General features: G+C 38.0%; 1 protein-coding gene and 1 non-coding gene across 2 annotated transcripts; both read right to left on the bottom strand.

Moving 5' to 3' along the window:
• Positions 1-1,416: 1,416 nt before the first annotated feature.
• ARGLU1 (arginine and glutamate rich 1) lies at positions 1,417-27,071 on the bottom strand. The gene is made up of 4 exons (XM_066380576.1): positions 26,479-27,071; positions 19,420-19,645; positions 17,060-17,143; positions 1,417-2,242 (listed from the first exon to the last, which is right to left on the bottom strand). The coding sequence occupies exons 1-4, from the start codon at positions 26,823-26,825 to the stop codon at positions 2,078-2,080; spliced, it is 822 nt and encodes a 273-aa protein (XP_066236673.1). The 5' UTR covers positions 26,826-27,071; the 3' UTR covers positions 1,417-2,077.
• LOC136404519 (U1 spliceosomal RNA) lies at positions 22,616-22,772 on the bottom strand. Its single transcript, XR_010751285.1, has one exon. It is a non-coding gene; the product is annotated as a U1 spliceosomal RNA (small nuclear RNA).
• Positions 27,072-60,948: the final 33,877 nt, after the last annotated feature.

Below are 60,948 nucleotides of genomic sequence, written 5' to 3'. Positions count from 1 at the left end.
GTACACAAATGCAGTGAAAACAAATGAAGAAAACAAAGTACTACACATTGTTGCAGCACAGAAAGGATTGGGTGTATTTTATTAACAATTACATCCTCTTTCCTGTAGCCTGGCACAGGAACAATTTCAGTATCTGATGTGATTCTCCAACAACAAGCAGATACTGCAATATGTCACTAAGCAACTTACTGTGATTTCACACCATATGTGGCAGTAAGAAATTTTAAAAAATTAAAAGGCACGCGTAAGCTGATTCAAATATTTTAAGTCCAGGCTACTCTTAGATACAATGTTTAGAACACTTGTTATAGCAGAACAATTTCTAAGTAAACATTTCCCAAAACTTGAATACAGAACTTAGGAACAATGGATCTGCACCAAAGAAAGTTACATTAAAAAATGGGTAAGAATCATGAAATAGAGCTAACCTGTATTTAGAGGTTGAAAAATAACTCATGAGCAACTTACAGTATATTCTTTAGGTAAATAAAGTGAAAGCTTTATAGTAGTATCATGTTGATGAGAAGTTCTCACTACAGTTCATGCCTATTTAAAATTCTGGCTTTAATGATATGTAAACTGATTTTATTGTTCCTTACAATTAGTTATTGAAGAGCTCAAACTAAAACAATAGCATTTTTCTCAGCATGCACACACAAAGTAATCTACCATTTAGTCATTGCATTAACTTGTTTTCACTTTTAAAGACTGCTCAAACTGACTCAAAAATATTGGAGAACATTCTCTACTTTGATGACATGTTTATGCATCTCACGTAACATTTTTATATTCATATCTTTTTCCTTAATAAATGTTCTAATATCAGTACACTTAAAAGAAACATATGTAAAGATAAATGAGGCAGACTCTCCTCTGTAGGAGTCATCCATATCACATGCAAAAACAAAACAAAAGCTTGTATTAGGTTTAAATGTGTCAGTCCCCCAAATAAACATGCAAGTACCCTACACTGAAGATGATTTCACTACGTCAGCCTTTTGTGAAAGTACAAAAGCTAAGTTCTTTCTGATGGCCCACTTTGAAAATAAGATCCTATAAATTTTAGAAGCATTTTTCTATAGTCTTTATTAAGTATAATTTATGGTGATAATATTTATATCCTAAAACAAAGGTACAGAATTGAGAATTTAAATTTTTCTGGGTGCTTAGTCTTTCTTAAAGATAATACTGATGTAATAATGGCTGTTATCAGCATAAATGAGATATTTGTAAAAATAGTCATTAAATACTAATTAATTCACAAGTATATTTAATACACATATAAACCCTATGTTAAAAGTATAAATGAGAGGAAATATAACATAGTTCTAGGATTTCTAAACTGCTGACCATCAAAAAGTAAACCACCCTCTTTTAAGACTTAAACAGAACTTTAAAAAAAATTGCTTCAACATATGAATTTAAGACTTTACTTTATTCAGCAAAATCATTTATTTACACAATGGGGAATGCTGGTTTAATTTTGTCAATGAAATAAAAACAAATTCAACAGAGACAATACTGAACTGTGTATATTTTGTATTAGAGCTGACCAACTGTTTCCTTACCTGTATCGGGAACACCAAGAGCAACAGTATCATGAGGACACTGGTTTAACAATACACCACAAAGGTCCAGCAACACCCGGGAGCTTCCAATGCAACTACCAACTTTTTCTTTTTTTATAAATATATAAAAAAACAAAAAGTCAGCAAAATCAGCATTGTGATGTAGAAACAGAGTATAACTCCATAGTCTGTGGGTCAGTATAAACCTTATCAGACCACCCATAGTTTATAAAGTGATCTGCTCTCCTTCAGACCACTAACACAGAATCCAAATAGGTGAAAAATATATCACTTTTTAGAAGACAACAATGATCTGATAAGGATCTGACTTAATGGAAGTTAAGGGGGAAGAAAAGGAATTGCAGAGCATAGCTCCTATTAGAACAAGCTAACTTTCCAGATTTTCGAAATTAAAAAAACAAAAACAAAACAAAAAAAAACCACTTCAACATGAAGCTACAATACAAAGTTTTTCTGTTTTTCTTTGTAAAAAGTTCAGAGTTTGCAATTTAATCCTGGGTTTTTAATGAGAAGGACAGTTTGGGCCTGGACTTCCCCTTGCCCAGGATAATTTTTTGTTCTTCCTTTTGTTGACGCTGTCGCTCTTGTTCTAGTTTCATCCTTTCCTCATGAATCTTTCTTTGTTCTTCAACAATTCTCAACTGTTCTTCAGCCTAGAAATTATAAGTAAAAATTAGAAATTTCTACAAATTTTATGTCATTTATTAATAGCATTTGGGAAATCAGGTGAGAATTTATAATCAATAGGAGCATAAATATAGGTTATACAAAAAGTGATAAGAAAAAATATTGAGAAATTAAAAAAAAACATTAATTATTCCTACAGTTTGATTTTTAAAAAATGAAGAAATCGAAGACAACGACTTAAACATTTTGAAAACAGAAATTCCCACAAATTATGTCTTGAGGTCAGAATACATTTTGTTGTTATCTACTTTTTATAGATACCTTTAGTATCATCAGATAGATTATCAATCACAAACCAAGGCACTGATTTATTGAGTAATTTACCTACCAATTACAATAGCTAGGTTTATAATTAGCAAAGCACACAAAAACATTACAGGAAAATTCCCCACTGGGACTGTATTACATTGTTAATACACAATCAAAAATTACTAAAGACATCTTTCTTTGAAGAGAAAAAACTAGGAAACCTTTTTGACCTGGTTGACTATAAAATGCTATCAAATTTCAAATGGACACTTGTATAATTAACTCCTTCAGTGCATTCAACTCCTTCAGTCTCAAGCAACCAACTTCCTTCCAGCGCTCTCTATAGATTTCCCCTCTTCAAGAAAATACAGGCTATTCTCATGATCTTCCTCATCAACTCTTCTTGCCTCCCAAAGATATCATGTTCACTTTTTCTTAATCACAACCAGGGCAACTTTACACCTCTCTCACAAAGGACATTAGGCAATCATGTGGTCATGATTCTGGCTGTCAGAACTTGGGGAATGGCGCCTAGCATCTAGAGCAGGGGTTGACTATTTTTTATACCTACCGCCCACTTTTGTATCTCTGTTAGTAGTAAAATTTTCTAACCGCTCACTGGTTCCACAGTAATGGTGATTTATAAAGTAGGGAAGTAACTTTACTTTATAAAATTTATAAAGCAGTTACAGCAAGTTAAAGCATATAATAATAATTACTTACCAAGTACTTTGTGTCAGATTTTCGCTAAGTTTGGCAGAATAAATCTTTATAAAACAACTTACTATAGTTAAATCTATCTTTTTATTTATACTTTGGTTGCTCCGCTACCACCCACCATGAAAGCTGGAACGCCCACTAGTGGGTGGTAGGGACCAGATTGACCAGCACCGATCTAGAGGAAAGAATAGGCATGCTGCTAGAGATCCTACAATAATGCACAGGGCAGTCCCCCACAAAAGTTATCTAATCTCAAATGTTAATAGTGCCAAGGTTGAAAAAAACCTGTTCTAACCCCTGAATTTTTAATTTCAATTATCAATGGGTTAATCTTTTTTCCATATCTGATCTTGATCTTAAAACATTCACTGCAACTTGTGAATGCCTTCCTATTCCCAAACTCAAATATTAAAGTCATTACTTCCATCTCCATTAATTCCACTGATACTTTTTTCACATGGTCAAAAACTAACAACAAGTTTAATCACCTTTCTCTTTACTCATTCTTCTTGTTCTCTTGAACTTGATTGTCCTTTTTGTCTCCATTGATAGGAATGGACTCAGTACACAATATTAAAATGTTTAAATTTTATCTTGTGGGTAGGAAAAGGCTCAAGTTTTAAATACATAATTAACACAGAGGTTTGTTTTACTTCTTGCTTTTAGATAGGGTGGTGATAGCTATAGACTAAAAGGTAGAAGATAAGACAGTGGGGGGCAAGTCCACTATAATCAACAAGGTCAGAGATGAGGAAGATCAGAATTAAAAACAGTGGGAATCTGGTGGGTAGGCAAAATAGATTTACATATATTTCTAGGTCTTTGTAGTCTCATAAGGTGGAAATCCATATTGCTTAAGTATATCTTCTTTCTCAGATATTTTTCCTATGCCAGTGTTTTTCAACAGCCAGTCCACGGAAGAGTTAACCGCCCTGGCCGGTTGGCTCAGCGGTAGAGCATTGGCCTGGTGAAAGTCCCAGTTCAATTCCCAGTCAGGACACACAGGAGAAGTGACTACCTGCTTCTCTATCTCTCCCCCTCCTCTCTCTCTTTCTCTCTATTCCTCCCACAGCCATGGTTGGAATGGTTCGAGCAAATTGGCCCCAGGCACTGAGGATGGCTCCATGGCCTTGCCTCAGGCACTGAAATAGTTAGGTGAGTAACAGTCCCAGATGGGCAGAGCATTGCCCTATAGGGGGCTGGGGGGCTGGCTGGGTGGATCCCAGTTGGGTATATGTGGGAGCCTGTCTGTCTCCCACTTAATTAAAAAAAAAAAAAAAGTAGTTAACCACCCTGATGTTGTATGAAGATTACTGATCAGTTCTATGATCTTATAGATAGGGTCTGTAATCTTCACACAACATCAGGGTGATTAACTCTTCTGAGGACCAGCACAAAGTTTCTGGCAGACAGACACTGGTCTGTGAACCAGAGGTTGAAAAACACTGTCCTAAGCTACATTTTCAGCTGGCTAATAAATACCCACCTGGGAATTCTCTGGTATCTTTGAAATTCAATATGTGCAAGATTTAAATTTCTCTAGCCCAGGGGTCGGGAACCTTTTTGGCTGAGAGAGTCATGAACGCCACATATTTCAAAATGTAATTCTGTGAGAGCCATACAACAACCCATGTACGTTATGCATTATCCAATAAAAATCTGGTGTTGTCCCGTAGCACAGCTGTGATTAGCTCCAGCCACTCGCAATCATGAACATGAGTGGTAGGAAATGAATGGATTGTAACACATGAAATTGTTTTATATTTTTAACGTTATTTTTTTTTTATTAAAGATTTGTCTGTGAGCCAGATGCAGCCATCAAAAAAGCCACATCTGGCTCGCAAGCCATAGGTTCCTGACCCCTGCTCTAGCCTAACCCTGCAATACATCAGCCCTATCTGCCTTCCCTACTGACACCCATAGCTTTTTGCTCCTCTCTCTTTCCGACATCACCAAATAGTAATCAAGTTTGTTAATTCTCCCATTATGTTCTTTCACCTAGAGTTTCTTTTCCATTTCCATTGCTACCATACCAGTTCAGAGACATTTATTACAAATCAAAAACAATTTCCGTTTCCAGTCTCTGCCCTTTGATCCATCTTTCACAACGCTGCAAGTCCCACTCTTCTTAAGCATTGCTGCTCTCTCCTGCCCTCAAACTTCCAAAGATTTTCATTGTGCAGAGAATACGGCTTTATTTCCTAAATTAGTTTATTACCTACGACTTTATATTTTGGCTCCAACTTTGTTTATACTAGTCTCTCTTAAATTACCCTTTCTGGTCTGACCAGGCTGTGGTGCGGTGGATAAAGCGTCGAACTGCGACGCAGAGAACCCAGGTCTGAAATCCCAAGGTTACCACCGGCTTGAATACGGGCTCATCTGGCTTGAGCAAGGCTCACCAGTTTAAACTCAAGGTCACTGGCCTGAGAAAGGGGCCACTTAGTCTGTTATAGCCCTCTGGTCAAGGCACATATGGGAAAGCAATCAATGAACAACTAAGGTGCCACAACAAAGAATTGATGCTTCTCATCTCTCTCCCTTCCTGTCTGTCTGTCCCTATCTGTCCCTCTCTCTGTCTCTGTCACAAAATAAATAAATAGATAAATTATCCTTTCTGTCTTGCCACCCCTTCTCCTTTGTTCACGCCATTATTTCCTCCTACTAAAATTCTACCTGAATACCAAAATCCATTTCCATTCTCTTGTTTAGACTTTCATTGATAATTACAACAAAAAGAATTATCTGCTTCTGATCATCTTTAGTGAAATATGCCAATTACCCACAGTTTTAAAAAATCATCAAACATTTGGGTTTAGAGCTTAGCATGTGCAACTGAATCAAGGTATAATAGTCAAGACTCTTCATGTGTGCGCATGTGCTTGAGAAATCTTTACCAACACAGGCTCACTTTTTTACTAAGGTTCTAATCAGCCCCTAGGAAAGCAGATTAGAACCTTGGGGAGTGAATGGTTTGAACATAACCACTTTAATCTCTAACAGAAATCTAATTACAAATAGTGTTTTGTTTTTATTTACCCTAGCATAGTGACAGAAATTCAAAAGTATAATAAAATGCTACCTTATGAAGAGTATTTTGGCAGTACCTACTATAATTGCAACTTAATAATACTTTTACCCAGCAATTTAATTTTCTGAAATTTAGTCTATAAGTGAACTTGCACACATACAAAATTATACAATGTTATTTATTGCAAACATAGTTTGTAAATATGGGACTAACAATAAATTACTGATCTCTAAAACAATACTATGTGGCTGCTAAAAAAAAAAAAAAAGAAAAAAAAGAATCTCTTATATACAATAGAAAAATCTCCCAGTTATTCTTTTAAGTGACAAAAACAAAGTATGTTACTTTTGAACTGAAAGGGTAAAATAAAAATGTGTCGGTATCTGCCTAAATATGCATTGTAAACTCTGGAAAAACAAAACAAAACATAACTGAATATACTTTTTGGGAATGAGAATGGGAATAGGAAGTGGGTGAACAGGGGATAAAGGTAGAGGGGTTTCACTGTGTATTTTTCTTAAAAAACAAAACAAAACTGAATCATGCAATCACATTACCTAATCAAAAACTTAAAAACAAGACTTTTAAAATAACCTCCTTCATAGACAAAAAATATTCTAATTCTACTGAACTGCAATTACCTTTAGTTTAAACAAAAAAAAGAGAGAAGTTTCAGTTTCATTTAGGTTTACAAATATAGGAGCTAAAAGTATGCATGTGTATAGTAGGGGAGCTGTAACTTCTACAGGACTAGAGGTAACAGTGTTATCTGCAGTGTTAAGCATATAGTGTCTTCTTAGAAGAACTTGATAATGGAATAGCATATAAATGAATAGAACAGATGAATATCCTGTTATTACATATAAATATTTATATTTTGTTCTACTATAGCTTTAAATTAAGCATAGCCTAGGTGGTGGTGCAGTGGATAGAGCGTCGTCAGACTGGGAATGCGGAGGACCCAGGTTCGAGACCTCGAGGTCACCGGCTTGAGCAAGGCTCAACTGGTTTGTGCAAAGCTCACCAGCTTGGACCCAAGGTCGCTGGCTTGAGCAAGGGGTTATTCAGTCTGCTGTAGACCCACGATCAAGGCACATATGAGAAAGCAATCAATGAACAACTAAGGTGTAGCAACAAAAAACTGATGATTGATGCTTCTCATCTCTCTCCGTTCCTGTCTGTCCCTATCTATCCCTCTCTCTGACTCTGTCTCTGTAAAAAAAAAAAAAATTAAGCATAAATGTTATTCAATTACACATTGGTATAAAAAACAAAAACAGTAGACCAATGTAGTAAAAACAAAAGCTATCTCTCATTTTAACCTTTTGAGTAGTGAGTTGTTTTCATGCTCGCTGACCCCTGGGAGTTAAAAAAAAAAAAAAAAGAAATTAATTCCAGTTCCAGTTTTATTAAGTTAAAATTATGTTTGTTTGATAACCAATTTATGGAAACAAGAAGAATACACATTTTCCTTTTTTTAATGTTGCTTTACACATGTACAATTGTATCCCGGATGGTCAGGAGGCACGAGGACGTACATGAACGTCCATGCTACTCAAAGGTTTAATATAGTGTCTCTCAAGTGATGAAATATTGATTTCCTGCCCATCCATGTGGTATGACTCTACACCTTATTTGTCTGGTATTCTTCTCAGCCCTATCATCCTCCTGCAGTAACTGTCTGACTCACTGGTTGCTTCCTGATGACCCCACTTGCTGCAGAATATCTATATCTATATATATATAGATATATATATAAATAAATTTATATAAATAATTTATATATTTATGTTATATTTATAATTTAAATATATTATATAATATATAATTATATATTTATACATATTATATAATTATATTATATATATTATATAATATAAATATATTTATATTATATATATATATATATATATATATATATATATTTCCTCCCACCTTGTTTTAAGTTTATGCAAAAAAGGGCATTATTCCCAGTTGGCCATTGGAGGAATAAATGCACGTAAGTATGAACAATACTAAGCTCTGCTATAAGGATTAAGTGGTGGGTACCATGGAGACCAAAGAGAAAGCTAATACCCATCATACTAGAGTCATTACACCCAGGACCTAGAAAACATACGACTTTAGAAGAGCCTATTTATCCCTCCTAGTATTTTCTGTCCCAATCTCCTTTACCTGGAGGTCCTATTGATTTTTTTAAAATAATGTAAAGCACTCTTCTTACACTTATAATTTTAGATGAAGGTAGCCTTTTGCAGCAGTTTCATTAGCAAGAGGGAAACTGAAATCTACTACTCCCTGCTTTAAATATACATAAAATTATACAAGAAAAAAAATCCAGATAAAAATGTTATGTTATAGAAATAAAGGGAAAGAACAAAAAATATTAGAATGAGGCATCATGCTACTCAGAAATACGGATTTCTGCATATATCTTCTACACACCCAGTTCTACTTTTCCACCTGTAATTTTTTATTCATCTTCCCCTCCATAACAAGTATAATGAATAGCACACTTTAGGTAAATACTAAAAAGTTACGAAAATGAAACTTGATGCAATTACTTCTGACCCTTAAGTAAACTAAGATATTAGTACAACTTTCTAAAGTTATTCAAATATGTGGTTAAAAAATTAAGATGAAAAACAATCCCCATCAGCCCATAAAAATTATCATTAGCTATCATCTAAACAGAACTCATACCCCCACCCAACCAACCCACTCCATCCAGCCCCTTTTCTCCTCAGTTTAATTCCCTTTTTGTTACCTTTACAACTTCATATATGTATTTAAAGCTTCAACATTAGATTAACATTTCCAGAGATTCTGTATTACTTCAAGTGGAGACAACTGTTTCAAAAAGGAACCAAACTGACAGTTGAGCCTGGTATGGAATATTAGGCACAAAATCAATGCCCTCCAGAACTCAAGAGAGAAATCTGATACCTTAAGGATTTTATCATACACGTCCTAAAATTTCATCAGAAACTGTACTCAACCAGAAGTAGTTCTTTTACTCTTCTGTATAACTTCTCGGTTCTTTCAAGTCAATTCTTTTGTCTTGGTAATTCATTCCCCTTTGTGGAAGCTTCCCTTAAATGTCTGGTGACCGCTGGCTGTTAGCAGCATGATCAATTACATCAGGAGGTTTTCTCTGGTTGCTACAATACTTTCTTTCTCTCTTCTTCCTTTCTCTGTACAACCTTATCACCCAACAAGTTTATCTTTTCTCTCTTTACAGTTTCTACTGCCACCTTACCAATTCAAGTCCCTTTTTACTGGCCTCATTGACTTTGTTTCCACTCTTTCTCCTTCGAGCTACCCCACACAATGTCAATACATTAACATTCAGAACAATTTTTAAATAGTTGCCCAGAATACATTAACATACTCTTAAACCAGCTTTATATCTTATCAATTGGGAATAAGCCTCTCACTTATTGTAAATCCTTGCCTAACTTTCCTACCATTTCATCTCAAATTAAAATATTTAATTACATTTACATTTAGTACCATACCATTAAAATGTGTAAATATATCACTATTAGCTATTCTAAGTACTATGCTGTTTCAACCAATACATGCTGACTATATTATAAATGCCCCGTTCTCTTTCCAACTATGTTAGTTTCCTCTAACTACTCTAACAAATTATTACAACCTGGACAGCTTAAAATAGCAAGAAGTTATTCTGGAGGCAAGAAATCCTAAGTCAGTATTACTGGAAGAAAATCAAGATACTGACTAAGCCACATGCCTTCTGAAGGCTCTAGGAAGAAATGTTCCTTGACTCTTCCAGCTTCGGATGGATGCTAGCGTTTTTTGGCTTATAAAACACATCACTCAAATCTTCAAGGCTAGTACCTTCAAATCTCTGTTTTGTCTTCACATCACCTTTTCCTCCTGAGTGGAGTCTGTTAGGAGTCTTGACAGCCTTTCACTATTATGTTCTCTCTCTGTTCTTTTGAGTTCAACTTGGCAATGTCTCTGCTGATACACCAACCTCAAAAACAATGTGGGTCTCCTATGTATGTTGGGCCATTAGACAAAGAAGTTCCTCCAGACCTTTCCTGGATAATCTCACCTAATCCTGGTTTTTGCTAAATTGAAATCTATGAATCACATTCACCTCTTCAGCATCAGCAAAAGGTTGTATAGCCATACCCTTGGTTTTCTTTCCAGAACAACTTTTATTAACAGTGAATCTCTTAATTAATCATTTTTTAACATCTAGATAGGCTGAAATATCCCTAAACATTAAGTGCTCATTCCTTTTTACCTATCAGTTCTTTCCTCAATTTATCTCTTAGTGAATTTTACTACAAAAAGCAAGGACAAACCAGAATTCACCTTCAACACTTTAGAAATACCTTTAGCTAAATATGCAAGTCCATCACTTAAAAGTTCTGACTTCCACATAGCCGTCAGCTGTAGGACACAATTCAGCTTGGTTTTCTACCACTAGATAACAAGAACCTCCTCTCTCCGGTTTCCAGTAACATGTTCTTCACCTGCTTCTGAGTCCTAACCACAAGTGCCTTTGAAGTCCATATTTCTACCAATGGGCTTTTTAAAGCAGAGTATGCATTTTCTATCATATGACTCAAAATCCTTCCAGATTCTACCCACTGTCCAATTCCAAAAACACTTCCACATTTTTAAGTAACAAATGACCACAAACTAGGTAGCTCAAAACAACACAAAATTATTCAGGAGGAAAAAAGTCTGAAATCAGTATCACTGAACCAAAAATCAATGTGTCAGTGGAGCTTTGCTCTCTTGGCCTTGCCTCTTCCAGCTCCTGGTAGCTGCCAGGATTTCTTGACTTCTGATCACATCACTCCAACCTTAAGGTCAGAATCTTCAAATCTCTCTCAGCTGTTCTCAGCTTTTCCTGTGTGTTGCAGGGTAAAAATCTATTTCTGCCTCCCTCTTATAAAGATATGTGTAACGGCACTTAGGGCAGAGTAGATAACCCAGGATAAATCTCCCATCACAAGATCCTTAATCACATTTGCAGAGATCTTTTATTGGGGGAAGCATGTAAGGCAGGGGTTGTGAATCTTTCTGGCTGAGAGAACCATGAACACCACATATTTTAAAATGTAATTTTGTGAGAGCCATACAATGACCCGTGTACTTTACGCATTATCCAATAAAAATTTGGTGTTGTCCCGGAGGACAGCTGTGATTGGCTCCAGCCACCCGTAACCATGGATTGTATTACATGAGAATGTTTTATATTTTTAAACGTTATAATTTTTTTTATTAAAGATTTGTCTGTGAGCCAGATGTGCCCATCAAAAGAGCCACACCTGGCTCGCGAGCCATAGGTTCCCAACCCCTGATATAAGGTAACACTCACAGGTTCCAGGGATAAGGACATAGGTCTGAGGGATACTTTTCAGCTTACTGCACAACCTCATTAAAAAGCTTTGCTTACATTTTCAAGAACTCTCTTCTGAGGTTCTCTTACCTGCAAAGCATTAGCTAGTTTACTTTAACCTTAAGTATGTGAAACACATTCCATACATGGTACTATTTTTCCATCTCTCAAACTGGTGAAATACAAAGTGTTAAAGCACAATGAATATGGTTAATCTATTTGGTAAGGAGAAAACTATTGCATTATTAGAAGAAAGTCTGTAAATCTAGGACTTATAATTTACATATATCTTAAAACTTAAAGAATTTCCCCCCAGTTAAAACTGATTTTTCCTTCTTATCAGCATGTTTCTACTAGAAATTGTCGGCCTGACTTTATTATTAGTTTAGGTGTTTACATGAAGAATAACCAGGCTCCATTATTCTGGCATCTTCACCAGCAGATAGTTTGTCATTTTTGTTATTGACATAACCTCCTGGAAGAACATTTCATTCCATGTCAACATCTATCACCTTTCTTTGTCTGTTTCCTTTTCTCAGTAAATAAGGATCACATATATTTCAGAAATAATGTCTATAATATCTGGACTTTTGCCAGATTTGTCATAAAAAAAAAAAACCTGTGTGAAGAGAACTTAAAAAAACCTAAAGTACAATTTTTAACATTTTAAATAAAAATTCTCTAATGTATTAAAAACAACCTTCTAAATATTTGAAGATAGTTGTGCATTACCAGTACTAACCCAAGAACCAGGAACCAATCTGCCAAAGAGACAAGTCAAGCCAAGCCACATCTGAATTAATTCTTACTTTATTTTATATATCAAATACATCTGTTAATAGTTTTTTTCTTTATGAACAGGTATCAATTATCTTGGTAAACAATTTAGAATGGAAATGCACAAAAATCAGCCTTCGTCTAGAGCACTTAACATGATTTGCATGAGAGAGAGAGAGAGAGCCCATGTGGTTAAGCTAAAACACTCCTTAATACTCATTACTGGGACCAATCTTTTGAACTTTGCCCCAAGGGCCCACCTAAAAAGTCAGTCAAAGTGAGGCATAAATTTACTTTCTTTACTAATACCTTTACTTAGAGAAAATGTAGAAAATAGAGGAAAGTATAGATACATAAAAATCTATCAATTAGAGATAATTATTCTTAGCACTTTGGTATATTTTCCGAATATATTTTTGAAATTAGAATAATACTGTAGTTATTTCCCCCTGTATTATCAAATATTTTTTGACTACAGAAAATCCACTGGATGTAGATTATAATTTATCTAAAACTCTGGACAATTTTCAAAATTCTAAATAATATGGGGGAGAATATCTTTATACATTTATTTGTATCTGATTTAGTTTCACGAGAAAAATTCTTAGAAGCAGAATTAAAGTTCCTGAGATTTACTGTCATTTTCTAAAATTGTCATACCCAGATAACTCCCAGGATCACCATATCCTTTTAACACCTGGTACTAATAAAAAAGTCTTTTCTAATTTGGTATTTAGTATTAGAGAAAAAGAATGAGGGAGGCATTTCTTTGCTTTACTCTTGAGGTTAAGATACATTTTCAGGAAATCACAGCTAATTTCTATTCTAGTGTATACCTCCTTTTACATCTCTCAGTCATTTATTTATTTTTCCTATTAGTGAAATGGTCTTCTTTTTACAGAAATCTCCCCCATGGTGCTTTCTTTTACAACCTGTCTTTAATCTGCTTTCAAAAGCTCATCTCCCATTCTCCCATTACTTATCACATAAACTTACTACACATAACTTGGTTTACTACTTCCCACAAAAGCTCATCTCCCATTCTCCCATTACTTATTACATAAACTTACTACACATAACTTGGTTTACTACTTCCCACCGGCCTGAGACCCCACTCACTTTTCTCATTCTACTTCTCGAAAGGACTCTGACTTCTTAATTTCCTCACACTTTTGTCCCCACCCTCAATTCAATTTCTAACTATCCATCTACACCCAGACCAGATGTGTCTTTCCTAAGGGCAATTATGTCAATTATCTCATATGGTCCATATTACTTACCAAATATTTCCATACTAGTTAAATTTTCTTGGAGCTGTCTTGTCTCCACAATAAACAATAAACACATTAAATGCCTTAAGGGAACTTAATGTTATGTCTGTTTATCTCCAAATTGTTTTTTAAACTTTTGAGTTTCTTAATATATATTATGGGAATAGTTAAGCTTGGCCAATCTGTCATGGTTCCTTGCTTTTTAAAAGCCAGAAAAAGCATCCCATTTCTAGCACATGTATTATGCCATGAAACAAACAGAATGTGGGTTCAACAAGATAAATACCACTACTGACATACCCAGGCAAGTCCCATGTCACCCACAACACAATTATATTCCGCTTCCTTTCTTAAATATTTATTGCTTTAATGGGGTTTTCAATGTTCCATGTACTATTTCTTAATAAACATGTATAAAATTATAAAGAGCTATGTTCAAATTGAGAGGAAGGACAACAAAAATGAAAGAAAGCTCAGTATGTGCCTTGGATCTTTTACACAAGAACACCGTCACCTACACAAAGCATACTCTACTTTTCTTGAAGGCACATGGAACTAAATAAAAATTTTCTCTATCAACAGTAATTTCTTATGTTTCCAACTTTTAAACACAAGAAGCAAATTAGTTCATTTTGTCCAAATTCTTACCAATACTTCTCAAATTCAAACTTTTTCCTAAAGATATCTTTTCACCAAAGTTTTATCGATAACATGAAGTCAGACCGCATCACCAGATTATTAGGGTCAAACTCACAAATTCTAGAACCACTAGTGCTAGTCCAAGGGCCCATTGATCAGTGACAGTCTGCAAACCAATAGATCTGCATGCAGATAGGTAGGTATTTTAGAAGCTTTTATAGCATTTATTTTTCTATAAATTCATCTTAATAGTATTTCGCAAAAGTTGAAGTCTGAGAGAAATTGCAATACAAAACAAACTGGTCAACTGCGACCACTTGAAAAGCACTGCTCTATAATATATCTGCTAATCTTTTCTCATGATGACACACAGAAAATTATACCTTTATGGTTCACAAGGGTAAACAAAAAGGCTACTAGAGGACCATAAGGATGACTAGGCACCCAGATACCCACTCAGGGACAGAAGGGATCAAAATCCTGGCAAGGCATACCAAGTTCAGAAGCACTGCTCTCAAAGTCACCATCTACCACTCTACCATCCACAAACTGAACTCACTTATACTATCCAATCTCATGTCCTAAGAGAAATTCTATCCTACCTGCTTGGTAATTCTGCTTCAGTGTTTTAAATACCAATTATACCAGTGTTCAACCACTGGTCCTCTAGAAATTTTGTGCTGGCCCACAAAAGAGTTAACTACCCTGATGTTGTATGATGATTATAGAGCCAATGGTACTAACTGAATTCACTTATGCTCAGGGTGCGTTCTGCCTTAATGGCACCCAAAATAATTCTATTTTCACTGGTCCCAAAATGGAAAAAGGTTGAAAACCACTGAATACAGTTTCTCTCTTCTGGAAATATTTATGCATTATAAACTAGACTTTATTTATTTACCTTTCAAAGCTCAAATTAAGATTCGCTTTCTTACTTCCTTCCACCTGCATTGAGATTTTCTCCTTACATGAAATCACTAAAAAAAAACATTACCGTACACAGGGCGTGGCAAAAGTAGGGTTACAGCTGTTCATATGAAAAGTAACAAGTAACACATTATTTAATAAATAACATAAGAATAAACTGTGTGTTTCATGTACAAGTAAGTCCCTGGATTATGAATGAGAGAGGTTCTGTAGGTTTGAAAATGTTTAAGTATTTATATGCACAGAAAAATAAATGCTTTGTTAAAACAAACATCTGTCTAAGTTGCATTTAATAGGTAAATGCAACTGTTTCAACTTACACACAAACCTACAGAACCTATCTGGTCTCTAACTCCAGGTGTATTCACAGCTGCGAATCTACTCTGTCCCAGAGTGTAATTACTAAGCATGTAGTGCTATATCTTAATGCTTCTTATCCATTTCAATCATATTGCTTTATCCACTTAAGCAGAATTTTCGGTTTTTTCATTAAAAAAACAGGATTAGGTCTTTTCCTTCCATTATGGTCTTCAAAAAAACTAGAACAATGATATTAACTAAGAATTCATCACACCATACTCACTAAGTTGCTTAGGATATTTCCAGCATTATCTCTTATCTGGGGCACAATATCTTTTAAAAGATCATGCTCCAGAACCAACTACCCTCATGGTTCTAACTTTTTTACATTCTTATCAACTATAGATACATTGTCTACCGTCCTCCTTCATCCCCAGCTTCAATGGGATCCATTGTTAATTACTTAGCCCACCCTATATCTTCTCTTGTGCCAAGTTCAAGGGGGAAAAAATGTTTTTCCTTATACAGAAATGCTTGATTATCCTCCTTTGTTTTGTAATGATTTATATCCATAGTTTTTAAATTCTAGCTTTCTTCTTCTTCATAGTTGTTCTATTTTAAAAATATTATCTCAATATTCTTATATTGGCTTCTTTTTAAAAAAATAAATTGCTCTGTATCACCTTTCCCATCTCTATATTGTTATAATTAAGTCTCCTGTATTTCTTATTTGATATAAACTCTGAATAGGAAAAAAGAATTTACTAATCTGGTACACTTATCAAATACATACTATTTTTTAAAAATCCTTTTTAAATGTTTATTTTTATTGATTTTAGAGAGAGGAAGGGAGGGAGGGAGAAGGGGGGAAGGGAAAGAGAGGGACAGAGAGAAAGAGTGGGAGAAAAGGGGGGGAGGGAGGGAGGGGGAGAGGAGGGAGAGAGAGAGGGGGGGGAGAGAAACATCAATTTGCTCCTGCATGTGCCTTGACCTGGGATGGAACTGGCAACTCCCGTGCCTCAGCTGGTGTCTCGGGACCACGCCCTAACCAATTTAGCTATCCGGACAGGGATACGCACTATCTATTTATTCTGTCTAGCCATAGATAACAAGGCAACTAATGTAAAATGAAATACTGCTTATTGGTTGGTTTAAATAACTTCAAGCTTTTGTTTCCATTTTTTTTAGGCCCAGAACTGTGAATGAGGTTAGAACAGAAAAAAAAGGGGGGGTGGTGGTGAAAATAGTTTTCCCCAGGAAACCTGTTTTAAACAATTTGAAATTTTGATTTTTCTTCAGATTAGAATATTTGGATTGCTACAAACAAATTACTCTGGAACACAGTAGCTAAAATCTAGTTAAGTGTTCCACTCTTGTCTCAAATCTCGTAAAATGATCCTGAGAACTAGAAATATTATAAAGCACAAAACACCTCACAAAATTCGGAAATGAAAAATATTATTCACATATGCTTTACACATACCAGTTTGGCTTGTGCTTCGGCAATTTTTCGGTTATTTTCTTCCAGTATTCGCTCTAGCTCCTCACGTTTTGCACGTTCTTCCTCCTAAAGGGGAGGACATGTTAAGATGTTAGAAAAATAAAATGTTTATTTTTATTGATAAATATTTACTAATCTTCCTCTGAACTTTTTTGATCTGACTTATAGGGTAGCATTATGGCTACCTTCTGTCTCACAAATGATAAACTGTGCAGCCACTAAAATTTGTTTCTAACCTTAAATTTCAATCATCCCTCCCAGTCCAAACAGCAACCGACTAAACCCTCCCTAATTGATAGTTTTCTGGTAATTATTACTAATACTTTAATATCACACAAATCAACAAGGACAACTACAAAACTGGAATAGTATTTACCAAATTAAAAAAATAATATAAAATATAAATAAAGTGAATATTTGTCTCACCAATTATGTATACCTACGTATTCTTTACCTATACTCCTTTAATCAGCATTAAAAGTTGAATATTTACTGTCTTGTCCAGTGTCCTGCAGAGTGTGCTCCTCGGCTGCCATACGCGCCAGCTTCCTCTTTAAAATGATTTGTACTGTTAGCTTGGCAATACCTGCATCAGCAGCTCAACCATTTATAAAGAAACAACATACAAGGAAGGCTGAGCTGAGGAATGCAGATGTTTATGGTAAGAAGGAACAAAAAATGTAATTCATCATTCCTAAGGCAAACAATTAATAAGAAAAATACATTTACTGTTAGTGAAAAATACAAATGGTAATCCATACTTCATGGAACTAAGGGCTTCTTCCATGGGGAAAATGGACTTAACATTCAGATGTTGACAATTTCTAAAGGCAGCTTATCTTGTCATCTACAGTCTGAACTGTAATTCAGGAATCCAGGGGGCGCAAAGTCAGGAAATAAAATTCTGTAATTTATTTTTTCTTGGAGAATTTAATGAGATTTTATAATGCAAACTATATGAAGATTGCTTGATGGTTTGGGCAGTGTTCAGATCACAGCATACATATTCAAATGATTTTAATATTTGGAAAGACTGTCAAAGGGTTGTGTCCGTGTAAAAAAAAAAAATTGTTAATGTGAAACAAAAAGCACATGAAGAGAAAAAAATCTTCCTATGATTAATAACTCGCTACAAGACAGCACCATTACTCCAAATATCTTCATAATTAAAAGCGCTGATAATAAAAATTTCAAACATTCAATTGCACAGTCTGTGATATCCACCAAATAGACATGTATATCTAGTTAAAGAGAGCACAACGGAAAATACATTTTAAAAGCTAAGCTTACTGGAAAACAGATGTCTGTCAACTTGTCTGCAATAATGCCAAGACTAAAAATGACAATGAGGCATATATTTTGAGTCAAATATTTAAGTTCAAGAAAATATAACTATAGGATTTCCTGTGGTACACACCAATTGAATTCATATTTATTAGGCAAACTATGCTGAGGAATACTCAGTGCTGTAAAATAAATTTGCCTTGAGTGTTTCAGTGACTTTCAACAAGTTTTAGAATCCTGGAGTAATCAGTGCAAATAAGCCATAAAGCTTCAGTAGCAAATTACTGTCTCATAGAAAGACATTTTCAACTTCTGCTCCAGCTCCTGATAAAACAAATCATGTGTTTAGCTTGACTCCAGACAAGGACAACCTGTTCCTTCATAACTCTCTAGAGAAAAAAAGGAATTGTTAGTAGATACTAAAAAGTGGATGAGTAATCTGGACATTTTTCCTAAAAAGATTCTTTGAAACACATTAGGAAAATGGAGGACCTTATGATCAGAATGCTAGAATTAGTCCATCATGTTGAGGCAGAATTTGGGATAGGGGATGAAGGATAAAAGGAAAAAAGAGCAAGAAAACCTATTTATCAAATGCAGGTGCTTTCGTCACTCAGTGTTAGGCCCTGCTCTTTTTAATCTGACTGAAGGCAAAAAGCCTCTTACAGTCTAAGTAATAAGAGTGATAAACAGAAAAGAATACATAACCACAGGTGGATTTTTAACCTTTTCCCTTTACCACTCCCTGTGTCCCCCCACCCTCCCAAAAAAGAATGTAGGTCCTGCAGCCATGGCAAAAGTTTCAAACACTTCTCAAATATGTAGGAAGTCAGTTCCATTAAATCAAAAAGTTTCCTTGAATGTTTTATAAAAATAACTTTTAAGTATCAGTCAGCACTTCTGAAAAGGCTAAAAAATTAACTTTCGCAGCAATGTTAAGTTTAGATGAGAAAGGAATTAGTCTGCATTCCATCTCTTTCTGAACTGAGCAGGAGGCACACCCGACACTGAAAGTTTTGCCATGGACTGTCTCTACTTTCCAAACGACCGAGCGTTACCTCTCTGGCTTTTTGTGCTGCAAGCTCAGCTTGTCTCTGTCGCTCGAGTTCTTCGAGCAACTGCTTTTCCATGATGCGCTTGGCTTCCTCCACCCTTCGGAGAACTTCTCGCTCAATTTCATCCTTCCTTTTCTCCAATTCTTCCTCTACCCTTTTTGCGACCAATTCTTCCACTCTTCGTGCTGTTTCTTCCTCGATGAGTTTTTCTTCTATTTCCTGCTGCCGGCTAGCAAAGAAAGGGGGAAAAGTGACTTAAATAATATAATAAACCTAAAAATTAAAACTAGTTATAAATAAAGTAAATAAGCAAGTAAATAAAGAAAATAAAGTAAAACATTGAGCCTGATTACAGGTTTCTATGATTTTACAACTCATTTTCACGTAACATTCAAGCAAACAGTAACAGATACCAAGACATTAAGTGATGCAGAATTTTAAATAAATATATAACCATGGGTTTTTTCCCCCTCTCATCACTTTCTGAATACAAGAAACTAGTATATACAAAGAGCTTAATTCATGAATTTTTATTTAGAACTGTAGAGCAAATCTGAAACGGAAAATCTACTTTTGTTATCGACTTTACAATGAAAAGACAAACTGTAAATGTATATATGGATTTGCTAATTTTCCAATCCACCCAGTCTAAGGACTGAACCAGAGAGAAGTCAGGAACAACCGTTAGGTAGCAAGCAAGTCAGACCAGAAAAATTCATTCTCTCTCTCCATCGGCCAAAGTCAGAATAACTCAAGACTCAGAGATTCAGGGCTGCTAAAGCAATAGCTGTATAGCTTTTACAGACTACCTTATTCAGGCTCTGACCTGTATCTATTAATAAGATACAACGGAGGACCTTATGATCAGAATGCTAGAATTAGCCATTGTGTTGAGGCAGAATTTTGGGTAGAGGATGAAGGATAAAAGGAAAAAAGAGCAAGAAAACCTGTTTATCAAAAGCAGGTGCTTTTGTGTTAGGCCCTGCTCTTTTTAATCTGAAGGCAAACAGCCTCTTACAATCTAAATAAGACTAGCTTGTTTCTTAAATAACTCTTCCACACAACTACATTAGTGACTTTTATTTTAAAAAGACTAACATACTTTACCTTTTCTTTTGTTGACTTTCAATTAAAAGCTCTTCTAGAGATGAGAAAGTAGATACTTATCAGTTCTTTTTTAAAAACCCAATGAAGCATAATACTATTTTAATTATTTTGATCCCATTTAGATATTATGAACCAACTTATTCAAAATTCTGCATTGAAAATAGTCATTTATCAAGTGACTATACTGGAAATCTTGCAAGTTGTATACCACTAATATCCAAACTGATAGCCTCATGTGTGTCTAGTCTGAATTAAAGGTCAAAACATAAATTATCTCATATTTTTATTTGATTACATTAAATGACTACTTTGAGATAGCTTAGAAATTTATTAAAACTGTCACTGGTTTCCTTCTGTTCAATAAAGACTTCACAGTTTCTAAATGATCATTAATCATTCGATCCACTGCAACTCTGTTAGGGGCTAGGAAATTGATTCAATTCCTACTCCAGTGCTATCATTCTCAACTCCTGGTATTCACAATGATACCATCCTAACAGCAATGTATTTTTCACATTCTGATTCGTGTCAATGTCTGCATTTCAAGTTTCTACAATTTTTCTGCCAAGGAAATAGTAGCTAAATAGACTAGCTTGTTTCTTAAATAACTCCACACACCTACATTAGTGATTTTTATTTTAAAAAGACTAATGTACTTAACCATAATTCTTTTATTCCTTTTTAACTTCCAATAAAATACACCATTATGGTAGTTCAATAAGCCTTTATGGTAGCTCAGTAAGAGAACAGATAACTATCCCAACACTAAGAATAAATAGCCTGGAATATCTTTAAAAAATAAAACAGGACAGCAATTTAAATAGAAATGAAATAACATTTCAAATAGAAAAATTTTATCTATTTTATTTAGAGAAAAAGAATAAAACAAGACTAACTACTGAACCTGGATGATGGATATATTAGGATTATGTAATATGCTTTCTACTTCTGCATTAAATTGGAACATTTTCGTAATACAAAGTTTTAAAAGTATACACACCCACACACACATACTTTTGCTAGTTGGTTCTTATGGCACAATTCAACTCTTAAAGGAAGAACTATGTAGAAGTTCCAATTAAAACTTTCCATATAAAGTAAAAAAGAGGGAAAAGAATGGGATAAGGCATTAGGTTAGCTTATCAGTAGGAAAGATGCCAAGTTAACTTAGAAATTTGGTAAAGGTCAAAAAGACCTGATATACATTCAGGGTTTTTGTCACTCAGTCCCTAAGTAACAGCAATAACACAATGGCTAACAGGTCCACATTTCCATACATAAGTATGTAAGAAAGCAAGGAGAAAAGGACCTCAAATAAATTCAGTGTCACTTACAGCAAAAGCCAGATCAGCACGGTTTCAGCTTTCCATGTCTCCGCTCCCACTGACAGATACCAAACCACAAAGGCTGGCTGACAGCAGAGTACGCACAAGTGGAGGGGGCTCTGCTGCTAAGTCAATTCTAACTAACTACAGCTCAGAATTTTATAGTCTGAAGGGGAGGGCAAGTGGAAAGTCCCAATCTCAACTGAAACCGGGAGGATGAGAAATGGCCTAGTGGAGTTTCTCACAAGGCTGCTTATCTTCCTTTGTTCCAGGAGGCACCACAGGGCAGCCCACCATGACTATAATTAAGTCTTGCTGCTATGTCCTACTGAGAGACCGGCAAGGTCAGGGCACCACAACAGAACTGTTTCCCTACAAGTATTATCAAGAGCATACTTTTTGTTGTTGCTGTTTCCCTTGGCAAGGTTAAAATCGGGACTCAAGTAAATCAGAAAAAAATTTTAAAACAATTTTTAGGTCCACTGCTGAAAAAGTTCAAGTTCAATTATGCTTTAATTCCCCTCTTTACACTCAATGAATTAAAAAAAACCAATGTGCAACTGAATTAAGCATGAGTTAATCTTTACTGATGATAAATTTATCATAATCATTGATAGAGCAGCTATTAGGCTGTTATAAGTGGCACTGAAACTTTCTTGGGGGAAAAAAAACTTTTGGTATCTCATAAAAGATGTACCATCTAATGTTGCCTATCCATTCCCTAAAACTTCTGCCACTGGAGTTGTCACTCTCTTTCTCTCTCTTTTTAAGTTAAGCATAGTCACCCTGTACCACAAATTATGTAGTCAAGTTTCCCACAGGTGGGGAAATCTCAGGGGTCAGCACATCTAGAATGCAGTGGATAAGCCTCACTCTGGGAAAACCACCTTCGAGCTCATGGACTCTCCCCTGCCAGGTAAGTATATCACTCTCTTGATGCTGTTTTTATCTCTATCATCTTTTCCTTAAGTTCTTCTGCTCAATCTTTTCCATTGCCAAGATCGTGGGCCACTTACGAAAGGGCTGAATCAAAGCCTTCAGTTTTTCAATGTAAATGGTATGACATTAGGTCTCCACTTTGTTCCACACTCTCAGGTGTTTTACAAACTCTAGTCACAATGGACTTTAAAATGGCAACTATTAAAACAAAACAGCAAGAGCCCAGTAAAACAGCAGTTAAAGAACACGACTTTATACAGGGCAGCTTGCAACATTATTTTTTAATGTTTTTCAAATGTATGAACTCAATCCTAGGAATTTACTTCTAGGAACTGCTTCATATTAGCAAACAACATTTATTAAATATTGAATAGGTACCAAATACTCTGCTAACAGCTTACACACCATGTCATCATTTACATCTTTGTAAATGTAATGTAAGGCTAAGCACTTTACTCACTGGGCTCTACCTCCTTGCATGTTGCTGAGAGTTGACTCAATCTGGGTAGACTCCTAGGCTAATGAATGATCTTTAGCAGGATACTACCCTTCATTGTTTCTCCAGGACATATAAGAGAGGCAAAGGCATACACAAAGATTTCAGTATCAACATAATTATTTTAAATATTAATACATTCAATTCTTATCAACACCAGCTAGACTGTATGCCTTGACATTGTATCAAAGTCTAACCTCCCCCAAATAAGCAGTTCCACCTACTACTTTTACTTTTGCTCATAAATGCTGCTCTTTGCAACAAGCTCTTATTCTTCAAATAATCGCTCAATTGAATATAGAGATCCCGGTTCAGTTTAGATAGTTTAACTTAGAAGGCTCTCATCTGTCATGCAGTTAAACACTAAGCACACTCGAACCTAGATATATCACAGGCTACCATAAGTTATTTGTTATTGAACATTTTCCCGATTTGTTGCAAGTCATTTTCCGCTGCTCAGTTTTCAACAGTTAATACAACATGCACATAGCATCTCAAAAGTATGTATGAAAATGATAAGGGTACAAGGAAGGGGAGAGGGAGCCACACTAAATGACTGGGACACAAGAGAGAAGAGGCAGAGCTTCTGAACTGATTTTTGAACCATGTAAATCAGCTATGCAAAAATGAAGGGAAAAAACCTTTAAATTTTTTGAGGCCTGTCATTTACTGCATTAAGATTTTAACTTGTACCATTAATTTGTAAATTCACCAGGCTCAATCTGGCTGCATTTACATAAATTATATTAAACAACATTATTTGAGGTCCATTATATGCCAAGCATTGTTCTGATACTTTAAATGCACTATTTCTAATCTTCACAATAAGCATGACAGGTGTCTCCATTTCACAGATAAGAAATCAATCTCACAAGTAGGTTATTTACTCAGAATTGTTAAATGGCAAAGCAATCTGATTTCCAACCTTACCACAGGCTTTCTAATTTGTTAAAACCAACAAAGATTCTAAGTTTGCTCTCTCTTCACCTCACACTGAAACTCTTGAAGGTACACTGGACACAGGGCCTTCCAGTCTCTTTTCTCAGCTTCCGCCACGTGCTTGTCTTCCTCTATTCAATTGTAAATACAAGCAATCGCCAATGCTCTCCTCCACCCACTCTCCCTGGGTCATTCTAGTCTCATGGTTTCCCCCAGGTCTGTCCCTGTATCAATGTTGAGTAAACCCACTATATCCAAAAATTAGTGCCACAGTGAACAAGCAAATGGAAACTCTCTGTGATTTTTCCATCCTCTCTCTCCACTGAGTTTCGGGCATTTTAACCAGTGTCTGAAACACAGGAGTTACTTAAACATTACGTGGCTGAGTTGCAACAACCACATTATCAACAGGAGAGCAAACATTATTAATGCTGTCTTTCTTTCTCAGTTTCACATCCAATTTTGTTCTAAACGTTTTTTGTTTGTCTTTTTAACCTATTCCCCTTTTCCATTCCAACAACTGCTTCCACACTACTCTTGTGTGAACTTACTATAACTAGTTTCTACCCTACATGGTGGTCAGGTATCCATTTCTCAAAAAAGGCCCTATCCCCCTCACCTCCTTAAAGCCTTTCCTGTTTCTAGGATGAAATTCAAACTCCTTAATATGGCATACCAGACCATGATTCCCAGCCTCTACTTCACCTCTCTAGTAACTCCATGACTTTAGTTAGTACTTAGGGAACTTTTTGTTCCAATTAACATTCATTTTTTTACTCCAATTTAGGCCATTCTGTCTCCCTCCCTTTATTCTCTTTTGCTCCATCTATATTCTCCAATCCTCGCCTGACAGTCTCTATGTTTACCTGCTACTCATTCCTCAGGAGAACTCAAGTGTTTACCCACCACCCAAGGTACTTGCTCTCTAAGGTCACATCACCATCACTGAATTTACCACACTGAATTTGCACCTACCTACCTGTCTTCAAGCTAGATTAAAATCTTGGAACGGGATCAATCAATCTTTACATTAACAGCACCCAGCACAGTGCCTGGCGATTTAAATGCTCAAAAAATTAGTTAGTGAAGTGAACTAACCAATAGGTATTTGCAGACAGACGACTTCTGCCCAGTGCTATTGCTCCAAAACCTAGTTCGTTCCCTTGCTTCCTTTGCACGAGACCATGCTAAGCAGTGCCAGCGGGTCCGCGAACGCTCCCCCGACACGTCCTCGGGCTGCCCCGCTCCCCGCCCGCTCGGCCAGCGCCGCTCGCCAACCCCACTCGGAACCCCACCCCCTACTTCCGGCACTCGCCACCCCTCTCGCGCCAAAATCGCTTTCTCCCCTCCCAGACTTTCCTGCGCGAGCCCCGCTCTTTTCCTCCGCAGCCGAACCGCGGGGCTGTGCAGAGCGGAGCCGTCCGCACGCCCGCGCTGCAGCCTCTCCGGCGGGTCCCTGCGCCCCCCGGCCTCCCTGCCCAGCCCCACCGGCCAGGGCCCACTGCCCCCTCTCCTCGCCTCCCAGGCGCCCCACTGCCCCCTCTCCTCGCCTCCCAGGCGCCCCACTGCCCCCTCTCCTCCCCTCCCAGGGCCCACTGCCCCCTCTCCTCCCCTCCCAGGCGCCCCACTGCCCCCTCTCCTCGCCTCCCAGGCGCCCCACTGCCCCCTCTCCTCCCCTCCCAGGCGCCCCACTGCCCCCTCTCCTCCCCTCCCAGGCGCCCCACTGCCCCCTCTCCTCCCCTCCCAGGCGCCCCACTGCCCCCTCTCCTCGCCTCCCAGGCGCCCCACTGCCCCCTCTCCTCCCCTCCCAGGCGCCCCACTGCCCCCTCTCCTCCCCTCCCAGGCGCCCCACTGCCCCCTCTCCTCGCCTCCCAGGCGCCCCACTGCCCCCTCTCCTCGCCTCCCAGGCGCCCCACTGCCCCCTCTCCTCCCCTCCCAGGCGCCCCACTGCCCCCCTCTCCTCGCCTCCCAGGCGCCCCACTGCCCCCTCTCCTCCCCTCCCAGGCGCCCCACTGCCCCCTCTCCTCCCCTCCCAGGCGCCCCACTGCCCCCTCTCCCCCTCTCCTCCCCTCCCAGGCGCCCCACTGCCCCCTCTCCCCCTCTCCTCCCCTCCCAGGCGCCCCACTGCCCCCTCTCCTCCCCTCCCAGGCGCCCCACTGCCCCCTCTCCTCCCCTCCCAGGCGCCCCACTGCCCCCTCTCCTCCCCTCCCAGGCGCCCCACTGCCCCCTCTCCTCGCCTCCCCCGCGGGCGCTCACATTTTTCGCTGCCGCTCGAACTCCGCTTTCTTCTCCTCCTCCTCTCGCTTCTGCTTCTCGTCCAGGCTGCTGCGCTTGCTCACCGTGCGCCCAAAGATGTCGATGCGGTCGGGCGGGGACGAGGCGCGCTCCCGGTCCCGCTCGCGCCGGGACACGGCCGTGTTAGTGGAGCGCGAGCGGGACCGCGACTCCCGCCGCCGGTTCCGTTTACTATCCCGGGATTTGGAGCGCTTCCGCACGCGCTCCTTGTCTCGGGACCGCGATCGGGACCGGCTCCGCTTCTTGTTGTGTTTGCTACTCTTGGTGTGTTTGGAGCGGGACGAGCTCCGGCTCCGAGACCGGCCCATCCTTCCGGGCGACGCTGTGACTAACCGCTGCTCTCGGCTCCGCACGCGCCGGGATGCTGTCACCTGCGCCTCCACACGCCGACTGGCCGTCTTGCTGAAGCCTGGAAAGGAAAACTGTCAGCCAGCTGACTTTCTGTCACTCTCTAAGGTGGACCGCAGCCACGAAGGCCACCTCCAAAGACAAGGCCGCAATACCAGAAGTTGCTAAGATGGCAGCCGCGGCTGCACCGGCCGCCCTTCCCACAATGCCCCGCGCGGAACGCGCCGTCGCGCGAGGTCCGCCCCCTGACGATTGCTGCCGAAGGCGAGACGAGCGTTCCCGAGTGCGCTCGGCCCCTACCGCCAGCCCCCGTGCTCCTCCCCACGCGCAGAAACCGAAGTTGCTGGCTTCTGCTATATTTTGGTTTTGCTTTCTGGTATGATGCCAACACTGTACGAATAACCGTTTTGGTGCAAACGAAATCATGTTTCAGCATGAACTGACTGCTTTATTTTTAGGAACTGGTTTTTGCTAGGTGGCCCCAAGTTACAGAGCAGTGACCCTGAGAAGATCACTTGCCTCTCTAACCTTTGTTTCTTCATTTGTACAGTGGAGATTACAGTTTACGAGGAAGTTGTGAAGCTTACAGGGGATAAAATAGGCTATGATCAATGGGAGCCTATGCTTAATCTAGGCCTCAATGTGCCAGGTGTTGTTTTAGATGCTTTACATGTATTAACTGGTGTTTTAATTCTTATTTTAGGGATCGGTATGCTGAGGTCCAGAAGGTAAAGTTGTCCAGGTCACACTTAGCAGGTGGCAGAGCAGGTGTGTGCGAAATCTTTGCACATAACCAGTGAGCCCACCAAGCCCTTAGCCGGGAAATCTGTGGCCCCATATGGTACAACAAACTGTCACTGTCCTTTTGAACAAGCGATTACCTATTAGAGGTGAAATAATTTTCTCCACAATGGCAACAAAAACTATAAAATACTTCGGAATCAAATTTAACAAATTACAAGATCCTAATGATGAAATCCCTCAACCTTTGTTGAAAGGCAGAAGACCTGAGTAAATAAAAGACACATGTCTTTTATTTGGGTGAAGAATTAGTATAAAAAAATGCCAATTCTTACCAAGTCAAATTACAAAATTAGCACAATTTCTATCAGTCCCGAATTCTCTTGTGGATGAGTTACAACTGACTAAATAAATTTTATAGGGAAAATCACAGTTGTGAAGATAATCACAGTTGTGGAGATAATCTGCCCAGTCCCATTGCTCCAAAACCTAGTTCTTTCCCTTGCTTCCTTTGCACTAGACCATATTAAGCAGTGCCAGCGGATCCGTGAACGCCAATTATCAAGTAAACCTTGAAAAAGAAGAGTAACAAGGGTTTGCCTATAAAAAAAATCAAACACAAAGGATAATTAGCACAGAAATAGGAAAATAATTTGTAATAGAGGGATAATCTATTTTTCTTCAGATACATTCAAGTACAATAACATTTAATAATTTAGAATGTATAGAATTACCCCATTATGCTGGAAATATTTCTGTCAATATATATATTATACACATACAAACATATACATATACACACACATTTGGAACGATGACTATCAAATATGTCAGAGTTTTTATAATTAGTTGGTACACTGGTTTCCTAGAGCACTGCAAACTGATGGTATAAAATAAAAAATTTATTCACTTACAGTTCTGCGAAACAGAAGTCCAAAATCAAGATGTCGTCAAGGTTGGTTCTTTAGGAGGCGCTGAGAGAGAATCTGTTCCAATCTCTTAGCTTCTGGTGGTTGCTGACAATCTTTAGCATTCCTGTACATTCTATGGTTTCTTTTCCAGTCTCTCTCTTCACATGGCATTTACTGTGTGTCTGTTCCCTTCTTATAAGGATACAAATGATTAAATTAGAACCCTATGTAGTCCAATATAACTTCATATTGACATAATTACATCCGTAAAGGCCCTATTTCCAAATAAGGTCACTTGTACAGGTCACATGAAAAAAAATTTTTTTAGAGAGAAACATCAATTTGTTATTCCCTTTATTTATGCATTCATTGGTTTATTCTTGTATGTGCCAACACTGGCATTTCAGGACCGTGCTCTACCCAATTGAGCTGCCAGGCCAGGGCCAGGTCATGTGAATTTTTGGGAAGGAAACGATTCAATCTGCTACAGTCGAGTTTTTAAAAAATTTTTCTTCTTATATTTTTTTCTATATTGTCTATAATAAGTATATAATATTTTACAAAAAGAATAAAGGAATGTTTCTTTTAAACAGTATTAGAATGTTAGAAATGTCAATCTAATATATGATAAGGATGATGCTTTAATGGGAAAAGCATTTATTAATGATGGTGGCATAATTAAAATAAAGATATTAAAAAGAAAATATAATTAATTTAGATTATTTGCATCATAACAAGAACAAAAACTAATTTAAGATGGATTGAAGTCTAAATATACTCAAAAGCTTCAATATGCAATCATGTAAAACTTAAAAATATGAAGCAATGATTTCACCACTGGGAGATTTATTTTAAATACAAAATATTGTTCCCAGAGATTCTCTTTGGTGCTTGGACCCCGGAATCTCCATTTTCAAACAAGCACTCCACCTAATTCTCTGGGAGGTATTCCATCAACCATAGTTTGAGAAACACTGGTATAAATGAGTAGGTTAGTATATTTATCTATGTAAATAAAAGACAACTTTGGGAGAAAATGTTTGCATATTTAGCAAGCAAGAAATTAATATCAGTATATAAAGATTTTAATAACAATAAGAGAAATATAGCTCAATAGAAAAATAAGCAAAGGATATAAATAAGTCATTCACAGAGGAATTACAACTAATCAAAAAAACAAAAAAAAAACCTGGTAAAAGAATCTGAACCTCCCTAACTAGAAAAATACAAATTTAAATAGTGATTATTTGTGAGTGTGTGCCTTTCTGTAATTGACAATTATTTTAAAAATTATTAAAAATAATAAGGTAAAGGGGAGATGTATTGAACACAGACACCTATATATACTGTTAATAGGAGTTTATCACAACATTTTTAGGGTATAATTTGGACATGTCAATCAGCACTTCAAGTTTTTACACCCTATGATCCATCCTTTTCACTTCCAAGAATTTTTCCCACAGATATCACAGCAAAATATATATAACAGTATGTAAGACTATTTATCTCAGCATTGTTTGATTGGCAGACAACTGAAAACTATCTGTTAAAGGAGAAAAAGTTTTGTGTTCATTGAAACCTATGGGTTAGCATGCTAACCTCAAAAATGTGTGCTAAATACAATACATGTTGAATGAATAATATTTGAGTAACCTTTATTTTGAGTATGAGTTTGGTTCTATCTCTATTTTGTTTTTAGAGTCCTCTTTAAATTTCCTGTTGCCTTCCCTGTCCCATTCTCTTCTCCTATGAAAATTTTTTCTCCTGTTCATCTTTGAATAATTACAAAAGCCAAATATAGGTAATGTAGCATTTAAAAACAGGTCATTCTAAAGAACAATCTTCTAATAAAGAAATCAGCAAGGAGATGCCTGAATTTGTATTGTCTCCTAATTCTTTACTACTTAACCCCTTTTGTCAACTTTTCAACCTTTTATTTTTTATTTTTCTGAAGTTGGAAATGGGGAGGCAGACAGACTCCCACATGCGCCTGACTGGGATCCACCCGGCACGCCCACCAGGGGGCGATGCTCTGCCCATCTGGGGCGTTGCTCTGTTGCAACCAGAGCCATTCTAGCGCCTGAGGCAGAGGCCACAGAGCCATCCTCAGCGCCCGGGCAAACTTTGCTCCAATGGAGCCTTGGCTGTGGGAGGGGAAGAGAGAGACAGAGAGGAAGGAGAGGGGGAGGGGTGGAGAAGCAGATGGGCGCCTCTCCTGTGTGCCCTGGCCAGGAATAGAACCCAGGACTCCCGCACACCAGGCTGACGCTCTACCACTGAGCTAACCGGCCAGGGCCTGTACCCTTTAACATGTGGGTGAAGCATCATTTATTCAGGTCATAAATACTAAGTGCCTAGTTTGTGCAAAATACCGTACTGTGCTAGTTGCTCTTAGATTTATACTTCTGCTTAATGAATAGGCAGAGCCCTTGGCAACAGGTACCATTCTTTGCATAATTCACTTATAAGCTGATCAGTCTTTGTCGTTTCTTAAATCATCTTCCTAAATCCCATTTATACCCATCCTTCCCTACCTCACTCAATTACTTGCCCCTTGGCAGGTTAGTTCTCCTTGACAGCACTTCTCCTATTTGTAATTTTTGATAGCATTAATTAGTTAGTTAATATTTACCTCTCATGAAAAAGTGTGCTTCTCAAGGAGAGGGGAGGGACCATGTCTGATTTGTTGTATTTCCTTCTCGGATCCAGTACTTTGCACATGGGAAGCATTCAAGAAAGAGTAATTTCAATGAGTAAACATGGGATGCATGATCTGGTTTCCCTTAGAAACCTTCAAACATCACTTCTTTTAAAACTGCTTTTGACAATTCAAAATTACAGAATATTGCAAAGTTTCAACATAGGCAAACTGATTACTATCACTGCTTTGGCAATAAAATCAGCAAAAGTCTAGCTTCCGAAGAGCTATCTTTTGATTTAATTCAGAATGTTTAGTTCTACACAAAACATACAGCCTTTCCCCCCTAAAACAAATGTTACTCTTCATCTAAAACTATTGTCAGGAGGCCGTATGGTAGGCAAGGTTAATTGTAACATTGTATAAATGCCTGTATGCAAATATTAAAGGAAAAAATAATTCAAGTGAGCCTAAGACACAGAAAAGGAATGCTTTACTCAGAAAGAAGGAAAAATATTTTCAGGTGGAGAGAAACACATACAGATAGATAATCCCAGCAGCAACAAGTGCAGAGGTCTATGTCTCTTCTGCTCAGATGCCGGAAGGACAAGGCAGCATAAAAGGCAAAGGCAGCCTTTCCAGAAACTTGCTCAGACTGGACTGTTCCTAGAGCCGATCTCTGAGATGGGAGTGTGAGCGTGACAGGCTCTGACGTGGAACCACTGCAAAGTGGGAAGTCAAATAAGAAACAAATCCTGACTTAGTAAGGAGAGACGTTATTCACAAGGGTTATTGCATGTGGTGGACAGGGGTTTGGAAGGCAATGAAAATAGAGGGAATGTCCCGGCAGTAAGCTTTGCCAGTGTCTCCGGAGTTAGGCAAAAAGGGATTTTCTTTTACAAAAAAGGAAAAAGAGTAAACAAGGTTAGAAAGACCCAGGTGCTGGGGGGTGGGCTGGTGGTGAAAGGGAGGTGGGGAATGATCTGAAAGTGGATCAGAGGGTGTTTTACTGTGAAGCCAGCCTTTTCCCAGGAAAGACATCTCTGGCTTAGGCTGAGGGTGGGACAAATTTCTAGCACGTGGGGGCAGGAAAGAAGCTTAACCGAAGTTTGACTGACAAGCATTTTTTTCTCACCGATCACTGGGGACATAGTAGTCCAGCTCATTTATGAGGCAAAGAATGGGAATTTGAAGGGTCTGCATCTGGCCTTGTCATAGGTAATCACAGGAGGGTAGTCTTACGTGGTCATACGGGAAGGAGGCTTTCCCCATAGTGTGCCATTTCCCACAAATCAGAGGGTGAGGAGTTCCTTAATCTTTGCTGCTTTCCAGGAGCTTGGGGTTCAGATAACGTTCAATACTGTCGACATTCGGGGCTTCAAAGGACAACCTAAGAATCTTCACTTACTCATTCTCTGACTCTCTTCCTTTCTTTGTGTAGATCTGGGTGTCTAACCTTTATTCTTTTCCTTCTCTCTGAAGAACTTTGCCAGTTTCTCAGCTTTTAAAAAATTTTTTTTCTATAGGTTAGACAGGCAGGCTGGGGAGGGTGGTTGGAGTTGGCCAATATCTCTTACCCTAGGCTAGATAAGACTCTGTTGAAGTCTTTTTTACTTGATGAGTAGGCATTTATTGTGACATATTCAAAATGGCTACTCCCTTCATCCCAACTAAACATTTCAATTTTTCTCCTGTCTTCACTGTGAGAACCTGGTACAGGTATTGGAGATAAAAATCCATGAGAATGTGGGGGACCCTTCCTTCCACTGGGCTCTCAGGAGGTTTTCACTCTCAAGTTAGTCTATCCTTAGCTTTCAGCAGTTTGTTAAAGACACCACTTCAGTGTTCCTCCCTGCTCCTGGCTCCGGTGGCTTCTGCTTTAGGGATGCTGTTCTATATAGTCTGTATTCACCTGTCTTCAATTTTTGTGGCAGTGGTTTATCCTCTGCCACAAATCTAAGAAATGTCATTGATTTCCAGTTTGTTCAGCTTTACTTGTTCTGAGGAATGGGCATGACTTCCAAGATTTTTGTTTTGTTTTTACACTTAAGTAATTGTTAATTCACATAAAAATTACAGACCAGTAACCTATGAATTCATCTGTTTCTTTCAGGTAACAAAATCTTTTAAAAATATGTCTGAGCTGAGTACCGTGTCTGGATTTATTTTTTGTATGCAGGGTAATCAAACTTTTCTCAAATTGAAAAAGAAAAAAAAAAAAGGTGAGATATTGAAAAGGATTTCAAAAGTTAGTGTCTCAATATCAGCCTGTTGCTGGTTAACCAATTTCATTTTGAAGGAGGTAAGTTAAGAATGACACACACTCTTCCCATCTCCTTTCATTATAGTTTACAGTTATTAAGTGTAAACTCAGTTGTTTTATTTAAATGACTTTGTGGTGTTTATAAGGGGGATTAGCATTTATTGGCAAATTATTATTCTTAAACTTTAGTGTGCATGTGATTTATCAGAGACCCATTTAAGTGCAATTTCTTACTCAGTTTGTCTAGGTAGAGTGCTGAAATTTAGCATTTCTCACAAAGTGATGACCAGGCTGCTGTTCTGTGACCAGGCTTGTCTCAGTTAATCCTTACTTACAGGTAAGTATTCTGAAACTATAGAGAAGTGGCTTATACAGCTTCATAGCTGGTCAGTCAGTATTTAAACCCTGGTTCTTCAGGCTACAGAATTAACAAAGAGATACTCTACAGTTAATTTTTCTATCTTCCTCATGGCAATAGTTCTTTACTTAAATCTCTGTTTAGGACACTGTTGTGAGATGAATTGTGTCATCCAGATGTTTAAATGCTAACACTTGGTAGCTGTGAATGTGACCTTATTTGGAAATAGGGGTCTGGCAGATGTAATCAAGTTAATATTAGGTCATACTGGAGTAGGGGGGCTATAAATTTGATATGACTGTTTTCCTTATAAGAAGTGGAGCTGCTGAGCTCAGGCCAACTCCAGGACAGACTGAGTTGTGTGACATGGATGGGGGTCACAACCCCAACCTTTCCTGAAGCTAAAACATCATCTCCCTATCATGGGAGATCCACTAGCCACACCTCCCGACTCCTGGCAGCCCCACCCTGCTGAGCTCCTCCTCCTCCCGGCAGAATATGGGACAGAATGAATTGTGTGGCTCTAGACCAGGGGTCATTTTTCCTTCGCTTGTTTGACTGGAGCTGAGCCCTCCTTCCAATAGGCCAAATCTTGGTCTGCTTGGACCTGATAAACTCTGCTAGCCTCACCCTGATGACTTCCTGAGACCTCAGCCTAACACAAAGATGGGCAAGGACCCAGAGGGTGGCAGCTAGACTTGGTATACCCAGGGATATTTGCTGAGTGGCCTCAGACTCAGCACTGGCACCGAATTTGAACCTGTATCAATCTGGTGAACACCGCTTGTCCCTACGTAGTGACTCACTGTTAAATTTCCTCATGCAACTTGTGTACTGCTAGAGGCTCTTTCAGTGACTGAGCCAAATAAGCAGCCAGGTCTGCTCAGTGTCACTAATCATTAGAGAAATGCAAATTAAAACCACGAAAAGATAGCACCTCATACTTGTCAGATTGGCTATCATCAGTAAATCAAGAAAGAAAAAGTCTTGGTGAGGAAGTAGAGAGAAAAAAACCCTTGTGCACTGGTGGGAATGCAGATCACTGTGCGAGGCAGTACAGAGTTATCTCAAAAAATTAAAAATGGAAATGCTTCATGGCCAAACAATTCTACTTTTGGGAATTTAGCTGAAGAAACCCAAAATACTAATTTGAAAAAATATATGCATTCCAGTGTTCATTGCAGGGTTATTTACAACAATCAAGATTTAGAAACAGCCCAAGTGCCCACCAGTAGATGAGCGGATTAAAAAGTGGTGGTATGTTTACACAGTGCAATATCACATGGCTATAAAAAGGAGCATGAAACAGCATGGATGGACCTGGAGAGCATTATGCTAAGCAGAGTAAGCCAGTCAGAGAAAGACAAATACCATACGACAGGGATCAGGAACCATTTTGGCTGAGAGAACCATGAATGCCACATATTTTAAAATGTAATTCCGTGAGAGCCATACAATATGTTTAACACTAAATACAAGTAAATGTGTGCATTTTATGTAAGACCAACACTTTTAAAGTACAATAAGTCTCTGAATTCTTTTTAATAACGTTGTTATGCTGTTGCTGACCAATGATGAATAAAGTACTTTTTACAATTAATGAGACTTCTGGTGCTGCATGGTTTTGCTGATGGTTTTGTAGTCTGGTTGATACGTGGTGAGGTTAAGCTTCATGCAGGAGTTGTGACTTCTATCCATTAAACGTGATCGTAGGTTGGTCTTAACGTTCTTTAGACGTGAGAAAGACTGCTCACATGCATACGTAGAGCCAAACATAGTACAGCAATACTCACACGCTGCATTGTGAGGTATGTAATGGGAAGCACATTCCAAGTTTTGACAATCAGCTGGTCCACGGGTTGAAGTTTTTTCATTTCTCCTCACTTGTGTTTGCTCGCCAACTCTGCTTGCTGTTGTACAAGTCTTTACAAATCCTCATTCAGTGACTTGAACTTATTCACCCACATGTCTGAGGCCTTCAGGTCAGCAGCTTGTAGCTCAAAATTTTTGACGGAGACACTGGGGATGTAACTCAGGTCGGGCTATCCACTGCACACTTGTGTGGATGGGTGATGAACTTAAAAGACGAGTGCGCTCACAAAATTCTACAAAGCGCACTTTGAATGACTGCAGGAGATTAGATGTGAAGCCCGCTAGCTGCTGGAGATCAAGATGTTGAGCAGGGTCACATGCTGTGCATGCATCTTTAAGCTCTCCCAGTTTTTCAAAGTGTAGTAAATGACCTGTTTCAATGTCGGTGATGATGAGTTCTAGTTTGTTTTCAAATGCAAACACTGCTTGTTGAAGAGATAAGACTGTATTTCCTACGCCTTGCATTTTCACATTGAGCTGGTTCAGATGTTCAGTCATGCCCACGAGATAGTAGAACTTCAGGAGCCACTCAGTGTTAGCTAACTCAGGATGCTCGACGTTTTTCATTTCAAGAAAAGTCCGGATTTCACTCCAACAAGCTATGAAACGGCTGAGCACCTTCCCTCTTGACAACCAATGTACATTTCTGTGCAGAAGCAGACCAGGGTAATTATTCCCAACTTTATCCAGCAGTGTTTTAAACTGGTGATCATTTAAAGCTTGGGCAACAATAAAGTTGACCACCTGAATGACCAGTGACATCACCTCACCAAGCTGCTTGCCACACATCTGAGCACAAAGCGCCTCCTGATGTAGGATGCAGTGAAAACTTAGGATGGGTCTCTTTTCATGTTCATGAAGAAGTGCTACGAATCCTCTGTTTTTCCCCACCATGCACGCAGCACCATCAGTACACACCAAAATAAGTTTATCCATCTGTAGATTTTTTTCTTTAGCAAACTCAGTGAAAGACTTGAATAAATCCTCCCCTCTTTTTGTCTCTTTCATAGGCAAAACAGCAAGACTTTCTTCATGTAGTGTGTCACCGACAGCAAACCTTGCAATCACACTGAACTGGGATAAATGGCTTACGTCTGTTGACTCATCCAAAGCAAGAGAAAAGAATGGTGCTGCAATTATGTTGTGTTGCCTCAATTTGATTTGCCATCATGATGGTACAATCGTGAACAGTTCTTGCCGATAGAGGCATATCTTTCATTCATTTGATTATCTTCTCTTTATCCGAAAGGTCGTCAAAAAGTTCATTGGCAACATCAAACATGAATGTTTTGGCATACTCCCCATCTGTGAATGGCTTTCTGTTTCTCACAATTGCTAAAGCACCAACAAAGCTAGCCAAATCCAGTCCTCTTATTGGATTCAAATACAGAGTTACTGCTGACTAGCTTGCACTCTGCACAGTAGCTCTTGACATGCTTTCTTCCTGCTGTCCCTCGTTGGATATTTTGATGCAAATGTAGTATGGTGTGTGTCAAAGTGCCGCTTTATATTTGACTGTTTCTTTGACACAATTTTATCATTGCATATTAGACACACTGCAGAACCTGCTCTCTCCACAAAGGCGAATTCCTCTGTCCATTCCTGCTGAAAAGTACGATACTCCTCATCTTTTTTTCTTTTAGCCATCTTCTTCATCAAAAGAGTTTCTGCAATTAGCTAGCTGACTACTTGATTAAAAGGAGGGAAGTTTACTTCCTGCTGTCACAACGACCCATGTACTTTATGCATTATTCAATAAAAATTTGGTGTTGCCCCGGGGACAGCTGTGATTGGCTCCAGCCACCCGCAACCATGAACATTAGAGGTAGGAAATGAATGGATTGTAATACATGAGAATGTTTTATATTTTTAACATTATTATTTTTTTTTTATTAAGGATTTGTCTGTGAGCCAGATGCAGCCATCCAAAAAGCCACATCTGGCTCGTGAGCCATAGGTTCCCGACCCCTGCCATATGATTTCACTGAGATGTGGAGTCTAATGAACAAAATGAACTAACCAGTAAAATAGAAACAGAATCATACATATAGAGCAGCTGACAGCTGTTGGAAGGCAGGGCTGGGTGAAGGGAGTGGAGGGATAGAGCAAAGAAGAACAAAAAGAAATACAAACTCATAGATACAAACAACACTAGTTATTGCCCAGGGATGGGGTGGAGGTGGAAGAAAATATGGGCTGGAGATAAATGATGATGGACAAAAACTTGACTTGGGGGTGAACACACCATACAGTGTACAGAGATGTGTTGTAGAACTGGACACCTGAAACCTGTATAATTATGTTAACCAGTGTCACCTGATAAAATAAAATAAAAAATAATAAAATTAATAAAAGTAAAGCTGTATTTGTCAATAAAAATTTTTTCTCCATAGGAGTAAGTCTTGTATGTGTGTGATTAATTGCCTAGATATTTTCTTGGGAACTATACTGCTAGGCAAGTATTTATCATTTTAAAATCTTGTGACATTTAAAATAGAAAAACCTCTTGGGATTGTATTATATTTGTTCTTCAAAGAATCTGTGCTACAGAAAGTTAAATTTTCAAACCAGGTTTTATTTCATTTTTCTTCTCAAATAAAATATAGTATTTTGGCTTTAGTAGGCCTCAAGTGAAATAAAATACACTAGGAATTAATTTTCCTCTTTATTCCCATTTAAAAGCCATATTAGAAGGGGAAAAATAGTGTTGATATTCCAACTGCTGCATAACAAACCACCCCCAAACTTAGCGGCATAAAACAACTATTTCATTATAGTTCAGAATTTTGTGGATTAAGAATTCAAATACAGTACAATGGGAATGGCTTGTCTTTGCTCCACAATTTCTGGAGGCTTATCTAGGAAGATATAATAGCAGATGGCAGAAGGGGGAGCGTGACTCAATGACCAGGGCCCATATAGATTCACACATCTGACAGTTGATGCTGGTCATTGCCTCGAACTTTACTAAGCTGATACTATCAGCTACATTACCTGCACGTGGTCTCTTCATGTGTCCTGGGCTTCCTCATAATATGGCGGCCTTGTGGCAGCCCTAAATGTGAGTGACCTAAGCAAGAGAACAAGTAAGACAGAAGCTATCTAGTACTTTCTCATGTTCCTTCAGAACCTGTGTTGCTCAATTCTGCTATATTCTATTGGCACTAAGTTTGGTTCAGATTTAAATGGAGGAGACTTAAATATCACTTCCTGATTTGAGATAGAACTCTCTTGATAAGAATTCAAAGAATATGCATGTGTGTCTAAAAAATCATCACAATACACTTTACAAATCACTACTTCACATAACATGTAATGGAAATGATAATGCGTTTTATTGGAAGATACTCTCGAGTTCCTGTTTGATTTTGAGCAAGATATTGCACCTCTCTAGCCCTCATTTTCCTCAACTGCAAGATGAAGGGCTACACTAGTGAGTTCCACAACTCTTAGCAGAGCTATGATTTTTATGGCTCTTTCTGTAATTGTACCAATCAAAAACTTAGAGGGTCTAGTTTGAATTTCACACCTGACCTTTATCTGAAAGGAAGCTATTATGCCACTTAGGGCAAAGTGACATTCTAGGGCAGAATGAAACAGAAATACATCTGATCACTGCCCTTCAGTTCTAGTTCTTCCTATTATGATTGCTGGTAGACGTAAAGTTCATCTAGTGCAAGTACTAGATGCTGTTTCTTTGCTGCATTTGTCTTATTTGCCCTCCATCGTCACAGTACTCTAACCTTGGTATTTCTTTAGATACATTTTGAGGGATCTCTCAGGTCTACCCCCTTAGGTGGAGACCTCTCAGCTTCCATTAGAATAACCTGGGGCCAAGGCTATTGAGCTTCAAAATCAAAGTTGGTGTGGTTATCAAAGTAGAAAGTGGTCAGTAGTGGGGGAGATGGAGGGAATGGGTCTGACCTGACCAACTGAAATCCCATGTGGAGTATATTGCCACCAAACTCTAACTAGATGTATTGGTAATATGTCACAGGTATTGCATTGAACACACTTACTGCATGCTACATACTTATACCAAAAAATGCATTCTTTATCTGAAATTTCACTGGGTGACTTATATTTTTATTTGCTATATCTCTCAACTTTAACAACATTATTCCTGTTTTTCTTTCCATCAAGCAAGTTCTTGCTGCACCCCATGAATTGCTGAGACCTGCAGATTATATATTTCAAAGACGGTCCCACACCCTTCAGATTTGCCAAGATGGGCTCTTTCTTGTAGAGCAATCTTTTGGTTCATCCTCTGGAGTAAGAGAATGCCTCTGTAGGAAGAGTTAATCTAAAAGAGATGATCTCCAACTGACCCTTGACCTGGACCCAGTGCAATCAGAGGTCCCCAACCCTTCCTCTGTCCTTAAAATATGTTTTGAGCCCACTCTTTTTTATACTAGCCATCATTTCAAGGATGCAGTCTTGAGAGAGTAATGTGTTTCTAAGATCTTCTGGACTGAATATTCACTGAATCCTGGTTAAGGCCTCTGACCTTTATATAAATTGTAAAATTCTGGCAGGTGGATGTGGAGATCTACTTGTCTGTGGCACCCAGGACAAGCCTGGTATGTAAGTTCCCTTGCTTATTACACCTGCCACCTACCAGTCTAGAGTGGTTGGCCTCTTTCTTCAGTCTCTTCCTTCTCTCAATGTAGGGGGCCTTTTACAATAGCCTTTCTCACCTTGTATATTGTAAAACCTGGGGATTTTTGCGTGTCTGTTTGGTGAGAAGCCATGCATTTCGGTGTAGTTTTAATAGCTACTTTTTCTCATTATGGATGAACATTAAGTATTTTTTCATATGTTTAAGGGTTACTCATGTTGATTTTTCTGTGGATAGTCTATATACTTTGCATGTGTTTTCTTTTTTTAAAAAAAAATATATTGATTTTTTGAGAAAGATGAATGAGGGGAGAGAGAGATGAATTTTTTGCTCCACTTATTTATACATTCATTAGTTGATTCTTGTGTGTACTCTGACTGGGGATCAAACCTGTAACCCTCAATGTCTGGGAACTCTTTTAATATCAGGAAGGTGGTTCTTTGTCTTAAATATGACTTAAAATATTTTCCCCAATTTATTGGTATTACTATGTCTTTTCACTATAGATATTTACTTATTTTTGTCTTGTGGATTTGTTATACATGTACAGGTGAATTAAAACCTCTTCCCACTAGTGTATCCTAAGTTTGTGGATACTGCTGTTGGGTATTAAGTGCATTACAAAACGTTCTTTATGTCACTTTTAATGATTTGAGGCCAAAATTATATTTGTCTGATTTTAAGACCGACCAAAGCTTCTTTTTTATATTCACTTAGTTGTAATTTTTCCATCTTTTTATTTTCATCTGAACTGAATCACTTTTTATTTTTTTTAAATTTAAGTGAGAAGGGGAGATAGTGTGACAGATTCCCACATGCACCCTGACCAGGATCTATCCAGCAATGCCAGTCTGGAACAGATACTGGAATCAACTGAGCTTTTTTTAGCGCCTGAGGCTAACTCACTCAAACCAACCAAGCTATCCTGAGTGCCAGGGGCCATGCTCAAACCAATCTAGCCACTGGCTGGGGAGGAGCAGAAGGAGTGAAGGGGGATAGAGAGAGGGAGAGAAGCAAGTGGTTGTTTCTTTCTTGTGCCTTGACTGGAAATCGATCCTGGGATGTTCATACGCTGGGCGGATACTCTATCCCTGGAGCCACCCACCAGGGCCTTGGTTACTTTTATATATATTGGATTACACATACATTTTACTCCCTTATTTTTTAGACAGCACTGATGACATAAGAACCATCCCACTTTCTCTTTTTCTTTAATAGCTTGATTTTAATCAATAACACTGGGGAACAGTTCTTTTTTCATTTTCTGTTGCATGAGGTTTTAGAACTGTTTCTATATATTTCTGCATTGCTGATTCCAAATCTGAAATCCATCTTTTGGTACATGCTCTAGTTTTTGTGCAATTTTAATTTCTTTTTGTTACAGTTAATGGCATGCATTGGTTTTTAAATTGGAGTTAAAGGGCAACGACCACAAGACAATTAATGTTTTACAAACATAACTTTTACATAATTATAGTTGTTTTTAAATGTAAAAAAATATTATCTGATAAAAATACCCTCTTATTTTGTTTTAAGATTGAATCATGGCTTCTTCAAGTAGTCGTAAATGTAAGAATAATCCTGACACCTTCTGTTATATATGTGGCTGTTACACACTTCAACGTCAAAAGCGCAATATTTTATCATTTGTGACATGTGCATATATTGCCTATTTTCAAGTTCCCCTTGGCAATCAAGACAAGAATTGGGCTCCTCATATTGTGTGTCATAATTGTGAAAAAATGCTTCATGACTGGACAAAAGGAAAATGCAAAGGAATGCCTTTTGGTATTCCCATGGTTTGGCGTGAACCTAAGGACCACAGCAGTGACTGTTATTTCTGTCTGATCCATACAAAGGGCATTGGCAAGAGAAAATGGCATATGATCACATGTCCTAGTATTCCTTCAGCAATACAACCTATCCCACACTCTGAGACACTCCTGGTCCAGTCTTCAATGGTTTTATTTCTTCTAAGGACGAAGAAAGTCAACATGGTGATCAAGTGTATTTTGATAAGATGCATGAGGAAATGGCTATAGAATCTGAAGTGTCTTCTTCTGATGCCAAGCAGTCATTAACCCCTCAGCAGTTTAGCCAACTCAAATTGAATGACTTAGTAGAATGACATAAAAATTGTCCTTGACTTTCTGAAGTATGAGGAGCATAACTGGATCATTTGTGTGGATCTTAAAATGGTAAATTTCCTTCTAGGACAACAGAGAGGTTTCACAAAGTATCCTTGCTTTCTGTGTTTGTGGGACGGCTGAGCTTGGGAGAAACACTGGACACAGAAGGAGTGGTCAAAACATGAAGCTATGGAAGTAGGGATGCAAAATATTATGAATGAACCTGTAGTTAATTGAGACAGGATCATTTTTCCCCACTCCACATCAAAGTTGGCTTAATGAAGCTGTTTGTTCAGGCTTTGAATAAAGAAAGTGAATGCTTCCAATATATTATTTCTGCTTTTCCTGCCTTGTCTTTTGAGAAGATAAAAACAGGTGTATTAGATGGACCTCATATTCGAACCCTCATACGTGACAAAGAATTTGCCAGGAAGATGAAGGAGGAGGAGAAAGCAGCATGGCAGTCTTTTGTAGCAGTTACAAAGAACTTCCTTGGCAACAAAAAAAGCAGAAAACTATGAACTTCTGGTTCAAAGGATGCTGTTGGCCAGGGGTCCCCAAACTACGGCCCGCAGGCTGCATGCGGCCCCCTAAGGCCATTTATCTGGCCCCCGCCGCACTTTCAGAAGGGGCACCTCTTTTATTGGTGGTCAGTGAGAGGAGCATAGTTCCCATTGAAATACTGGTCAGTTTGTTGATTTAAATTTACTTGTTCTTTATTTTAAATATTGTATTTGTTCCCGTTTTGATTTTTTACTTTAAAATAAGATATGTGCAGTGTGCATAGGGATTAGTTCATAGTTTTTTTTATAATCCGGCCCTCCAACGGTCTGAGGGACAGTGAACTGGCCCCCTGTTTAAAAAGTTTGAGGACCCCTGCTGTTGGCTTTCCGCGACATTGGATGTAACATGAGTGGTAAGATTCACTTCCTGAACAGTTACCTTGATAAGTTTCCCGAAAATCTTGGAGCTGTTAATGATGAGCAGACTACTGCTGGAGCATCAAAGAGATTGTCCTCAACAAGTACACAAACGCAAAGAGCTACAAACGCAAATTTTTGCCTGAATAGAATTTAAATACGTTTTGCGCAAATTTTATGATTAAGGTAAGTGTTTTAATATGTTCTATTTCAAAATTGTAGACAAATTCTGATGCAATCATATCTTTTAGTGTATTTACTGCATTACATAAATTATTATATATATTTTCACAAAGATGATGCCCAAGAAGACATTCTACTTCATTATGTAAAACTAAATGTTGAAAATTTTACAATAAGATGAAAACCTAAAATCTTGAATTGCAAAAAAACCCCTGTAGCTTACAGAGATAAATTAATGTTAGATTTGAGATCAGCACACTCGAATTAGGTAAGAACAAGTGTTTTTGTGGATGCAACAAAAATTTTGTTCCCCAGTGTAATATATTTCTTAGTGTTTATATTTAATCAGTGTAATCTACTCACATTTCTCTTACTTGGTATGTCAGCTTTGAATTGCATCCTTCCTCTCTCAGTCACCACAGATTGACTCAACTTTCCATCTTCTTCCCCCGCTCCTGTTAATTGTGTCATCTTTACATCATCAGTGCATATGGCATTTGCATTCTTCTCTTTCCCCTTCATCACCCTGGTACCTTTAGAGCCAGTCCTTTTGTAATGGTTTTGCTTGACTGAAGTTCATTCTCTGAGAGTTTCTCAGGGTTGTCTCATGAGGGTTGTGGTCACTGAGTTCATGCAACTTCAAAATTCTCTCTCATATTTGTATTTGACAGATGCCTTTGTTTGGTATAAAATCCTTGGGTCTTGAGCATTTTTTTTAATTGTTGCTGTTTGTTTATTTTTAATATCAGAGTTACTGCCTTGTTCTTTTTCTTCTGGTGTTGATCATTGCTCTGAGGAAATCAGAAACCAGACTGATCTTTTTGTCTTCCTGCCCAAAGGAGTCTTTTTTTAAGGTTCGATAACTACTAGGATATGAATTTGCGTTGATGAGACTGATACACTGTCTCAAAACGTAGTGTGTGCTTTTCTCATTCAGAAACATGTTTGCTTTTATTTGTAGTTATGTATTTAAATATGTTTTAATTCATTACTAATATTATTGTTATTGTAATATAGGTGGGGGTATTCTAACCATGTGTACATTGTTTTTCTTTGCAGTCTTTGGTAGCTTTCATATTCCTTCTAGTCCTTTTTTTCCTTTATTTTATTCTTTCTTCAATTTATTGGGGTGACATTGGTTAATAAAATTATATAGATTTCAGCTGTACCATTCTAAAACATATCATCTGTATACTGTATTGTGTGTTCACCACCCCCTGTCAAGTCTCCTTCCATTACATTTATCCCTCCTTTACCCTTTTTCATCTCCCCCCACCCACCTTTCCCATTTGTAATCACTGTACCATTGTCTATGTCTATGAATTTATTTATTTTTTTTGCTTAATTCATTCACCTTTTTCATCCAGTCCCCAACTCTGTTCCTCTCTGACAGCTGTCAGTCTGTTCTCTGAGTTCTGTTTTCATTTTGTTTGTTAATTTATTTTGTTCATTAGATTCCACATTTAAGTGAAATCATATAATACTCGTCTTTCTCTGACTGGCTTATTTCACTTAGCATAATACCATACTCTCAATATCTATCCATGCTGTCTCAAAATGTAAGATTTCCTTCTTTCCTTCTTTTTTTTTTACAGCTGTATGGTATTCTATTGTGTAAATGTACCATTGCCCTTTTATCCACTCATTTACTGATGGGCGCTTGGGCTGCTTCCAAATCTTGGCTATTGTAAATAAAGCTGCAACTAATTCTTTAAAATTTTTAATTTCTTTTGTTCACTTTAAAATTTTCTATCTTCTGTTTTTACTGTTTTCAATATATTTCTCATCCTTATTTTCCTTCAAATTTATCTTCATTTCTGTATGATTTTTTATTATTTTTGTTTTGTCTTCACATTTCTTCCTTGTGTTCTCGTGTTTCTTTTATGGGGTCTTAATAAAGCCTTAGATTTCTTTTTTTAAGAATGACACTGTACTTTGGTTACTGATATCAAATAATCTCTGATATAGTTTAAGTGAATAAAGCAACAGACAGAGCTATGTTTCACTAATTGTATAAAAAGGGGAAAGAAAGAAGAAATAAAAATGTTTGTATATGCATAGAATATTTCTGAAAGAATATTCAATAAATGGTGACATTGTTGGCTTCCAACTAGGGAAAATGCATGTTTGGGAGGTATTAGCAAAAGGGAGATTTTTTTCATTGTATGCTTTTTGTAGCTTTTGAATTTCAAACCATATGAAAGTATATTACTTTAAATGAAATGAACCTGAAACAAAACTTAGGTCAGCTGGAAATACATATATGCTGAAATATTCATGATAAATTTAAAAAATAAGGATTAAAAACAATAATGTCAGCAAGAGGTCCCTAGCTTTATGAGACATTAAGTTTGATAGATTTCTAGATATAAGTGGATTTAGGCCAAGATTAGAGACACAGATGAATGGGTCGGAATAAAAACGGAAGAACTGACCTTGCCCCAGACAAAGCTCAACTGCTGAATTGAGTCCAGTTTCTATTCCTTCTTGTTTCCACTTTCATCTCCTCTCATCTGCATGGTAAATTTTTCTTTCTCCTGGGTTAGTTCCTCAATGTGCAAACATGCTGAAATAACTTCCATTAAAAAAAAAAGAGAAAGAAAAAGTCTATGATTCTTTACTTCCCCAAGCAGTTCTCCAAACATCTATTTGTTTTTACTCTTTCTAGGTCTTCACCATTTGTAGGGTCAATGCTGGACATGGGTCTTCCCTCTCCCCAGTCCCTGGTGACATGGTCACAGATCCTGACTGCAAGCTATGAAAAAGAGAGTAATAAAACTGCAGCTGAGGTTTCACTAAGGACAAAGGGGCTGAGTCACCAGATATTATCAAGGAGAAAGAGCACAGAATGGGGCATATACTTCTCTCCTCCCTCCTGCTTGCCTGCTTGCCTGCTCACTTGCTTGCTTGACCGTAGACAAAGAGTTTCTCTTATGCAATTTTCCAATGCTTAGCTATAAAAACCTGGCCCTCCTCAGTGAGGTGCGGACTTTTACCAACCTGCCGCCATTAGTGCTGCCCCTGTATAAAAGCTATGTCTGTTCCATCTGGTCCTTCTTGTGGTTTCTTTGGGATCCCACAACAACACCAGACCAATTTTCTGGGTCTGGACCTTCTGTGTTACACCACCATTCTCCTTACCCCTTACTCTCTTCACTTGGGTTTCCTACTCCTCTACTACAACAGCTCTTGTCCTGTTGCCAGGGACCTCCAGTTCACCAAACCCAATGGTCCATTTGCAGTCCTGATCGTACTTACCCATCAGCAGCTTGGACAGAGCAAATCCTTCCTTCCTTCTTAAAATACTTTTCTCTCTTGGCCTCAGGGCATCCTCCGCCATCCTCCCTCACTAGTCATTCCTCTGCACTCTCCTCTTCCTCGGCCCTCTGATGATTTGATTTATAATCCCTTCCCATGAGATCCTCCAGGCCCCGCATTCCATCTGAATGCTAATTACCCTCCCAAACTTGTATTTCCAGCCCTGTTCTTTAACCTGAGGTCCAGGCTTATATATCTAACCACTCACTTAATATCACCATTTGAATTTGTAGTAAAATTTAACCTTAACATTTTGAAGACAAAACTTTGTTGTTTCTTACTGGAACTTTCTGCATCCCCAGTTTTTTCCATCTCAGTTTTTCAGGCCATCTCCCAATTCCATTCTTACTCTATATCAGGAGTCACGAGCCAGATGTGGCTCTTTTGATGGCTGCATCTGGCTCACAGACAAATCTTTAATAAAAAAATAATAACGTTAAAAATATAAAACATTCTCATGTATTACAATCCATTCATTTCCTACCGCTCATGTTCATGGTTGCATGTGGCTGGAGCCAATCACAGCTGTCCTCTGGGACAACACCAAATTTTTATTGGGTAATGCCTAATGTATATGTGGGTTGTTGTATACTCTCACGGAATTACATTTTAAAATATGTGGCATTCATGGCTCTCTCAGCCAAAAGGTTCCCGACCCCTGCTCTATATCCAGTAAATCATCAAGCCCTGTGAGCTCTAACTTAGGTACATAGCTTGAGTTTGATGCCTTCTCACTATCTTTGTGGAGCCCACCCTTCTCCCTAAGATGACTCCAAGTTCTTCCTAATTGTTCTCCCTAGTTCTGTTTCTGGCTCACTGTCAGTATTCCAGAGACAAAGCTACAAAGGTGTTCATTTAAACAATGTAAATTAAACTACTCTCCCTCACTAGAAAAATCTTCATTCATGGCCTGTCTAAAATGCCTTGTCTAAATCTCTGAACTTCTGCTTATTTATTTAGGCTCAGACACTTTGGCCTTTTTGGTCTTTCCCCCAAATGCCAAAGTTTTCTTTGCCTCAGCGTCTTTGCGCTTGCTGTTTCTCTACCCCAGACTTTCACAAGCTTATTTCCTCACTAGTTTGGGACTCCCTTGCATTATTCATCTTTCTTTTGCTTTTCATGTGTCTGCTCAAATTTCATTCCTCACAAAGGCTTGTCTGCTCTGACCACTTTTGCTAAAATAGCTCTCCTGTACTCCTCTCCGCACTATCACTCTGCTGCTTTAGTTTTCATTGTTTTTCTTCTTCCTGCTTATCATAATTGGTGCATTTTTTTTCTGCCTATTACTTGAACAAAAGCTGCAAAAGAGAAACGTCCATCTCACTCAGAGCTACATCCCTTGTTTTTAAGATGGCGCTTAGAACATAGTATTTGTTCAACAAAGTTGGTTGAATGAGTAAAGGAATAACTAAATAAAAATTCAGAAATAACTATTGCTTCAAAGATTCACCTGACTGAGTTCTGAAGGCTGGAGCAAAACTGGCATTCTCCAGAAATTTAAGTCAACGATTTTCTTATTTGTTTGCATGAGTAGGGACTCCAGTTTATATTTAACTACCTGAATTTTCTTTCCATTGTTTAAGTTTGTTTTATAAAAGTTGCTTCTACCTGATAGTAACAGTATTGACATGCAAAGTCATGCATGCTTCAGTCAATTTTATATCTGTAGGGAAAGTTATTATTTTTGTCTAAAATGGCTGCATATCACGCTGGGCACTCCTGCTGCCATGAGTCTGCGATAATTTTATTTTAAATGTGGTGCTCCTTGGTCGGTCTCAGAAGCTTTGCAGTATGGGGGTAGATATGATGCATGTGCTTTTGTGTGCATTTATTTCGAAAAACTTAGTGGTTGGATTAAAAGACAAACTATCTCAGATGAGAGGAAATGAGGTTTAACCATTACTATTATCCAGACCCCTTTCTCATTTCTACCATTAAAACTTATTATAAGGACTTTAAGCACAGAGTGAACACACATAATTAATGCCTGTAATCTCCCCAAACCCCAGTAGAATTAGAGAAAAGTTATTTTAACACAAAGGTATAATCAATATAAAAACAAAAAGAAGAGGAAAAAAGACAGTATCAGATGAATGATGAATTCAGAGCATTATCACAAGTTGGAAAGTGGAAGCAAAATGGTAACTAGTTGAGGGAGGAGAGGAGCAGAACCTGGAATCTAAACATTCTAAAGGGAATCTCAAGAGGAAGTGGGCCAATGGAAGCAGCAGGTGCGGTAGCAGACAGAGGACAGGCCTGGGGAAAAGAGGAAGAAAGGTTGAGCATCTGAATATAGAACAGTCACATTGCTGGTCGTTGCTTTCTATCTACCACCAGGTGACCAGTTCCCCACATGTCTGAGACAACAAAGCCAAGGGAGAGAGATGATGGGAGGGTGGAAGCTGGACAGATGGAGACAAATATCATATGACAGAAATATTAATAAATTAAGTTATATTATAGCCAAAGGTAATTTTGTCCATAATATACCTTATTTTATTAAGATCATGAAATTAGATGTTTACTCTCATTTGATGCACACGATCTGTTATGTGTTTTGTGTTTGCTGTGTGTTGTTGTCTGTGTGGCTTTTTCTTTGTGTTTTATGAATGTGTGGTATATACTAGGGTATGTTTGTATGTGTATTGTGTGTGGGAGTGTGGAGGGTGTATGTGTGTTGTGGTGCGTTTGTGTGTGGTGTATGTGTTCATATGTAGTGTCTGTGTATTGTGTGATGTGTGTTACATGTATGCCTTGTGTATTATGTATGGCCTGTGTTTTTGGTGGTATCTTTGTATTGTAGTTTATCTGTGTGCATGCTGTATCTCTGTGTGATGTAGTGTGTTTGTATATCTGGTGTTTTGTGAGAGTACGTATTTGTGTTTATTGTGTGTGGTATGTGTGTTGTGTGTGGAGTATGTCTTCTATATGCTGTGTGTAAATTTGTGTGTGTGTATTGTATATGTTGGATGTGTGGGGTGTGTGTGGTGCATGATGTTTGTGAATGTGTGTTATGCATATTGTGTGTGTTGTGAGTATGTTGAATGTCAGGTATGTGTGTTATGCATGTTATGTGTATGGGATGTGTGTGTGACATCTACTTCTTGCCATCCTAATTTCTCACAGCTCTTCTACAAGAATGTTCTTTTCATTTCAGTTGGTCCTCTAATTTTTCCTAAACACATTACCCACAGTTTTATTTCCTTTTATGTATCTTAATTAAAATAAATTTTTCATTTTTCTTTCTCATATTTAACTGTCATTTACATCAGGTTCAAACCTGTGCTCTTGACGTCCTCTCTGACCTTATCAGTTCTTTTCATCCATACCTTTAGCCTGGACTTCTCTGGCACTTAGTGTATGTTGCCTCAGGTGTTGTTTTACTTGAAGTAAATGTATTTTCTGTCCAAGTAGAACTTGTATACACCCTTAAAGTTTTTTAGTTTATCTAATTTCTAAGTGAAAATGTGGGACATATTTATTTTACCCGATTTTGTAACAACTTGGCAATAGAAAGAGAGCAGGAGGCAGTTACCTCTGTGTTGTAGAGGGCAGTCACTGAACTCAAATAATAGGTATTGTCGTTTGACATTCATCCTACCTTTTATGGTCTGAAAGTTTACTCCCGCATATTTATGTGCTGATCTAAGATTTAACTTAATAAAGTTCATATGCTTTCTTAGCAAACAGAAATCCTCAACAGATCTATGTTTTTCCGTTAGTAGTTTTATTTTGAAATAATTTTCAAAATAATTTCAAAGAATTTTTAATAATTTTTTGAAATAGTAGAACCTAGAATATCTTTTTCTGTTTAGATACATACATAAATATATTTTTTAAAAAAATGGAAACAAGATATTTTGCTTTGTAATCTTTCTTTATGTCAAAGAATTTATGTGGATATCATTTGCATCAATAAATATATAGCATCTGACCTGTGATGGCACAGTGGATAAAGCGTCAACCTAGAATTCTGAGGTTGCTGGTTTGAAACCCTGGGCTTACCTTGTCAAAGTACATATGGGAATTGATGCTCCCTGATTATCCCCCCTTCTCTCTCTCTCTCTCTCTCTCTCTTGCATGCTCTTTCTCTCCTTTCTAAAATGAATAAAAAAAAAATATATATATATATATATATATATATATATATATATATATATATATATAAAAACAAAACCAAAAAACCCCACCAACATTCCTCCAAAAACCTTAGAAAGCAAAACTGTTATTTGACCCTGGCTGGTTTGCTCAGTGGTGGAGCATCGACCTGGCTTATGAATGTCCTAGGTTTGATTCCTGGTCAGGGCACACAGAAGAAGAGACCATCTGCTTCTCCACCCATCCTGTTTCTCTCTCCCTTTCCTTCCCACAACCATGGCTCAATTGGTTCAAGCAAGTTGGCCTTGGGCACTGAGGATGGCTCCATAGCCTATACCTCAGGCCCTAAAAAGTGGCTCAGTTGCTGAGCAATGGAGTGAAGGCCCCAGATGGGCAGAGCATCGCCCCATAGAAGTTTGCCAGGTGGATCTCAGTTGGGCCATATGTGGGAATCTGTCTCTTTGCCTCCCCTTCTCTCCCTAAAAACTTAAATAAATACACACATACATAGCTACATAATAATTTTTAATGGCTTCAAAAATTACAAATGTACCACAGTTTATTTAACAAATCCTTTTCTTAGGCTGTTTATGTATTTATGCAATTTATAATTTTTTACTCTTTAAAAATATGTACTAAAGCTAAGTGTAGTTAAATAGTTATGTACTTTCCATTTTATTTCTTTGGTGTAGATTACTAGACATGAAGTGACTGAGTTAAATAAAATGCACTTATAAAGACTGATGCACATTGCAAGACTGGTCTGCAAAGGTTTAACCTTCCCACATATTGCACACAACAGCATTCATTTAATTTGATTCCTCCATTGAGTATTCTCTTTTTTATATTTTCAATCTGGTTGACAAGTTTTTTTCCTTTTCTGTTGATTTATATGTTGACATTTTTTTTTCCTTTTCTGTTGATTTATATGTTTCCGATTATCAGTGAACACTTTTTCTTTTTTGTATTTTCTCAAAGTTAGAAGTGGGGAGGCAGTCAGACAGACTCTTGCATGCACCCGACCAGGATCCACCTGGCATACCCACCAGGGAGTGATGCTCTGCCCATCTGAGGTGGTGCTCCGTTGTGGCTGGAGCCATTCTAGTGCCTGAGGCAGAGGCCACAGAGCCATCCCCAGCGCCCGGGCCAACTTTTCTCCAATGGAGCCTTGGCTGCTATAGGGGAAGAAAGAGACAGAGAAGAAGGAGTGGGGGAGGGGTGGAGAAGCAGATGGATGCTTCTCCTTTGTGCCCTGGCCAGGAATCGAACCTGGGACTCCTGCATGCCAGGCCGACGCTCTACCTATTAGCCAACTGGCCAGGGCTAGTGAACACTTTTTTTTGTTCAATAAATGAATATCAGGTGTTAAATAACTGAACTTTATAAGCCTTGTTGAGTGATAGGATGTTCAGTGTAGAGAGCAACATGGGATGACCTTCAGGAGTGTGAGCACATTTGGGGCTCTGGTAATCGGGATTGCAAGGAACAGTAATAGAAAAATGTATGAGCAGATTTTGGGAGACATTTATAATGAAGAACCTCCTTCGGGTCTGGGTGTGATTGTGGTTCTCAGAGGACACGGAAATGAAGATTTTCAGCAGGGAGTTTAGACACAGGTAGTTGGAGCTCAGGCATGAGTTTGGGACTGGAGATAGGAGTTAAGAATCATTAGCACACAGATATTAGCAAAGATCAAAGTTTTGGAGGTGACCAACAAGTGATAACCATGGAGTGGATAGGTAGAGAGAGGGCTGAGGAGATGAACAGTAAGAGCAGAGTGGAAGAAGACAGGTGAGGAAGTCACTTAGCCTTTGAAACCTTCAAATCTCATACTTAGAAGATGGGAAACAGGAAGGTAGACAATCAGCTTTGAAGCATAAATGATGCCTCAATGGGCTTCTTGTTTGACTTACTCCATTAGGTTTGGCTCATGTAGATCAATTTCAGTGCCAAAAAATGTTTCACTGCTTTAAAACTTCACTGAATTTTAAATATTAACTTTCTTTCTTTTTTTATTAACCCCCCAAATAAGAAGAAAATGTCAGGCATATATTTTTCTTTGCTATACATTCTCTCTGACCTTCACAAAGCAGCTCATGTGAATCTTTCTTTCCTGCCAACATTTGAACAAGTGTCTCTGTATCCTTCCTTTGTCTTTTCCAAACCTTATTTTTCCAGGTTACTTCCTAGTGTCTTGAGATTTCAATAAAGATTGCTTTGTGTGCAGGAGCTCTCATGCTGACCCTGCGCCTTGCACCTAGGATGACATTTGCAGTAAGAGGCGTCTGACAACTTTTGTGAGAAGTTTCAGATCTCTCGTTACATTGCCATTTTCCCTGGGTGTCTGCTTCTCTCTTTGTGCACTCAGCTCCTGCCCCTGTGGCTCGTCTCCTATTCCATTCCCCATCCTGGACATTATTACTGGCCTGAAGCCCAGTAAACTCTGTATCTACTCTTTCTGCTTCTCAGAGCTCCAGATAACTCCCCGATCTATTTGTCTACTGAGCCCCACCTTTAGACATAGCACATTTGGAGTTCTCCTGCTGAAACTCTTTGGCCTGTCTCAGAAGTTATTTAAATACAGAATTGTTAAAGATGCCCTCCTACCTGGTAGTCATGGGGGCTTCTTGATATCTTTTTAACAATGTACAAACTGGGCAACAGTTTGCATTGAGTGCATTCATTCATTGTCATCTCATATGACACCTCTCTTCTTCAAACGCACCTGCTCTAGTAACCTTCTCCAACAATTTTTGAACCATACATTAGCTGCATTTGTTTGATTTGAATGTTCCCTTATCACTGGTGACGATGGATACATCACTGTTTCAACTTCTTTTTCCCTTGTTAATAGTCTCAATCCCCTGATTCTTTTCCCTCTTATAACACTGGGGAACAATTTCTTTTTTCATTTTCAGTTGCATGCGGTTTTAGAACTGTTTCTATATATTTCTGCATCTCTGATTCCAAATCTGAAATCTGTTTTTTGGTGCATTCTCTAGTATTTGTGCAATTTTAATTTCTTTTTGTTACAGTTAATGGCATGCATTGGTTTTTAAATTGGAGTTAAAGGGCAACGACTCTTGGATTGAACATAACCACAAGGCAATTAATGTTTTACAAACATCATTTTTACATAATTGTAGTTGTTTTTAAGTGTAAACAATTGTTATCTGATAAAAACACCCTCTTATTTTGTTTTAAGATTGAATCATGGCTTCTTCGAGTAGGTGTAAATGTAAGAATAGTCCTGACATCTTCTGTTATATATGTGGCTGTTACACACTTCAATGTCAAAGGCGCAATATTTTATCATTTGTGACATGTGCATATATTGCCTATTTTCAAGTTCCCCTTGGCAATCAAGACAAGAATTGGGCTCCTCATATTGTGTGTCATAATCGTGAAGAAATGCTTCATGACTGGACAAAAGGAAAATGCAAAGTAATGCCTTTTGGTATTCCCATGGTTTGGCGTGAACCTAAGGATCACAGCAGTGACTGTTATTTCTGTATGATCCTTACAAAGGGCATTGGCAAGAAAAAAAGGCATATGATCGCATATCCTAATATTCCTTCAGCAATATGACCTATCCCACACTCTGATTCACTCCTGGTCCAGTTTTCAATGGTTTTATTTCTTCTAAGGACAAAGAAAGTGAACATGGTGATCAAGTGTATTTTGATAAGATGCATGAGGAAATGGTTGTAGAATCTGAAGTGTCTTCTTCTGATGCCAAGCAGTCATTAATCCCTCAGCAGTTTAGCCAACCCAAATTGAATACTTAGTAAGAGATTTGGGCCTATCAAAGAAAGTAGCTGAGTTATTAGCATCCAGGCTTCAAGAAAAGAATGTACTTCACCAGTCAGCTAAAGTATCCCATTTCAGGAAGCGTGAACAAATTTTTATGGACTTTTTTTCCAAAGACAAACACTTTGTTTAATGTCATGATATCAATACTCATCTCAGCCAGCTAGGTGTTACCACATACAATCCAACAGAATGGCAGCTATTTCTTGACAGCTCTAAACCATGGCAGACTACTGCTGAAGCATCAAACGAGATTGTCCTCAACCAGTATACAACCGCAAGAGCTACAAATGCAAATTTTTGCCTGAATAGAATTTAAATATTTTTTATGCAAATTTTATGATTAAAATAAGTGTTTTAATATGTTCTATTTCAAAATTGTAGCCAAATTCTGATGCAATCTTATCTTTTAATGTATTAGTGTATTTACTGCATTATATAAATTATTATATTTTCATAAGATGATTCCCAAGAAGACATTCTACTTCATTATGTTAAACTAAATGTTGCAAATTTTACAATAAGATAAAAAAATAAAATTTTGAATTGAAAAAAAAACTGTAGCTTACAGAGAAAAACTAATGTCAGATATGAGATCAGCATACTTGAGTTAGGTAAGAATAAGTGTTTTTGTGGATGCAACAAAAATTTTGTTCCCCCTAGCGTGCGGAGGACCTGGGTTCGATTCCCGGCCAAGGCACACAGGAGAAGCGCCCATTTGCTTCTCCACCCCTCTGCCGCACTTTCCTCTCTGTCTCTCTCTTCCCCTCCAGCAGCCAAGGCTCCATTGGAGCAAAGATGGCCCGGGCGCTGGGGATGGCTCCTTGGCCTCTGCCCCAGGCGCTAGAGTGGCTCTGGTCGCAACATGGCGACGCCCAGCATGGGCAGAGCATCGCCCCCTGGTGGGCAGAGCGTCGCCCCTGGTGGGCGTGCCGGGTGGATCCCGGTGTGGCGCATGCGGGAGCCTGTCTGACTGTCTCTCCCTGTTTCCAGCTTCAGAAAAATGAAAAAAAAAAAATTTTTGTTCCCCAGTGTAATTTATGACAAACTCTGACTTTTGTTACAGCCATCTCCAAGCTTGGTTAACCCAACTCTATAGCTCTTCTGTAACTTTGTTAGAAGTTACAAGTTACCTGGGGAAATTATACACCAGGTGGAAAGGTTTCAATGAAAATTGATGATCACAAAGCCCCATGGGAACACTCAGCATTTCCTCATTTTTCTGCTACATTCTCCAAAATATTTCCTACTTTCAACTCTTTTTGAAATTTGTATAACCCCTCTTCTTCACTTCCCTCTCTGTTAGCTGTCAACCTTGACTTCTAAGCAAGCAGATATGAAACCTTTCATTTATTTCTTCATAACACTACACATCTATCTGTTCCTACTTTCTGTTATAAGAGTGAGACACAACTACTGTGTTTTTAAATCAAGCTCCTTCCTTTCTGACTAATGAATGCCATTCTCCTTTTTCCTGCTCCAAGCTTGTACTTCTGAAGCTACTCGTTCTTTCTGTATCATCTGTTTCTCCTCTACTGGCTCTTTCTCATGGGCACATTTGTTTTGTTTTCCATCTTTAAAAGGATCTTATACTGACCAGCATTTTTTCTTTACTTACAAGACCATTTCTCTATTGTTTCTCAGAAAATCTTTAAAAAGTTTTCTAACATTTACTGCTGTAGCTTTCTCAGTTACTATTTACTTTTTATTTTTTAAAACATGAAATGTATTGTGAAATATTGCACACACTCAGGAGTATGTAAAACATACATATGTGGTTTTATATATTAATGTGTATTATTTAGAAAAAAGTAAGATATATTTAGAAATCAATCTCTATGTCTTAAATAAAACATAACCAGCACCTTACAAGTCAGTTTCCTGTGTGATGGTCCTGTCACATAACTTTGCTCCTCATAGAAGTAACCACTTTTTTGAACTTTGTGATAATTATCTCTTTCTTTATAGTTTCTCATTTTTCTGTGTCCTCCTAGACTACACATTTTTTAGTTTGTCTGTTTTATAAAACATATTTTTGTTCCTAAGACTGGTTTTTGCTTTTTTTGTTTTTGTTTTGCTTAACATTATTTCTGTTGTGTTCATGGGAGGAGCTGAATTATGTTCAATATATTGTATGGTATTATATGGATATATTTAGATTATCTTTTCTACATTTGAAAAATATTTACAAATATTTACATTGTTTCCAGTTTTCCCCCCTTTTTGCTAATACAAATAATGTTTCTATGAATATATTGTATGCAGCTTACATGCAAGAGATTCTCTAGGAATTGAGTTGTTAGGCAATAAGATTGTACATTTCCAGACTAACTATATATTGCTATTTTTCATTCAAAGTAGTTAAACAAATTTGCACTGCCCAAAACATTTTGACTTTTCATTACTCCATACTCTTGAGAACCATCAGACTTCTTAATTTTTTCAGCTGCTGGATATGAAATGCTGGTCCATTGAAGTTCAGATTTGCAATTCCCATATTGCTAATAAGATCAATCGTTTCTTTCTAATGTTTATTGACTATTTGAGTTTCCAACTTGTAAAATTCGTTTTTACATTTTTTGGTTGTTGGTTTTCTCTTTTTTTAATGTTCCTTTTATTGACTTTAGAGAAAGGAAGAAAGTAGGAGAGAGACATACTCATGCACCATAATGTCTTCTAATTCCCATTTATTGGTCTAATTCTACTGATTGGGGCAATCTTGACTATATCTAACTTCTCTTCTATAAGGTAGCCATTCAGTTATTTGAAAATAATTATCTTATTTCTTCTGAGTTTCTGCAATACACAGTTTTCTGTCCTTATTGAAATTCAGCCCCTCTCATATGTCCTGATTCCCATCTCCTCTGGTTTCTCAAGAACTTCTGTTTTGTTTCCGTGTTCCATCACCAATGTGTCTCATGCTTCATTCCTATTACAACTACACATAATCCGGACTAATATTCTTGAACTCTGCTGGACTCAATGTCCTTCTTTTATAATAACAAATATTTTGCAGTACTCTCTTTTTCTTTCTAAAATAAAATGCATTGATAATATAACTTACACCTAGTAAAATATTAATAACATGCCTTAGCCATTATAAAATAGAAAAGTAAAAGAAATGTAGTTTATAACATATTTTATATTATATAAATATATAATTTTGACACACAGTGCATGAATGCTTGGGCTATGTGGTAAGTAGCTTTCTAAAAGGCTTCCAGTTATATTATAACCTTTGTGTTATCCTTTCTCCTCGATTGTGGATAGACCTGGACTTAGTGACTTTTTTTCTAATGAAAGAGATCCAGCAAAATAATAAGAAATCATTTCCAAGATTACTTGATAAAAACTGTGACTTTCATTATCCTTTCACCCCCACTCCTGCTCTTGCTCTCACTCTTGCTTTTGCTTATTCTGATGAAGCTAGCTCCGATATGGAGAAGCACTGGTTAAAACAAACTATGCACAACCTCTGCTCAATTGCCAAGGAAGAACTGAGGCTCTCACTTCAAAAGGCTGAATGGAACTGAACCCTGAAACACCCATTTGAATGAACTTAGAAGTGGTTCCATCCCCAATGGAGCCTTACCATGAATCTGCAGCTCCAGATGATTTATTGATGTCAGCCTGAGGGGAAGCCATGGAGGTATCCTTAGCACCAGGGGCCAACTTGCTCCAACCAAGCTATGGCTGTGGGAGGGGAAGAAAGAGAGAAGGGAGAGGGGGAGGGATGGAGAAGCAGATGGTTGTTTCTCCAATGTGCTCTGACCAGAAATTGAATCCGGGGTATCCACACACTGGGCTGACACTCTCCCACTGAGCCAACAGACAAGGGCTGCTGTCGTCTTTTTGAAATGCATATTACTGCCCTGGCCAGTTAGCTCAGTTGGTTAGGACATCGTCCCGAAGCACAGAGGTTGCCGGTTCGATCCCTGGTCTGGGCACATACAGGAACAGATTGATGTTCCTGTCTCTCTCTCTCTTCCTTCCTTCCTCTCTCTCTAAAATCAATAAATAAACATTAAAAAAAAAGAAATGCATATTACCAATACTTCGTTTTGAATAACTTTTCCCCTTTAAGTGTGTACTAACTTCTGACTACAGCTACACTTTTTTTTCCCCTCTGCTGAGCATCAGAATGCTCAGCACTTTTCCTATTTGATTGTGTGAGGCACCTCCTTCCCTAATGACCATAGGGAAAATCTCAGAGGCATTTCATAATTTGTGTTTTTTTCTTCCCAAGGATATAAAATAAGATGATGAAACCATTCTTAATTAAAATGGATAAGTTGATAATATGTCAACACAAGTTACAGACTGAGCATGTTAATATAAAAAATGAGGACGTATTGTAATTTTATAAATGATCTCAGCCTTATTTATTATTTGCAAATGCGAGGACAAAATAATTTTCTTTGTTATGATATGGGTCGGGGTGGTGATAGTGTCATAGAAAACAAATCTTCCCTTTGTAACTCACCTTGTAAGACTATATTTTCAGGGATCATTTCTATAGTTTGTAACTCACCTTGTTGTAAAGCATACATTCAGGCTTAATTTTAGATAAAATATATAAAAATTGTATAAGATACAGGACTATCTACTCTTTGCAAACTGCTCTGTACACTTTTTCTATCTCTGCTGAGCATTAAGCTGTCTCTAACTCCTGCCTACTAAATACCAGTAGTTTCCATTCAATAATTATGACAATCAGAAATACTCCTATAAAAATTTAAAATTCCCTTCTGAGTGATGGTAACCCTATTGAAAATCCTGCTCTATTATTTCTTTAAAATTCATCATCAAGTCCTGTTGACTCTACTGTCAAAACAAATCCTGCCATTTGTAATATGTGCTTATCCCTGAGCAAGTCTCCACCCTCAGCTCAGGGAAGGTGCATAAGACTTATTTCTGTCAGTGAATGCATTGCATTCATTTGGTGACAGTGTTTGGTTTTGGGTTCATGATTCAATCAGAGCCAATGACACATAATCGAACTTTTGCTTAATATCTTGGGAAAGAGGCTCTGGTCTTCCCAGCCAGCTTGAATGACAGAGGTTATATAGGGAGTAGATCTGCTATAGTCGTTTTGCTTCTTTTGAAACCCATAGTAAAAATCAACTTCGTGGAAAGCATAGTTGACTCTGGGCTCCTCATAAGTGATTCTTTCCATGCTGTAAGTCCTGCTAGATTTGAGGAGACGGAAACTATCTTTCTACTTTATGGGTGGGTTAAGGGGTCCAGGGAGAACTTGTATGTGTAATCTGTGATCCTGGTACTTCCATAGAATATTTTCATTGCTCTGCCTTCATCCATGAGCCAGTTATGTGTTCCCCAGGCTATACACTATACCCTCGGGGAAGGGAAGAAAAAGCAGCACATACCTGCACAAAAACACTTTTCTTGTATTAATTATTTTGTTTATTGTCTGTCTCTCCCCTGGTAGAAACTAATCCCAAAGAGGCAAGGATTGTCATCTGTTTTGTTCACTGGTGTATCCCCAGTGCTTAGAGCAGTGCTGCTGAGAGACAAGGAAAAGGTAAGTCTTAGCTTCTTCGTTTTCTAAATTTGCCACCTACACAATATTCATTAATATTCACTCCTTTTCTGTTTGTGGGTATTTTGTTTAAAGTTTTTATTACGGAAAATTTCAAAGATACACAAAGTAGAGAAAATATAAATGAACATTTCGTGCTCATCACCCAACTTTGCAGTTATCATAACCGATCCAGTTTCATGTATAATGCTCACAAAAATTAGGGGATATTTTATAGCTTCATATTCATTTTGAAATATCCTCTAATTTTTGTGAGCAGTATATATCTGTCTCCACTTTCCCTCTTTAACTCTCTTATGAGATTATTTTAAAGAAAATCCCAGACGACTTCCACACATTCCTCTTAGGAACATCTCTCTAGTTTCTGGAGCACTACTTCCTTGTTTATTACCTCTTTTCTTTCTAGGCTATCCTTCTTAGTCTCTATCTTATGAGTAGCTCTGGAATTGAGATGGTCCTTTGCAGTTGTTCCACCTTGAGGTAAGGAAAATGAGTTTTTATTATTCTCCTCCACTTATGGGCCAGTCATTAAGACAAGCCGTTCTCTAAGGAGGGGGCATGATCTTGGGCAAAGCAATCTTCAGCTGATATAGAGTGGATCTGAGTAGCTCACCACAGCATCCTTGAGTCTTTATGCTATCATATGTATTACCTTCATAGAATA

The sequence above is a fragment of the Saccopteryx leptura genome, chromosome 4 (assembly GCF_036850995.1).
Source record: "Saccopteryx leptura isolate mSacLep1 chromosome 4, mSacLep1_pri_phased_curated, whole genome shotgun sequence".
Lineage (NCBI taxonomy): Eukaryota > Metazoa > Chordata > Mammalia > Chiroptera > Emballonuridae > Saccopteryx > Saccopteryx leptura.
This window is presented reverse-complemented; position numbering and strand designations above follow the sequence as displayed.

What these genes read in the sequence shown, in the direction of transcription:
- ARGLU1 (XM_066380576.1), bottom strand. Translation starts at nt 26,825, where the DNA reads ATGGGCCGGTCTCGGAGCCGGAGCTCGTCCCGCTCCAAACACACCAAG. An exon ending in TTCGAGCGGCAGCGAAAAAT is followed by an intron (nt 19,646 to 26,478) that starts GTGAGCGCCCGC and finishes TTTCTTTGCTAG; the next exon opens with CCGGCAGCAGGAAATAGAAG. An exon ending in CCGAAGCACAAGCCAAACTG is followed by an intron (nt 2,243 to 17,059) that starts GTATGTGTAAAG and finishes TATAATTTCTAG; the next exon opens with GCTGAAGAACAGTTGAGAAT.